General features: G+C 41.3%; 1 protein-coding gene across 2 annotated transcripts; it reads right to left on the reverse strand.

The window, feature by feature from the left end:
- Positions 1 to 8,177: 8,177 nt before the first annotated feature.
- OLFM4 (olfactomedin 4) lies at positions 8,178 to 32,765 on the reverse strand. Of its 2 annotated transcripts, XM_015851696.2 has the most exons (6): positions 32,660 to 32,765; positions 30,505 to 30,582; positions 25,793 to 25,945; positions 19,524 to 19,736; positions 18,437 to 18,590; positions 8,178 to 10,409 (listed from the first exon to the last, which is right to left on the reverse strand). In XM_015851696.2, the coding sequence occupies exons 1-6, from the start codon at positions 32,738 to 32,740 to the stop codon at positions 9,616 to 9,618; spliced, it is 1,473 nt and encodes a 490-aa protein (XP_015707182.1). In that variant the 5' UTR covers positions 32,741 to 32,765; the 3' UTR covers positions 8,178 to 9,615. The 2 variants fall into 2 exon arrangements, with proteins under 2 accessions (XP_015707182.1, XP_015707181.1); XM_015851695.2 differs by lacking the exon at positions 30,505 to 30,582 and having other exon boundaries at positions 32,660 to 32,764.
- Between the last annotated feature and the right edge of the window lie 39,324 nt (positions 32,766 to 72,089).

Raw genomic sequence — 72,089 nt, forward strand, 5'->3', positions numbered from 1 at the left:
CTGGACAGCCGTATCTCTTAGCCAGTGACACTGAGAGATGATGATTTTCAGTAACTCCCAGGCTCTGACTGCTGCAGGGCTGTCTGCATCCTGAGGTCTGTGTGATTCTCATAGTCCACATAAATATGGCAGCAGGGATATGTCACCTTGCACCTGGACCTCTGCTCCTGCCTGAAACGTGCGGTACTAGTTCTGATTGCTCTTATATCTCTTTAACACTAGAGCTGCCACAGCCACAGTTATCTTATATGACTTGATGGTATCCTGGCAACAACCTTTGTTAAAGGACAGCAACACTGAATTTTCCTAAACAGCCTTTCCATCCCGTACAACCTCACATGCATGCACAGAATGTACCTGCTAACTCTCTGGAATTATTGTATCTGTTTCATGAAGAGAAATGCTGAAGTAAATTGTTTGGTCATTTGTGTAGTGAAATCTGTTGTCAACTGTAGTATGCAGTAGCCTGCAAATCATGCTGATATTATTATGCACAGAGTACAGGTATTGAAATAATAGAGCATTCAGCTCTGCCTCCGAGAGATACCCCACTGCACAAAGTAGTGTCACATAATTGTTTAGAATGGAGGGGTACATTTTCAGAGTGCTTTGCTCAGCAGTTTATTCTCCTGACTCTGATTAAAGTTAATGGGAGTCGTGCAGCTGAAACCCCATGGATTGCACATGGTTTGATGACACAATACAACCACAAACAAAGGCAAGATTGTGAAGAGTCAGGTACAAAGTGGCAATTTTTGCTTCATTTAACCATCATCTCTTTTCCAGCTCTCAGCACATTAACCACTTTTCTGCTGATCATGCCTGCAATGTCTAAAATCAAGCAGTGCTCTTTGGAGCAACCTGTTTCCACAGTGAGTGCAGTTACTAGTGACTATAGTAATGCTTATTTTGTGTTTTAATTCCTCAAATAGGAGGTTTTACAATGTGCACTAATGCAGGAAGGGTTTCATCCTGTTGTAGACTACTCACAGCAAGAAGCATGAAGTATCAAGTTGGATATTATGAAAAATTTCTTCTCAGAAAGAATTGTAATGTACTGTAACCAGTTGACCAGAGAGGTCCATTCCTAGAGGTGAACCATATAGGTGTGGCACTGAGGGACATGGTTACTGAGCACAATGGTGATGGGCTGACACTTGGACTACATGATCCTATTGCTCCAACCTGAATGATTCTACAATTCTAAGCAAAATTGGCTTGGAGGGGAATGTTCCAGAGATGCTACCACTAAACTCTGCTTGATGCATTGTTTGTTTAATGGCATTTTTCAGCATATGAAATAAACTTGTGTGATTTGGGAGTATACCACACTTCTTCCCAAAAGTACTTCACAAACTTATTTTACAAGCTGTAAACACACACTAGTTATTTAAAGGAAAAAAAGTGTTAAAAGCTTACTTAATAAAGTATTTAAGTGCCAGAGAACTTTGGTTGAGCATTATTTCTCTTGAAGACTGAGTCCTGAAACCCTGCAGTCTGCCCACGTCCTAGTTATTTGTTCAGTCCCAAGTCTTTTGAAAGTCAAACCATTCAAGAGCTTCTTTCTGATTTGTAACATCCCTATATTTACAGTTTTCAGGTTCTTTGGTGTTATTATCACTTTTCAGACTATCTTGGACACACAGTTTAGGACATCCTGTCCAATACCCCACCATAGGCTGGCAGTGGAAAAAATACTACCTCATACTTTCCAGATTCGTTTCACATATCACATGGTTTCCCAGGCTATGAAAAGGTATGTCCATAACCTGCTTCTGAGTCAGAAATTCCAGTGCTGGAAACTGAAGGTAAGAGCTAAAAGACCTATAGTACTAAATATCAAAGGATATGGAACCAAGATGGACTTCTGACCAGCTACACAGTGCTTTCTTCCTCTCTTGCTCTGCTCTGAACCTCTCTATGAGTATTTCTTCACTACATAGGTATGAAAGAGATGAGGAAGTTCTCACCAATGCATCAGTTTGTGCCATTTGAGTTCGGCTCTATTTCCTTTCCAATCTAGTTAAAGCTGGGTTGTTTTCGGAGGGTGGCAAAAATGCATTTCTGTAATCTGCTTATGAATACACATTTCCATCCCCAGGAGGTGAATATGTGCACTTAAAAAGCCATTGATTTACAAATCTAACTATACTAAAATGCTCGTAGGAAAGCTGCTTTGCAACAGAAAGAAATTCTCTGCTCATACTTCTCCGTGTGGAAAAAGGAAGAGGTAATAATGGATAAAACTAAAAAGCAACAGAAGATCCCTTTTTTTATCACCATATTCTTTTGCTGTGAACATTGTCCCACATTCTGGACACTGAGCTAGAAGATCAGAACAAACAAAAAAATAATTGCCATCCTTCCAGAGCTTGATTCTGTGCCTGCAGAGGCACCTCTGAATCTCCCTGGGCCTCTTCTCTTACTGGAATTACAAAGGAAAAAGCAGAAATTAGTATGAGCTAAGGGAAAGAGAAAATACTTCCTATCTCCCACAGAGAACAGACACACAGTTAAAGCCCCGAGGCCCTTGATAAGAAGACATGAAAGAATCACTTCCAAAACATAATCCGGTTCCCAAAGATTTGCACTAAGAAATCCCTGCAGGAGCTGACGGTGCCAGAAGCACTACCAATTCCCATTCCACTTCCTATTCTGTGTGACAGGGCACAGTGTGAAGCTACACAGAATGCACCCCAAAGTTTCTAAGGGAGTCATGTTGCTTGAAGGGAAAAGACCCCAGTAGATTTGTCAAGGAAGGGGGAAATGTAAAAGGAAACTTTGTAGATAAAAAGATCTTTCACAACTTCCAGCTAACTTTCTCTTCTTCCCCATTTATAAAGGCACGGGATCTATCATGAATATGAGGAAAGCTATTATATTTTCCGCTTCTTTACAGTGAGGCTTCAATGCTAAATTACTGTTAGTGAAAGACTCCATGGTCCACAGATAAAAGGCACTATATATGAAGAGCTAATCATTATCATTTCCACTTAAAAGAGTCAAAAAAATCTCTCCCCCCTTAAAAACTAACCTAAAAGGGAAGCGCAGGAAATGTTAAAACAAGGTGCATTTGATCTCTCCAAACTTTCCTGAGTTCCAAAGTGTCAGCGTCTTTAACGTCACTGTTTCTTGGGGGTATTTTTCATCACAATAAAACGATTCAGCAGAGAATGTTTCCATTCAAAACATTTCAAATTGCTTTCCTGTCAAATGTATAAAATGTCCTGCATTATGCATTAGAAGGATTTGTACCTCAGCTTTGCTAACATAAACAGTATTTCCAGCACAGGCAACTAATAGAATAGGTTAATGCTTTGGGGTCTGTTCATAATACAGATGGTAATGATTTGTGCTGCTTGTGTATGTGCTTCCCACATAAACATGAAGATCTGAGTTCTATTATGTCAATCTTTCTAATGCTGATCTTCCCTCACACAGGCAATTACGCCACCTCTGTCTTTCCAGAGTTTTCTTTGGCCCTTCCTGGTTACATATCAGGAGATAAATTTTTGAGTCATACGGATGCATGTAGAATCAGCCAGGAACCCTGCAGGTTATCAAGGCTATGGCCCACTGGGTAGAGCCACAAAATGTATTCTCATCTCTGTTTGCAGAGCAGCCAGCACAGAGGAAAGTCTCAGGAAGTAAACAGTCACATTAACACAACCTGCTGTCCAAGTTATCATTTTAGCAGCATGCTAAAAGTGCTATCCAGTTTTTTACCTTCAAAAAGCTGTCTATTCTGCCAAATGAAAGCATTTGGACTTCTTTGGTCCAAGATGAACTGGCATCTTCACATCTTCTCTACTTAGGATCAGTACTGAAGTGCCATCATGAGGAGCTGTGCCACAAGGCACAGACACAGCCTTGATTTCTCATGCAATGCAGGAAGACCTGAGCTTCTAAAAGGAAGATGCAGAACAACTGTTGTGCTGAGACAGCCAGAAAGAAATGCCAAAGGCTGAAAACTCCTCGTCACTTGTGGCCACAGCCAAATCCTGTACAAATCCACATAGCCCTCTGCTCTGACAGCAGTACCAGTAAGGAATAACATAGGAGCTGGGTGCAAGGCTTGGCTGCAAATTCTCCACCTCTCCCCCCAAAACTGTATAACTATACAGGCTGGACTGTAATATCTCTGGGGCCTAAGAGAGAATGGTCACCTACTTCTCTCATTTTTGTTTCTCCATTTCTTGATGCCTTAGAGCTCAAAGATCTTTTAGGTTTTTTTTTTCACCTAAGCTATTCTATTATTCTGTTATTCTGTGATCTAGAAATGAGAAAACACTGTCTATATGTGAAAAGCATTTTCTTATAAGTAAATGGTTCTTAAGCAGGGAAGAGTTAAGTGTGTCTTTGAATCCATTGCAAACAGACCAAAAAAGCATTTCCAAGGTCCAGGTTAATAGAGTCATGTATAAAGATTGTCACTGCATCTTTGTCCTGCTCCAATACACAGGATGCTGAGGCAGCTGAGACTATGGTCTGGGCAGCAGCCATGCTTATCTTTAAAATCTGCTTGATTCGCAGCAGATAAGATTTATGAAAGATTTTCTAGTTTTGGGGGTGGTTAAGTGCTCAAATAGGCCACCTAGGGAGACTGTCACATCTCCAGCATCTGAGGTCTTAAAGAACAGATTACACAAACAGCTGTCAGGGGCAGCTCAGACGAATGTGATGGTGCCTTCAAACAGAAGGGTGGACAAAGATATCTCCTGGGATCTCAGTCTAGGATTCTTCCACTCTTCTGCACAGCTCCAGCCAAATGTTCTGTACTTGGATTCTTGTTAAAGAGACACGTCCTGCCATCAGTGGATCCAATAGCCACGTAGTAGCATTGTCCATCTCTTTCCTTCCCTAGCATAGTATATCTACTGAAGTCGGAGATGTCTGTGGGATATGGCTGGGTTCTGCTGTTCCCTAGGAATCACATGCAGCAGGCTGAAGATAAAGAAGTCTGAGAACTGCTGTGCTGCTGACCACTTTCCAACCTCAATGCTGAGGAAGAGATTTAAAGCCAGCTTTGCCCTCACCCGTGGCTCAATGCCAAGTACAGTCCAACTGGCCTGTAGAATGTAGGCCAGTGGCAGGAGCCATTCCCTGAAGACTCACAAGAACAGTTGTCCATACAGCTTTGCTTCCCTGTATGTGGTTAACAGCTTGCAAACTGGCAGCAACCCAGCAAACAGAGGGGAAGGCAGGATTCCTGCTAGACACACACATTTGGCCTCACACGTGCTCACTTTTACCAAATGTAATGTTGTGATTCTTTAGTTCTCATCTCCTCAATCCCTGCTTGACTACAAACCAGCACGTTGCCCTACAAGAAGCAGAAGTTCTGGTCCTTCAGCATCACAAGTTGTTTGGGAGTACTAAAAAGATCATGGCTGCAGGCTCAGAGCACTTGTGCTATTGGTCTTCAGCTCTCAGGAAGCAACTATCCTGCAGATTCAAAAATGTAAAGACAGAAAGAGAATAGTCTAATATTTACCGGAGAAAAAGTGATCCTAACCCACAATATACAAATTTAGGGAAGCTTTGTAGCCATATTATCTTCAGATAGCTACTGAAACACTGTTTCCAGCAGAATGTTTACACAGTTGTCAGCAAGCATATTGTTTGCCTACTTTCCAAAGCCAATTTATATGCAGCACACGTAGCAGCATGCGTGAAAATTCAGACAAAAACACAGATGCATGCAACAATCCCTGGCCAGATATTGCTGCTGTTTATTGCTTGTTGCTCAGAACTGCCTAGGCGAGAGAAGGAAGGTAGCAGCCCATTGTGTTTGGCATTGTACCACCTCATGTTAAAGTATAGGTATTTTCCTCGAGGAACATACAGTCTCTACTTAAGACAAGATATGAATATAGCAGAAAGTGAGGGAGTGACATACGGGAATGAATAATCAAAGAGTTTGTATGTGCCAACTTTACACTCCCATGTGCCAGCTAATTGAATACATGATGCAAATAAATACTAGTCTCCTACTGAAGGCTACAAGTTAGCTATAATTAGCTGGCAGTTTATCAGGAGCTTCACAGAAGTCAACCTTGGTGAAAGATTTGAGGGAGCTCAGGCAAGGTGCTAGGTAGATCTGTTTGGAAAGGGCATTATAGAGGAAAGAGACAATGTGGGAGAAAGGGAAGAGTGTGTGGCTAGAGAGCAGATGAATGAAACACCTCCCAGACAAAGCAGGAGTAACACTATCTACAAAAAAAGTGGCAATGGGCATAAACAGTGGAGCCTGCCCAGGGTTATGCATAAAGGCCAGTTCAAGATCGTGCTTCAATTTTAGCAGTATTAAACCACATTCACCCAGGGCCCGAAAGTATAAGTCAAAGGGAAGCACTGAAAAGACGTATTACTCCCTCTTCTTGAAGTGCTCTGAATGGTTTTCAGAAGGCAGTGCTCTCCCTCTGTGTGTTTGCTTGTTGCACAGACTGCAGCTTTGTCCCTTGACTTAGGGGCTGAGTCAGGTGGCATGAAAACCTGTAATCAACAGAGTTACACTGGAGTCCCTGTGCTATAGTTCACCATGCCACCATACAGACAGATGTCCTCTCTTCCAGGCTCTCTGGCAGGTAATATTTACGTTCAATATTGTTTATATTCCCCAAAACCTCCACAGGGAGATGCCAAATCAATAGGCCAAGAGCTGGAATACAGTCATTCCGTGCCTTTATTTTTCTCTTTCTAAAATGACAGTGGTATTTCTACAATTCTGTAAAGCCTTTTAAAATGTCGATAGAAGGTCTGCTGCCTGCCAGGGACATGAGGCTACTAATGGGCTCTGCTGTCCATGGGCTGCCCATGCCCATGCCCTGCCCAGCTCCCATGTCAGCACCACAGCCATCTATACCCTGCTCCAGTGAAGCTGTAGCAGGGTCAGGCTCCAGCTCCCACAGTCTTGCCAAGCCTGGCCATAACCCTGTCCAAGCAGGCCCACACACATGCCCTTGCCCCAAGCAGTTACAGGGAGGTGCCTTACTGCTGGCTGGGGCTGTGGGATGGATTCTGCCCAGTAGGCTCTGCCCTAATGTCCCTATGAGGAGTCCCTATAGTGCCCAGCCCCAGGAAGGCCCTGCCACAACCTGGCACCAACTGCTTGAGAAGACCTGGGACAGGACAAAATCGAAGGACAGTCCCAACCTTGCTCATCCCGAACCAGCCCCTCCATGCAATACACTTAAAAGTTTTCTAAATGCAGAGATGTTTCTCTTTTCCCCCTAGTCCTGAGCTACCAGCATCTCGTCTGATCACGTCTTGTCTCATCTTCTCTGCAGTGATGTTGTGTTGTACACAGGAGACAGCTGTCACCGTCCTGCCACCTCTGGGCCACATCACCCAAGCTCCAGCTGGAGCCCAGTGCCAGGTCACACTGGGTCTTGGTCACACCACGACAGAGGATGACAGGCATCTATCACATCCCCACTTTGTTATCACCATGGAAGCATCTGGTCCAGCTCCAAAGAGGAAAAGACCAGACCACAAAAGCCAGCCCACGAAAGACTGCATGAATGGCAGTTCATTACCAGAATCAGTCACATTCATGCTAACTCACTCCATATAAGCAGTGAGCTGAGGAACCTCGAGGTTTGTGCCTCCAGTGTTTCCCAATCCTGTGTTAAATGCTGTTCAACTTCCATGACACACGGAGATATAGAGGAATTTTTTTTATTTTCAATTTTTGTGTGTGTGTGTGTGTGTGTGTTTTCTCATTTCTTTACAGCCAAACCCCTTATTGGAGCTTCTATGGATTATTCACACAGCAGCCTTTCCAGTGCTGACTGTTCAGATTACTGCATCAACGCCTCCATGGCTTTCAAATTCATTTCACAGGTTTGCAAGAAACAGATGCTGGTACCTGATAAGTGGCAGCACCTGGCTTGAAAGCTTGTCATCAGTTCATCAGCTTCCAACATCTCCAGTAGCATCTCAGCTTGCTGGAGAAATGCTACCCTAACCATCTAACATATTTCAGTGTGGGGAAATAAAACTCCTCTCATGAACTTGTTGACATACTGATTCACACCTTGGTGTTGTTGCTGGAGCTGTGTAAGCACACTAAGCCCAAGTGTGTGCAGTGATACCCATTTGGTGAGCCTGGCTTCCTGTTGAATCCCCAAAGTTGTCTACTTGCCACAAGGAGTTTCACATGACTACAACACAGCTGAGATTCTTTGAAATATTTTTAATTAAAACAAAACTAATTATTTGCATATGTATTGCTTTTGATTATCAGAAGACACAAACATGTTTGCAAAGGTAGCGGAAGTAAATGAATTACATGAACTGCTTTCTTCATCGTAGACTTCTGAGTTTCAGTATTTCAGCTTGTTTTCATGACATGATGAAGGTAAGACATTGATACAGTACACACATTCAGAAACCATTACACACCAGCCATTTAAAAAACTAACACATATCCAACTAGTTTGACCAGACTTCTGTTTTCCACAAGACCAGCTTGCCTTGCTGTAAGACAGAATTACACAGGGAATGAATTGGACCCTACAGTAACAAGGCTCTCAGAAATCCAATTGCAGAATGGCAAAACTGCTGAATAGAGGCACATTAAATAACACTCCTGTCATTCCATGGCAATGCATGATATATATATAATTGGGCTGTGGCCAATAAAGTCAACGGGAGGATTTGAAACAGCTTACAAGGGCATAAAGGAAAGGAAAAGTGTGTTTCTTGCACTGCCAGGAAAATGGAGCCACAGTGACCACGAAACATGGCTAGACTGCAGTAAGCCCATCCCTAAGGCCAGGCTTCTGTACAAGGAGTTGCTAAGGGCAACAGATGGAAAACAGAGGACAGCAAAAGCAGTGCTGCAATTTTGGCCCCACAGTCACTCCAGGAAGCCTGCTTGGTGCTATGGCAGCTTGGGAGGAGGCTGAGGTGCTGGGAGGCAGCCACAGGCATGGCAGCGGCCTCAGTGCATCAGCTCTGGCAAGGACAGTGAGCTCTGCATTATCTCAGTCCCAGTGCCTAGTCTTCCTTACCCACAGTATGACTTTGAACAGCAAAGTGCATTTCTACTCCCAATCCTGAAGCCCTGAGCCCAGCTTCTTCTGCATCTACCTGAGAAATGGGCAGCTGTCTTCAGATCAAGTCCTGTTTCCTACACTACTTTAAAGCTTGTATTAATTTGTTGATGCTTCAATACACTCTGACAAAGTTCAATGGAAATTCTTTCTTGGTTCCTGAGTGCCATGTCTGTGTTACGTAAGTGCCTATCAGTGGTTAATTAGCTTCTCAGTCAGCAAATAGCCTATGCCCACCTATTTCCGCAAGCAAAATGTACTAAATCTACACTCTAAATCTGCCCTCAGAAGCAAGACAATTGTAAAGCACCAAGCACCAAAAAACACCAGTCAAAACCTGAAGAACCCAGTACTTCCAAGCGCGATGCCATTAGTACAAACGATCAGGGTAGTCAATCCTTTAAACGAGAGTAATGGAAGCAATATATGTAACACCCAGAAACACAGTACCTCAGACTAGACAAACCCTGTAGTGTTGATAGCATTGTCTAAAGGCATATCACATCTCTTATTTCTGCTGCTGCCACTTCTACAGAATGCTTGTGTCAGTGAGATACTAAGGCTGGAAGGTTACATCGTATCTTAGTAGGTAACCATCATTGTAAACATACAGTCTCTGATCTGTGGGGTTATAAGCAAGACTCTGGATTGTGTCTAACTTTTTATCCATGATGACACTTACACGACCTTCTTCGCCAGTACTTGTGTCATACATGTAGAAGATTTCCTCTTTCCTAGTGCTCAGTGTCCTTGTGGCGTACAGAATGCCACATAACATGAAAGCATTGGAAACAGATGGCTTGTACTGTCTTGTCTGCCAAGTATTTAGCACATCAAGTGTGGTCTCATTGAGTTTGCTAATCACAATGTTGCCCATGCTATTTTCTGTTGAATAGATTACCCACAACCCACTTTCATCCACAGCAAAATCTATGTCTTGATATGATACACCTGCATATGAGAAACGGTTATTAACAGCAGCAGAGGGAAGGGCCTTACGCACAACCACATTGTTTGTATTTATATCATACTTGGCTATATCTGATGAAGTATAAACATGATAGTAGAAAAAATTATTGTAAAGAGCAGCACCACTTCCTTCCCCATACCTTAGTCTTCTTTCATACTGTGTTTTAAACAGCAGTAAATCATCAAAGGAACCATAAGTTCTAAAATATTCAAAATATCTCCCAGAGGTTTCCAGTGGTGCAACCCAATAGATTTCTTTCTCAGGGTTGGAGGGAGAATAATCTCTACCCCAGGAGCCATATTTGTAGGAAAATCCTCTCCAGTTCAGCTTTACAACATAGGGCTGGCTAACATTCAGCAGTCCACGGTGAATGCAGCTACCTGCAATGGAAGAGAAAAAACAGGTTTTCCAAATGCCATCATTAAGAGAGAGGTTTCACATAGCATAGTCTCTACAGCGTGCTTACTGAGGATTAGCTCTGTGGCAAAGCACAGACAAAAATACATAATTTCACATGTAAAAGAGTTCCGTTAGGACCAAAGAGTGTTTCAAGCTGACTTAGAAAGTTGATTAAAAAAAATAATAATAATTCATTTTTTAAAAATGGAGTATACATAATTACAGTGAATATTGTGACAAGGAAAAATAAATACATAAAAGACAGGGGACATTCATCCTCAACCAGGATTGATTTGCAGAAATTAAGTGCTTACTGCATCATTCCAGACAAGGGACAGATTTGATATGTGGTGCACTTGGAAATCCCCTGGTAAATACAATTTCAGAAGCATTTTAGGCTATTTTCTACCTCAGTAAATGGAGACTGCGAGATGGGAAAGAGAAGCATCTGATTTCTGTGTATTTTATTGAGGAGGGGTAGGAAGGTGAAGTAGCAATAGTAATTCCAAGGCACCATTTCAGATTAGCATTCTACTGTCAGAATCACAGTTATGAAACAGTGCATCACAGTCACATGGTGCCTTCCACCTCAGGCCTTCAAACAAATCTGTATACAGTATCAATTACAGCCTACAAAATAGAGATAAGTATCAATCCTAGTTTTCAGATGAAGCAACTCTAAAAAGACTCTAACTTCAAGATAAGATTCTATGTACCGGAACATTTTTATTTTCCATACGTCAGCTATGAAGCCATCCCCAGGAACATGGAAATATATTTTTCTTCATTTTGCCATCCAAAATATTCTACTTCCTTTGCACCTAAAGAACACACATGCTTTTGGGATGAATAGAACTTGTTCCACGTTTACTAGGAACAAACCACAAATTGGAATATTCAATGATGATGAACAGCATTTGGAAAGAAAATGTCCAAATGCATCTACAGTGAATACTTTATTCTTAATGAACATCGTTGACATTCTGTTTTCCTGATAAACACTCAGCATCATCAACCACTGGTGGAAAAAAAATCTTGATTTAGAAATGTTTATAGAATCATAGAATCACCAAGGTTGGAAAAGACCTAAAAGATCATCCAGTCCAACCGTTCACCTATTGCCAATAGCTCCCACTAAATCATGCCCCTCAACACAACATCCAGTCGTTCCTTGAACACCCTCAGGGTCGGTGACTCCACCACCTCCCTGGGCAGTCCATTCCAGTGGCTGACCACCCTTTCTGAGAAGTAATACTTCCTAACATCCAGCTTGAATCTCCCCCGCCATAGCTTGAAACCATTCCCTCTCTGGTCCTATGCAACTTTGCTAAGCCCAAAGCTGCTACTGGCAAAGCCTGAAGACTTTTTTCAAGTGTAAATATTAGCATTCTATACAGCTGCCACAAAAGGGTCCCACGCTTTTCTTTATAAAGGTATTCCACCTGTGGGAGTGGAAGTAGAAATTTCAAGTGACTGAAACTAGCTCTCTGGCTTATTGTTACTCAGAGAAGTTCAAGAAAGGCTTAGATGTTGTACCACTGTGAGATAATGCCCCATGCCACATTGGCATCTCCCTTGGGGTCAGCACTGAACCCTGAAGTAAGTCTGCATGACTGAGTGCCCAGTTTATGGCAGAAGGGGTGACACATGTTGAGAACAAAGTCATGTCATATCCCAGCCCATTTTAAGTCCTGAGATTCTCTCAGCTGAAACATGTGATGGTCTTGGTTGAACACTCCTTCCCTCCTTCCAGGAGGAGAAGGAGTTGAGAGAGGAGGGTTTGTTCAGCCTGGAGAAGGCTGCAGGGTGACCTCGTTGCAGCCTTCCAGTACCTAAGGGGAGCCTATAAACAGGAGGGGAGTCAACTGTTTGAAAGGGTAGATAATAGCAGGACAAGAAGAAATGGTTTTAAATTGAGTAGGGAAGATTTAGGTTGGGTGCCAGTGGGAAGTTTGTTACTGTGAGAGTGGTGAGGTGCTGGCACAGGCTGCCCAGAGAGGCTGTGGATGCCCCATCCCTGGAGGTGTTCAAGGCCAGGTTGGATGGGACCCTGGGGAGCATGGTCTGGTATTAAATGTGAAGGTTGGTGGGCCTGCCCGTAGCAGGGGGGTTGGAGCTTCATGATCCTTGAGGACCCTCCCAACCCAAGCCTTTCTATGATTCTATGATTCCATGCCACAAAGAATCACGGCATACCAACATTCCTGGCTCTGAGAAGATGAGTATTTAAACATGCATTTAAGTGCTTTACAAAGGATAAGCCCCTGGAGCAGAAAGCTCTTTTCCAAATATAGAACACCAGGAAAGCACTGCTGTGTGGCCAGCCAGGCTGCATCTCTGGAAATGGCACATAGCACAGTGCCTCAGCACTTGGCACAAACACTCATGTTTGAAGGTGCTTACACCTCAGCTCATACAACGGGAGAAAGCTAAGCAGAGAGTGCAAAATGGCTTGCAGCCTGCCAACTCCACGTATCAATTTGAACTGTGTTTTTCTTATATGTCTATTATGTATTGTTACCTCCGGCATGAGAGCTTCTTTAAGCTGGTGACATATTGAATATATTACCACAATTAAATCACAATAAACGTATCTCAGAATTAAATGGTTATTAAATGCTCCAAATCTCTTGATTTGTTTAAAAAAGCAGAGCACCAAAGCTTGCAGGTAGTGGAGCACTTCTAAGCTCATCTATATGCGACCTCAAATAATTTTTCATGTCATTAAGCAGAACACAATTCCAGATTTATTTTAATAATTCATACATTGTTTCATAAATAAAAAACAAACGTGTGTTCAGCAGAGAGACCTTTTTTTTACAAAAGAAATAATAAATTATTATTTCTTCCCTTAAAGAGATCTCTCTGCTGAACACTTGTTTGGTTTTTATTTATGAAACAATGAATTATTAAAATAAAGTTAGAAGCATGTTCTGTTTTAATGACATCAAAAATTGTCTGCGGTTTCTGTACAGAATGTGCTTGATTTTGATTTCCTTGAAAACTATCCCAGATTTTTTTTTGTTTTTAACCAGAAAACTCAGTGGTAGTCAGGGGGTGATTTGTCTTCTGCACGGGTTCAGAGGAGCTCACTGCTGTTTATTCAGTCCAGCCCTGCCTTCCTGTCTGGATCTTGTGGGGAAAAAATGCACAAAGGGAACAAAGTGTCATGTAATTTTGTAAATATTAGAAGGCACTTGAAATAAATTCATATGCATTATGCAAACTTTCACATCTTTAACTCCTTTTTGGACTGTTTCAGGCTATTGATAAATTAAGTCCTGGTATTTTCGCCTTCCCTTGTTTCATGCCTGTGTAGCAAATAGAGGACAGAAGGGCTAATACAGGTACATACACACAGGCATCTTCTGCTTGCTGCATAAAGAACCAAAACCTCAGCTCAACTGCTTACTAATCCTTCTGATTCATTAGAAAAGAAGCCGTCATTCAGAAGTCACAACTGAAAAGAACCCGACTTCCCTGGCTGATGGGCTGCAGAACTGAGCATGCACAAAACATGGTTTTGGGTCTCATTTCTCCAAGCAAGTAGCTGCATGCAATTGCAGAAGGGAAGGGACCATACATGTGGAACCCACATTTATAGGAAGTCCCATGAAGGACACAGAGCTCATCAGCAAGCTGGTGCTCCACTCTCAAATGTGCTCCCATGCACCAGATGTGCATCCTCCTCTCCCAGAAGATGACCCACTGCATCCAGATGTGTGAGCTGTTACCCGATGTTACTATGGCTTGAGACACAGGAGGCAGAGCTTCACAGGAAAATTCTTAATTTTGCTATCTCAGTAACATGAAATCCCACAGGCACCTCAGCCTTCACCAGTACCACTGGGAATGAACTCAAACTAAGGGAACTGCAATCAGAGCAGGCACAAGTTTACATCTAAAAGGGGATGGATTGAGGTTATGTAGGATGTAAAATTTAAAGTAAAAGTGAATTTGTTCTAAAACTCCAATATGAATGCCTGAGTTTCAGGATTAGTCTGCATCAAGTCTTCCTCCTGCTGAGAACTATTCACCAGTAACTTGAAATTCTTAATTTCTTAATATACAAAAGCTGAGGGAAAAGCTTTACTCTTTTTCTTCCCTTTCTTTTTTTTTCCTTTTTTTTTTTTTTCCTTTGAGTTTTGTTTGACTCATTTCTCCCTGTTGTCTCTCTCAGATCATTTCAGTGAGATGTGACAAAAAAAAATCTGCTGCAGAATCCTCAAAGAACCATCATGGGGTCCTTTGCTTTCTATATTTGTCCTGACACAGCCAGATTAAATCAGCACAGAGGAAAAACAAATGGATAAATATTTTTTCCCACCAGACTGGTGAAGAGAGAGAAGTTGGGCCCTGCTTCAGACAAGAAAGATAGTTATAATGATGAGGATGAGTAAGTATGTATTTACTGATCCAATTTCAGATACCCACACCTCCAGTTGGAAGACCAGGCAAATGAAGACCAGAGATTTCCCTCAGATACATTGTTTGAGAAAGAGAGGCTGCTCACTCTGGAAATAAGGCAGCAAAAGCCTTAGGGGACAGAGTCAGAGGGGCTGTGTAGTACAGCATTGAGAAGCAAGAAGCTTTAATTAAACTTGCCTTTAGACTCATAGTCTAAGACAGCTTGGGGATTATCCAAACTCTCTCTGGTTCATATTGCCTACCCAAAATATGCAGGAGAAAGGAAGAAGGAGGAAAGAAAATGCAGTCTGAAAACAGGACAAAGAGTCAGTTTAATACAAACATTATAAATATAATATGAACTAAAAGCAGGGCAAGGCCAAGTGGTTTGGCAGGAATTCAAGGCATTCAGGCTTGCAGAGTAAACGTATGGAAATTTTGTTCAAATGCTCAAATGGGTGCTGGAGAGCTTTAAAGCACTAGGTGTGAGCATCCATGCAAAGCCTTCAAAGTGACCATCCAGAAAATGCAGCTCTCTCACATACTTACTCCATCTCCCCAAGCAATAATGTTGTTCTACCACCACTTGTTTCCAGATACAGTCTGCAGTACATATAATTGCTCTGCAAAGTCTCTGCCCAGAAAATATTTGCTGCCCATTAGGAACACTGTGTCACGATATTCCAGTCCTGCATGGATTAGCAGTGGTCTGATTCTACACAACACTCAGGTTATCTGTACAGCTGGCACCTCCAGTGGTTAGAAAACTTGCCAGCCCTCCACAGTTTGTCTGCTAGTCCATTCTGCCAGCCTTGGAATCATAGAATGGCTTAAGTTGGTAAATATCACTGAGCTCCAACCACCTTGCTGTGAGCAGAGTTGCCCACCAGATCAGGCTGTCCAGGGCTCCATCTAACTTGGCCTTGAATGCCTTCAGGGATCTGCTCAGAGACCACCCTCAACCCAGAGGTGACCATGACAATACTCCCACACACATCTTCCAAGCATTCTGAATTTTCTTTTGCTGAAGGTACGATAAGAACTCACAAATGACACCAAAGGACATACTTAGATGATGCCAGTGGTGATCATTCACAATAAGTCACCACAGCCACTGAAGTTCTCATGATAGGACAAGAGATAACAGCCTTGAATTACACCAAGGGATGTTCAGTTTGGATAGTAGGAAAAGCTTCTTCTCAGAAAGAATGTTGAGGACTGGAAGAGGATGACAAGAAAGGTGGTGGAGTCACCATCCTTTGTGGTCTTCAAGAAACGTGGAGGTATGGAACCAAGTGGGAATGGTGGTGATGGGCTGACAGTTGGACTAGACAGCCTCAGTGGTCTTTTCCAGCCTTAATGATTCTATGATTCATACCACCTGCAGTTTGGGCCATCTAGATAATTTTGTTCTCTGTGGCTCCCACACAGTGCAGTAGCATGCAAAGGTACCTGCGACAGCTGGCACACCAGTCAGAAATAAGAAAATGCTAAAGTAATACCAATTTGGTCTCAGATGAACTCTATACATCTCATCACCATGCCTTGAAAAGCAATACTAGTTAATTCTACTATAGTCATAGAACTGAAGAATCACTAAAGACCTCCAAGATCATCCAGTCTAACCATCAGTCTATCACTGCCATGCCATGTTCCTAAGTGAGATCACTCTATACAGTTACATTTAATCCACCCCAGAGCTATTGACTTGTTCTGCACATAACCTGCCTACTCGTGCACAGAGCTGCACTGTGAAGCACAGACCTCTCTCTTCCACTCTGTGAAAGCCCCACAGATGCTCACGTCAGCCACCCAGGCATAAAAGCAGCTCCTGCCTCTATCATTCATGGAAGGACACAGCATTCTTGTTCCAGTGCTCACTACTTTCCCACCGAAACAAAGGTTTGCTGTAGGCTTGAAGATAAAGAAGCAGTTTCTTTCCACACACCGTCACTCACAATAAATCAATGAGACGTCCTTCAAATACTTTTAAAACATTGCTTGCTTTTTTTTTTCTTTTTTTTTTTTTTTTTTTTTTTTTTTTTTTTCTTCCTATTGTAGCATTTTAAGCCTTTGCTGAGCAGCAGAGGGGCCTTGAAATTTTGCTGTGCAGATTTTTAGTTCAGCTTTTTCTCCTGCCTGATCCCCAGACAAGGTGCTGCCCATGTATCCTGCCAGAGAAGCACAGCAGCTGCCTGTAACACCATAAAGCCCTGAGGAGATCACAGCAGGAATGTTGCTAACCCATGGAAAGCTTATATTTCTACTAGTCCCAGACTCTCACCTTTTCAACAAGACACATGAACTTGCTGACCCAAATGCGATGAGAGGTAAAAGCTGGTGGGTGCAAATCAGTGCACACCTCATCTTTGTATGATGTCCTTTTGCATTTAATCTCCCTGATTTCTAGCCAGCTTATGTGAAAGAGCAGGATTCTTCCCCCAGATACTGTGTGTAATACAGTGCTTACTCTTTTACAATACTCAGTCAAAAGGAACCCCTTGCATATAAAATAGTCAGGGGATCAATGCAGTCTGGTAAATCCTACCATCTGTTAGCAAGTAGAAAGCTTGACCCAGCACACCTCAGCTTGTGCTTCCCAAGCAGTTTGCTCCATTGACTTAGAGTTCCTCAGACTGCAGTTCACTTGCACTGTTATTTTTCAAACTGAGCACAGGCCAAGACAAAAACTACTCCAGTTGTAAGATAATTACCACATGCCCTATGACAGCTGATGCTTTCTAAGGTGAGAGGGAATGGCCTCAAGTTACACCAGGAGAGGTTCAGGTTAGATACTGGAAAAAAAACTCATTCTCAGAAAGAGTGATAATGCATTGGCTGCCCAGTGAGGTGGCTGAGTCAATATACCTGGAGGTGGCACTGAGGGACATGATTAGTGGGCATAGATTGATGGTTGAACTGAGTGATTTTAGTGGTCTTTTCCAACCACAATGTTTCTATGATTCTATTATGAACTATGCTTTTGTTACCACAGATATAAGCTCAGAACACAACATTTCCTACTTTTAAAAAGAGTAAAGTCCTACTTCCAATGAAGTCAATAAGAAAACTCCCACTTGTTTCCCTGAAACCAGAATTCCCCCCTCAAGCTTCTTGACCTTTTTATTTAGAAGAGCCTTTTGCCTGTGAAGCAAAAGTAATCACGCAAAGCTACCTTTCCGAGTTTGCATACAAACAGCTTTAGCACATCAGTTGTTGCTCATAAATTCTCAAGCAGCTTTCAAGCAAAATTACCATGACATAAGTCACTTTCAGAGGAACCATTAAAAATCAAAGCTGGTCTGAAAAAAAAACACAGTTTCCCTTAATAATAATAATAAACTTGGAAAAATATAGAAGATATGGGAAGAGAGTTGCTTTCCACACATTAGGTGAGAGGAAGTTTACAGCTTTTTAAAGATGAAACCAACTTACGTGTCTGCAAGAATTTGTTTCCTGCTCTTTCTTTCCTTTTGAGACTGTTGATGAAAGATTAGTAGTTGCCTGCTCGATTTGTCAGGACTGGGTAGTATCATAACAATTGTTCCTAATACCCGTGTATTGTTTTGCTCCTCACCTGATAAACAAGACAAATGCTTACCTGGTGGGAAATAAGGGGGTGCTGTGGTTTTGTTTTTGCTCTCTTCGCACTCTCTCAATTGGTTCTGAAGAGACACAATTTGTCGACGTATTGCAAGGATATTGTTTTTGTCCATTGATTCGAGTTGATTTACCAATATAGTTAGATTTGTGATCTAAAGGGAAAAAACAAAGAAAAAGAAGAAAATTTTATACACCTGTCAAATTTATTTTATAGATATTTGCAGGCAGGTTTCATCGCATCACAGAAGATGCTGCAAAACAGTTCTTAAGGAATACACTCTATTCTGCTAGCTTTACATTTCCAACAGTGCAATGTGATCTGCCTTGTCTGCTTTGACACTCACCTCCACGCCATAATGCAAAATGGTGTTATTCTATGCATAGTGTACAAATATCCAGTAGCTCCTAGATGAGCACACACTACTGTATGTGAGAAAGTACTTACTACTGCCTTGAAAAGTACCTTGAAATTTTATTTGCAAAGATAAGTAATGTTCTCAATCACCTACTTGATGATCTAGAGGACAGCGGAGAAACTAACGATATTTCATTTTCATAAGAAGCAATTATTCTCTCTAGGTGAGTGATTAATTACAATTTTGAAGACATGATTTATAGTCTGCTGGGAAGGTGATAGTCTTTCCCATTTCTTGATTTCATATTGATTGGGTCACTGCCCCAGCAACCAGAAACTAATTTTTTAATTATCTTAGTTAAAGCACAGAGGCTTTCAAGCATGGGTGTCAATAAATTCATATTTATTATAATAATTTAATAAGTTCATGTGCTTAATGCTGTGCAAAAAAAAAAAAAAAAACTAAATCTCTTCCAGGAAGAGAGCTGGCAAAAATAAAGAGGACCCCATTTGTTTGGATGGGGTTTTTGCTTTTCTGTACTCTGCATCAAGGAAAAAGGCATTAATAAATTTAAGGTCAAGCATTCCATTAATTTGTTCTGATGAAATACTGAAGTAATACCACTGGCTGCAATGGAGATAGGCTACGTTTCTCCAACCTAAACACTAAAGAGAGAATAGACATTCTGTATATTGATGCCCTTTTGGCTAATTGAGATTCTAGCAGTACCTCCAAATATATTTGATCGATGATGACATTGCTCCCAACAACGCTGGATTTCAGCTGAGTGACCAGTCTTTCTAGGTCATTGATTTCCACTTTCAGTAACTGGAAGTCCAGTTCTGTGTAAGATATGCTGCTCTGTTCCATATGCTCCACTCTGAGGGTTATATTAAGAATTTGCTGTTGATATAGTTCAATCCTTTTTGAATACTCTTTAACCTTAAAGAAAGAGAGGGGAGAAAGGAAGAAAAAAGAAAAAAAAATGTACATATTCAGATCCAGGTTAACAAATACAGCAAATAAAACAAGCCTGTTTGGCATACTTATCGTATTTCTGAGTAGCCCATATATAACATACACATAGTTGATGTACTTACTCTTCACATAAACCACGTAAACAAAATTCTCATCACATACATAAAAAATGTAAAACTTAACCCTCATTTATTGTTGGCAGTTCCATATAGTCCCCTCAGGAATGCCTGGGGATAACCGAAGGCAGAATTCTACCTGGAATCTTCCATATTTTTTTAAATTCTTTGCCAATATTGTCTCTGTGAGCTAATTTTATCCCCACTACACCAACAACCTACAGTGGCAATTCTTTTATTAGGAAAGCTGAAATGCATTATCTCACGAAAGCAACCCAAAGAGGCTGAGAATTGCAATATAGGATTTCCACATTTTTCAGATTTACTTCTTATTAATTTAAAATCCAAATAGGATTTTAATCTGTGTTACATTTGAATTGTGTCAGAAGTTTCTAGAATTGGTTTTTGTTTCATCTTTGGGGGGAGGTGGAATATTTAAACGCCGTGTTAAAAATCAAATTGCATTTGAATGAAAGTGGAAATTTTATTGCAGTCTTTAGCTAAATTAATTTACATAGCTGCTTCTTCAGCCCTTGAACCATTAAACAGTTGTCCGGATGAATATGTTTTCACATATGTATCTGCTGAGGTAAAGGTCACAGCACACGCATTCCAATGCAGAATTAATACTGTAAGAATATTATATAGACTTGCAATGTTCCTTTGAAAATTTAAGTTCCTTTAACATAAACACTTTGAGAGATTTTCTTATGCTTCATATAAATCACTTTTTTTTTTAACTTTAAGCCAGTATAATCATATCCCAAGAGTTAAGTAGGAGTAAATATTATTAGTTCATTGTACCAGTAACTCCATATTTATACCTCAACTGGTATTTGTAGCATAAGCTCCTTTTCAATTTCTGTAACTATTACTTCTTCAATTGAAATACTTTTAGTTCCCATCCTGTCAATCATTCTTGCATTATCTTAATGTTTTTCCCCACCGCCTCTGGAATAGCCTTCAAAATCTAGTCAGGATGTGAAGACCACAGATTCGCTGTTTCTCTCAGCCTCTGAGACTGGAAGGCCAGCAAATACACATCAAATGAGTGAGTCCATGTAATTTTTTGCTGAATCTCTTGTGGTCTGAAGAATATGTATGGGAGTTCATGAAGAACAGAAAGGATCTTTTAAAATCACAAGATATCCCCATAATTGCTTCAGGAGAACCTTAAATGTCAAGGATCCCTTTTTAAAAGTATAATTTTCGGTATCAACATAACTACACTATAAATCTGAAATAAACAAGCATGCCACCACAAGCTGCAGCAGAAGCACTGTAACTCATGACACTGGATGCTCTGGATCTCCCAGGCTAGGCCTGGGGAAATAATAACTTAGCTATTTGTTACAGTTAAGGATCAACAATGACAGCATATAAAGACTTAGCTCCTCATATCTGGCGAAAAAGAAAGGCAGCTATCTAGTTCCTATTGGTCTATTAGGACAATTAGTCTCTTATTCTAACTGGTCTATTTTTAGTTTAATAATTAGTCTATTATTACACTAATAGTCCATCTAATAGTCCAAAGGATTATCAGCTCATCCCATACTTTGTTACTATTAACATTACCAACATTATTACTATTATTAGCATTTTTCTGCTTGTTCTGTGCAGACCAAGTCTGCAAACAGCTGAAATAGATTCTTGGAATTAATTACGGCTACTTATTAGTGAGAAATCTGTGAGTCTGGAGCTTTCTCCAGGGTCCTGGGTTTCTGAACAAAGCACTGAAGGCTGGACCAAGGCATGCATCATCATTTCAGATTGCAGAGTGCTGCAGGACACAGACTGGAAGTTCTCCTTCCACATCAGACTGTCGTCATCCAGATAACTATCCAGGTCTTTCAAGGACACCAACACTATACTGCACAGCTGAGATCTGCCCATGTAAGCTGAGCCTAGGTTTGGTACTCTGCATTACTCTGTACAGCCACACCAGCATCTCAATGGATTTAAGCTCATTGGAGCCCTGGCTAACCATTAGACAAATGCAGTTTTCTCAGCACTGGTGTTTTAACAGATCTATACTGTTTCTGCAGACAAAAGCAGAACATACACAGAGCACTGCTGTGCAGAGTGGACATTCCAGCTTGACCAGATCTGGCTCAGGGGTTTCTGTAACTGAGAAATATCAGTTGAAAAGGAAAAGAAAAATAAATAAATAAATAAATAAATAAGGGAACATGGTGTTTCTCTGTTGCTTGGCAGACAGATTGAAGCAGCTTGCAATTCCTGCTCTCCTATAGTATCTGTGTGCTGGCGACTGGCTGTTGTCTCTTGATGGACTGGCACAGAAATCCTGTGCATGGCCCACGTTTAGGGACACAGACCAACAACTGGTACTGGCTGCTGTCACATTTGTCATAAAAGCCATAAGTAGGGCATAATGAGTGCACAGAGCTTGAAATAGTCCTTCATAGGAAGAGAATGGAGAAATGTGATGTATATGTAGGGGGGAAAAAAAGGAAAGAAAGGAAAAAAACCAACAAAACTAGTCTCATTTGTTCCTCCACCCTCATGGAATGAAAAGGGCAGGAAAAATCTTCAATGCTCATATACTGTGTCATTTACCTGCAATTGGTATTTATCAAAACAGGTTTTGCAGCATGCAAACAGACACTTCTCCAGCATACATTTGAAGACTACAGAAGGGGAACTGAAGTACAAGATGAAGATGCAAAAGAAGAAAAGAAAATAAACATGGGTCAAACCAGCAGTCCTATAAAGCCACTTGGCCTGGGGCTTCAGGCATCTGTGACCTCCACAAACCCATAAGGAGCACAGCTGGCAAGCAGACTGCANCTAGTCTCATTTGTTCCTCCACCCTCATGGAATGAAAAGGGCAGGAAAAATCTTCAATGCTCATATACTGTGTCATTTACCTGCAATTGGTATTTATCAAAACAGGTTTTGCAGCATGCAAACAGACACTTCTCCAGCATACATTTGAAGACTACAGAAGGGGAACTGAAGTACAAGATGAAGATGCAAAAGAAGAAAAGAAAATAAAGAAGTGACAAACCAGCAGTCCTATAAAGCCACTTGGCCTGGGGCTTCAGGCATCTGTGACCTCCACAAACCCATAAGGAGCACAGCTGGCAAGCAGACTGCAAGCTGACCCTAACTAAAATTCCACTCCAGGTTAATCTATTTTGAAAACAGTTCTTTCTAGTGGAGGGTAGGAGTGCTTTTTTCTCCTGTTTTTGTTAAGTGAGGATGCCGTGACCATTGTGAGTTAAGTTCTGAAAGATATTCCCTTTCCTTGGGATAAAGTGCTGATCCATCCCTGTTACTGAGGTGTCCTCTCCCTTTTCTTATTGAGAGGAGCAGCCAATTCCCGCTTTGATTTGAAAGGTTAATTTTCTTCTGTAATCATAATTATGCTGGCAAAGGTTGATGTGACAGAGGAAAAATTAGTCTGGTATTTTCAGCCTAGAGTTTGCACTCATTTGGCACATGAGAGCATCTCTTTATCTGCAAGTTTCCCTGCCTGCTGATTCTATAAAAGGACCCCCTTGCTTTTTTGAATTAGTGTACAATCAGGCAAAAGGTTAACGATTCAATCAGCCTGTTTATCTGGGACTTGTAGCACATGGAAAGCATCCTTAAGAGGGCTCAATCCTGAAGCTCTTACCCAGGAAAAGCTCCCACGAGTTTCAAAGGGTGTTTTAGAAGACTGAATAAAGCATGTGTTCTCGGTGTCCAAAAAGCAAGTACTCAGTAGAAATCCCCACTACTGTGGTGAGACTAGGTTGAGCTATATGGACAGACTGGGGTCTGAACTGCCAACAGAACTGCAGATGGCAGAATGATTCCCTAGAATTTTGTTCAAGATATTTTTTAACAACTATTAACAATGAGAACGAGACTTTCACTTCACTGTTCCATTATTTTCTTCTTTCTGTGAGTATTATGTTTATGATATGATATGATTTAGCAAAGGGTTGTTAGAGTTAGGGTACTATGGTTAGGCTGCGGTTGGACTTGATGATCTTCAAAGTCTTTTCCAACCTGGGTAATTCTATGACTCTATTATTATTACAACCAAGGTAGTATATGGGAATTCACAAGAAAGAAGGTTAAATATCTGTGTACAGAGTCTCATGCATCACAAGTTCTTAGATTAAGTTCAGGTATCAACAGGGCAGTGCCTGAGAGACTTCTCCTTTCAGCAGAAAAACAACATCATAACTGAGATGATTTGCACATGTACGGTTACACCAAAATACAATGTTTGTTTTTATTTCTGACCCGAAGTGTCTCTTTGCCTGTATCACACTGCAGTGTATGTCACACTTCATCTAAACAGATGCATTGTAACACTGCTTGGCTGATTGGTCTCGACAGGATGAAATCCACTGAAGGTCAAGAACTGTCACTGTCTGCAGCTAGAACTGAAAGCCAAGGTCAGCATCTACACTACAGTACACTGCTGGGCACCTATAGACAATACAGTTATACCAGTTTATACCAGCCGGCAGCCTGGACATTAAAGTTCACAGTAAGGGTTCAGCTTGCCCTCACTTTAAAGGTGAGTTTCAGATACAAACTTAGACATCTAATTTCAGGTATCTATAGTAACCTGTGTCTTCCTATGAGCAAGATGCCTGAACTCTCTGTAGAGTCAATGGACATCTGAGGTTGTCCACACAGAAAAATCAAGCAGTACTTGAGATGCACTGCAGATCTGTGAAGCTGGCAGATACACAAACACCTTGAAGAATCACTCCAAGTTTCTGTTTGGGAACTGTGGCCTTGCTTTTTTCCCAGTGCAATTAGTTTAAAATGCTGGCCGTGACCATGATGGGAACAGCACGAAGATCTGAAATCTCAGTGACTGTCATGGATCATTAACTAAGCAACACCTCCTTCCTGCAGGAGGACAAGTAACTCCTGTGCTTGTGAATAGTGGGGCTTCTGTCAGCTTGCCCTCCACATCCCCACTGACAACTGAATGTGATTCATCATCAGCTTCAGTTCTTTCAAATCGACTGATTACAACTGATCTTTCCATAGGATCCTCTGCCTGTTGTTGTGATGTTTTATGCTTAATTTCTTATCTGTTCTTGATTATACCAGAGGAGGTTTATGAATATTTATGGTTAGATTTTATAATTTAATGCTGTGCCTTTTCTGCTGATTAATTCAAGGACACTTCATTCCTTAAGATGCCCGGTTCCTGAAGAAAATGCTTCCTGCTGGACACCTCAGTCTGAGTCCTTAATATTTACCCACCATTAAAAGTCAAAGGCAGATTTCTGCCCTCACAGGCAGCTTCCCCTGCTGCACTGTAGCATGTGTAGGTCTGTCTGAGTTCCTCAGAAATGGATCTGAATTTGTACAACAAGCAGCCAAAGTAGCAGAAGAAATGTTTGCCTTTAAAAATAATACATAATTCAGCAGTCTCCCTGCCAAAGCCTCAGATGTTGACATAGAACTTTGTTTGCTGGAATGATTCTTAATCCATGAAAACAAAGAAAAGTAAGGGGACAAATATTCACCTATTTCCTCACTCTGAGATGTGTTGACCTCACTCCTCTTTCCATTCATTTCCCTCTTGCAATATGGCTGGCTTGGTACTAATGATAACACATGAAAGAGCAGGAGGGTTGGCTTCCTCCAGCAATCACAAACCAATAAAAATGAGCCAGAAGAGGAAAAATACAACCCTCCTTCCTAAAATGCCATGTGCCTCTATAGCTGCAAGGGCCTAGAAAACAAACTAAAGATACTCAAATGTATGGCATGCTGCAGTGTCAGACATTTGAGATTTAATCACCTCCTTCCTGCTGTTTGAAAGACAGGTCACTGGAAAGTGCTGACTGCTGTACTCCTTCACAGGAAACCGTTTTTCAGCCAATATACAATTGTTCTATTTGTGAGAAAAGAACACCTTACTTGAGAAAGCTCTGCTTCAAATTTCTGCAAGAGTGTCGTGGCTATCACTTGTAATTCCTCGGCCTTCTGAACAGGAAAGGTGGTATCCGGCAAGTACACAGAACACTGACAACTTCCATGGTCATCCAGAGAGCCAGTCACGTTGGCAAAGAGCTGCAAAAACAAGGCAATAATGAAAGAAAAATGTTAATATTCTTTACTAGAATAAATAGATAATGCCTGACCATAATCTGACAATCAAAGGATCAACAACTTAGCCATCCCTGGCAGTGTTCAAGAAGCATCTGGATAGGGAGCTAGGAGATATGGTTTAGTGGTTTTCTGTAGGTATGGTAAAGGGAGGACGGTTGGACTAGATGATCTTGTAGGTCCTTTCCAACCCTGTGATTCTATGATTCCTTTCCAACACAAGACATACCATGATTCTACGATTCTATGAATATTGTGGACAGTTATCCTATGATAATGAAAATTTAACTAGGAGCTGAGCAACCACACAATAGCAAGAACATAATAACTTAGTATCTTATGTCCTACATTTACTGCCCTGTTAATCCAAATTGAATTAATCAGATCATCTAGTTATTTGTTATTTCCATTCATAGAGCTGAAAGCAGAAAAATAGAAAATAGTGACTGGGAAAGTTTTGAAAAGAAACATGCATTGTTTGAAATTTCTCAGCCAGACCCAGCAAACAGGCATGAATTTAATTATCTGCTATTGAAAAGTGAAGAACTAAATATTCAGGCTCGACCTAACATAGGGATACCTCCTTTCCTACAGTGTTGAACATCACACCTACAAGCCACAGCCCACTCATCCTCAGCCATGGATAGCTTGCAAGACTGTGACCAGTGCCATTGGTATGAATTGCGTTGTCCTGGCTGTCTGCATGCTCAGAGCATCTCCACCAGAGACATGGATATGGTATTTGGAAAGGTCAGGGCTGGCAATTCAAGGTCTTGCCATAATTTACAGCCAAATCCCATAATTTCCTATAATCACCAGGTTTAATTCAGAGCATGTTTTGGGCAGTGAAATATTTGGCTTCTGTTTGTACACAAAGCATTTGCCAGTTCATAAACCTATGACAAATTTATTAATAGATTTATTTATTGTTACTTTAAAATATTCTGGCACATACTTCAGTGCCGCTGCATATTTTAAAGCTAGAAACTTGCTCTTTAAATACACTTCTTTCTATAATCTCTCCTCTTGCCTTGCATAAATCCCAGCGTTATTCATCTATTTTCTTATTCTCTCTCCTTAAAAATAAAAGGAAGCAAACAACAAAACTATTAACCAAAAGGCAAAATTTCAGCACTTCTTCTCTCACTTTTTCACAGTGGTTTCAATTAACTTCCTCGCCACCCAAACAGCCCAGAGCATGCAGTGATGGCCAGCAGCAAAGCCCAAGAATAGAGCAGCAGCGAGAAGGACTGATCCAAGTTCACACTTCTGGCACCTCTTTCTGCAGCCAATACAAACAGCATGTGCCTCATTTTGAAAGAAATCATGAAAAGACCTTTTATCTGTGTTATTCAAGCACCATGGTCCTTAAAACTTCACTCCAGGCCAGACTACTAAGGACATTTAACATGAAAAGAAGCAAAGAAGTATCTTATAGCATGCAAGAGTGACCCAGCATGTCATTTCTATTGATTTTTCTGCCAGATAGGTTACAAAAGCACTTCTGAATAACACACTGAAAATATACTGCAAACTAATTCTGAGTACCTTTAAAGATACATCTAACAGAATGTAAACTATGATTCTGTGATTCTATTATGAAAAAATAAGTCCCTAAGTCCTTAGGTCTTAAGAATGGGTCACTTGGGAGCTTTTGCATCTCTGATTCCTCTATATGGGCATGATAAGGATGGTTATTGCTCAGCAATAACAGGAAAATAACAGGTAGGAGAAAAAGAACAAAGGAAGAAATAAATATGGCTTACTGAATATCTGTAGGACTGTCGTGTACACTGGCATACTAACAATTTGGTGGAAGGTCTTGTATTCCATCCCTTCCATATATAACAGACATTATATATGTGTGTACATATTTAATATATATGCATGCATATGCTAGGAGAGAGTATACTACATACAGAGCAGCGTAGTATGCACTATGCATATGTATGTGTTTCTATATATATAAATGTGTGAAATATATGTTTTACATTTCACTAAACTACAGTCCTAACTATACAGAGCCATCCATCTTTTTTTTCTAGTGGTACAATGCTTATGGTAAATAAACTCTTCATAAAGTTTACTCCATTGATCACCCAAAATGATCTTGCAGAACAACCTCCAACTTGGGCATTCAAATTCCCTATGAAAAACAATCATTCTATTTTAATATTTGTGTTGAAAGAGAGCCTAGAGTTGAAGACAGAGCTTCACTGCACTCAGTGCTATTTATATGCATGCCAAGAGACAGTTTCCCCAATGGAGAAGACAGCCTGGGCAGGGAAAACTGTTTCTTCTCTTCCACTGACATTGCTAACTTCAGGATCGTGATATTGATGAGAAAAAGAAGTGTTTTTTAGTTAAGCTCCTCTTGGGTCAGCAAGTGTTTCAATCAAGATATAACATCAAGTGATGACCGCATAGCAAAAACATCTTTCCTTATCCTATGGAAAAAATGCACAGGACAGGCTGTTACTTTTGATGGAGTTGTATGTTTTTAAGTTTAATAATTTACACTGAATCTTTAAATGAGAGCAAACTGTCCTAGCCTACAGCAAGGACTTGACAGCAGCATTTCACTGTAAAATTAAGCTGTTACATATACATATTTGAAGCTATGAGAAATACTCCTTTCCCACATCCCTTCAATTTAAGAAAGATACCAAGAGCCAACAGGTACCTGATCTGCTGAAAACCAGAAAATGTATTCAGTTGCCTAAACTGTAAATTAGAGTTACATCCTCAAAACAGCCTAGCCATTTCAGTGCTTAATTTCCAGCTACATTGCATTCCAGTGGCATTCACGATTCTAAATTAGCTTCTCACTCTTTCTAAGACAGAATCCAATCCACAGAAACCATATGGCAAGGACAGGAACTATCTCAGCTGTACAAGGAGATGGATCGATTTGGGGTCCCACTCCTAACTCCATTTAACTTTTTAAGCTCTCAACTGGAGGTGGAGATTTAACACGCTCTTACAAGAGGTTCTTCCATACATCCCACGCTGGGCTAGCCTGGGTGATGAAAACCTCCTGTCAAGCTGCCTACTGTCTTTGACTTGAGCTGGAGCTGTGCTTTGGGTAAACCTTGTTCTTGATGCCTAGGTTTCAGGACCACTCAGAGCAGTCATAGCCTGTAGAATCATCTCCAAAACAAACATTTTACTAACAGAGACTAAATTCTGAAATCCACAGACCTTGGATTTGAGCACTGTAATGGAATTTTCTCAAAAATCAGGTTCAAGTCCCTCTACCAGTAAATAGTTGAGTAAAATCTGAACGAAGTAGAACAGGGAGAATCAAGATTTTCCCTCTCATCAACCTCTAGAGGACTCTTTTTAGAGGCGACAGAATATTATTTCAAGGCTCTACTCTCATTTGCATGAGGAGGACAGAACTGAACAGAAGCCTTCCCCTTCCTCCAGGGAGGTCGTCACCACCAAACTGTTTGAAAATCTGTCATCAGATCCCTGTGGCCCAAACTGTTTCATGTCTGGGATGCAGCTCAGTAGTCATAAGGGCTGTATCAAATCATTGCATGTGACCAAAGCACAGAATTGACATGGCAACAACACTGGCAATTTTGGGAATTCATCTCATCATGGATTCTAGATCATAGAATTGTAGGGGTTGGAAGGAGCCTCCAGAGATCACTGAGTCCAATCCCCTTGCGAAAGCAGGCTCCCTGCATTGGGTTGCACAGGTAGGCATTTAAGGTGTCTTAAATATCTCCAGAGAAGGAGAATCACAGACTCTCTGGGCAGCCTGTTCCAGTGTTTCTTCACCCTCACCATGCAGAAGTTGTTTTGCATATTGTTATGCTCCAGTTTATGGCTATTTCCCCTTTGTCCTGTCCCCACAGACCACTGAAAAGATGTTGGCCATGTCCCTTTGTCTCTCACACTTAAGGTATTTATAAACATGAACAAGATCACCTCTGAGTTTTCTTTTCTCCAGGCTGAACAGATGCAGTTTGCACAGCCTTACCTCACAGGGGGAGATGCTCCAGGGCTTTTATAATCGTTGTGTCTCTCTGCTGGACTCTTTCCAGAGATCCTTGTCTTTTTTACATGGGGAGCCCAGAACTGGAAACAGCGCTCAAGATGAGGCTTGACCAGGGCGGAGTAGAGGGGAATGATCACCTCCCTTTACCTGCTGGCCACGCTGCTTTTAATGCACCCCAGGATGCCATTGGCCTTTTTAGCCACCAGGGCACACTGCCGGCTTGTGGCCAATCTGCCATCCACCAGAACCCGCACTTCCTTCTCCACAGAGCTTCCCTCCAGCAGGTCATCCTCTAACTTCAACTGACACATGCAGTTATTCCTTCCCAAGTACACGACTCTACATTTGCTTTTGTTAAACCGCATCTGATTTCTTACTGCAACATCTGGGTGGACTGACTTACCTGCATCAGGGTTAAACCTCCAAGTGACTATGTTGCATTTAAAAAAATGCATGGCAACTTCATAGCTATACTGTTTTCTGGACTTTATCGAACAGTTAGCAATGGTCATACCTTTGGGGAGGTGCTCTGGCTGGTAGTCTTCTCATTAAGCTGAGTAGTCAGATATTGAAGTGTGCTGACAGGAGAAGTCTAAAATGGAAAGGAATGCCTCTTTCAGTGCAAATTCCTGCATTTGGCACCTTCCCTTTTCCACCAGATAGCTGCCATCTTACAGCTATAGAGCACTTTGATTTTACTATGGGAGCCATCCCCACAACCTATAAAATTAATTGGCTTCTCTTGACAACCAGTGTTTCCCCAAGCACAGTGTCACTTTGCAGACACCTCGTTCCAAAGATAGGCTATGTGTGGCCAGAGGAAGGCAGGGGATGCTCAGCCTGATCAAGAGGTGTGAGCTGGGGCTCTGACAGACTGATCTGGCAGATCAATGTGGCAGTCGAAAATGACAGCACTGTGTCCCCCTGCCCTAAATTCACAGACTGCTGTTCTTCCAGAATTGGCATCTGCTCCCGGCTGCCCAGCTTGCGCGTCAGTCTCTCAGAGCATGACTTGTTGACCCTTCAATCTCAGCCATCAGGCTGCAAGCTGTGACAACTGGGACACGTGTTCACTGCAAAGGGGACAGCACCATGCCATGGGGAGGGAGCATGAGGTGAGCTGCCATGCTTATCAGCTGGGAAGCCGATCCACCTGGGAGTCTTTTATGTAATAAGACAACATACATCCCTTTTAATGTTCAGATGTGAACATATGTGCCTCCCTGTCACAGAAAGGAGAGCAGCTGTCGCCCTGGCATTGTGCATCCCTGGAGGTCTGCCACAACTACACGGAGTGTGCTGAGGATGGCGTACCACAGTGATACAACATACTGATACCCACAAGAGAGCCTCACCAAAACCTGTGACAAGGTGTGAACTGCAACAGCACATCCTCAGTGTCAAATGGTGTGACAGACGAAGCACCAAATGGGCTTTCCCACAGGAGGACACCTATTGCTCAGTCTTACTGCATTTCCCAAATCCCAGCCCCCATTCCTGAGCCAGGGGATGATGGGGAACTCCAAGTGGGCAGCAAAGGGGACAACATGGACAAACTTTGTGGGACAGTTTGTCAAAGCAATCCATTTGAACAACCATATGTGTGGTCAGGCGTGGTGTGAGAGGAGGTAGCATTAATTAAATTACACAAACACAGAACCAGTTTTAAGCTAAGCAGAATGAGGAGAAATATCTCCTATTTAAATTTCTTCTCTTCTGTTTATCAACATATATCTAAATCTCCTTCTTGACTTTTGCAGCTTCCTGTTCATTACCAAGGTAAATGTGCATTCCAGGAGGTGCTGCATCCACTGCCTGTGTCCACAGCTCTCCTAAACGTCAAAAAATGTAACTAGGTATTCCAGTTTGGTGACTAAACCAGACATATCAGAGTCACCGAGAGACAAAGTGGAAGTCTTCCTAATGTTAACTATAGAAATACTAAAAGGCAGCCTCTTGGGTCAAGCTAAGACAAAGGGTTTTCTTTCAGTTGGGAATGCCTGAAAGCTATTTCAAAAACTTTTTCTAATAACAATTTAAGCTTAGTTTTAAGTTAATTAAAATATATAGAGAGAAAAAATCAAAACAAATCTCTCACTAATGCCATTTTTTACATATTTTCAAAGTTTTTTCCCCTCCTCCCTGTTACTTTTTTTCCCCATTTGATATCTTTGATTTTAACTTCTCTCATGCACAACCAGATATAGATTTAGGAGGAAGAAGGGGAACACTCCACGCAAAACACCCAGCATAGCTTTCATGTGCCTGGACAGCAATTATGACAGCAATCAAGCAGCTGGGAAAGCCCCCGCCTCCCAACTCCTTCCACATCAAAGATGTGTATTCTTTCCTGTTATAAGCCCTTTCTAATTAATTAGAAGCTACACAGAGCATTTAATATCCACTGAGATCCTCACTGGGAGTTGCACTCATCTAACCAAAGGCAGAATTTGGCTCTGATTTTAAACCCATGCCTCATTTTCACATTTATTACCCAGTCCCTGTACATTAGTCAAGGGGAGGATGGAGAAATACTTGAAACTTTCTCCATGCAAAGATCTCAACATTGGTCTAATAACTTCCCAACAACCTGAAAAGATTTTGCACCAATCTAAATGACATGAGAAGAACCAAAGGCACAAAGCTTGGATGATGAGATCCCTTCTTACCACTTCTGTCGCTGCCATCGTGGTTGCCTGTGCGATCGCGCCCTGCACAAGGAGCAGCAGAGCCACCTGTGTGTGCTTCATTTCTGCCAGCAGATGTGACAGCCAGGGGAATGGGAGCTCTTTTTATCATCGGGGCTGGGGATTTCCCCAGCCAAATCTTAAGGAACTTGCCTGATATTTTATGGGGGTTTTTGAGAAATGATGTCACAAAATCTTACGAAGGTGTTGCATTACTAACACACAAAGACAAGTTACTCACTGTCAGAAATTAATTGTCATCCAATTTCCTGAAAAGAAAGCCTTCTCACATAGTGTGTTATCTAATCTTAATCATGGTTGTGTAGGATAACAGGTGCTTATTTGCTACAGTGGGTTGTAAGAACTTCCTCTTAATATTAACTCAACCACAAAAATTCTCATAGATCCATCATCCTAATATATGCAGACAATACAGGTCTGGGTGGTCTTTATTCCTCTTCACAGTAACAGAGAAGAGCAGATCAGATGAGACTTGTGCAACAGGAATACCCTCCATATACTTGAAAGCCCACCGGACCTTTTACAGTAAGTTAAACGTGGGGTCTTGGTTCTCACACCTCACAGGTGGGAAAAAATTTCCTCCTATTGATGTCTTGTACATTGTCAGCATGTACCCATTAGTACTTACTCATACATCAATACTGTGCACCTGCTTAAGCAATTGCTTTCTTTTATGGAGTTTCATGCCAGCTGGCCACAATAACTCACTGCTCTGTCTTTGAAGCTCTGATCCAGAGGGATTAAAAAAGGCTGCAGATAGTGCATAGCATGGTCTTTCACGCTCCAGCTGCAACTAGTTATGATATGACTGGTAGTGTTTCCTTTGCTATCCCAAGGCATTCAAACCTCCATGTGAGATCCACACTTCCACCAAGCAACCAGCTACCACCTCTGTGGAGTCAACTGCGAGTCCTCAACCAGCAAATGGGGATTAAAATTACTCTGTGGGTGACTTAAAATTTTTTCTTGGGAGGAATGTTTCAGCTGGGACAAAGAAGATGTCTGTGCAATTGCAAAAGAAGTCAAGAAGCCTCTAGACAAAAATGTGTTATCTTTTGTCCCTTCCTGTCTCAGCACCTGTACTATCAAAGCAGCATTTACTTTTTCCTTCTCCTGGGTCAGTGGCAAATGGCTGCAGTAGAGTATAAGTGGAGAAAGTGCTTAGGAGACCCTTATTTTCTGCCAGCATTGCAATGCAACGGTAAAAGCAGGAACAGAAGTACTACCTCATAAAAAACATGCCTCAAACATCTTTCTTGTTACCTATAGCATTATCAGCTTCGATTTATCAATGGAAAAGGTGAGGCTTGTGGTAGATCCACACTAGAAAAGTCTTCAGAGCAATATGTGGGAATACAAGAAAAGCTGTTCAGAGCAGCAGCTGTGGAGCAAGATAAACAGCAGCAATAAAGTTAACTAAGGGTGATGTTTTTAACCTCAACTTTGCATAAGGATAAACCCCCAAATAGATTCATGAAGCTAGCAATAGCATCTTTCTTGAGTAGCTTATTTTGTAGGGTAGGGACATAACCTGTTCTTGCAAAACACTTTTATATATATATGTATGTATTAATTTATTTTTAATAGCAGAAATAGCATTTCCACTGCAGGATTTCATGGTATAGCTAGTAACTTAATGTAAGGTAGACAAGACCTGGGAGGCATGCTATAATGTCTAAGCTCCAAGAACCAGAGCTATGGTGGTAAAGGAAGAAACAGAATCCTGGTCTCTTTCTCCCGGGTTATAAGCAGTCCACTTTCCTGGGGTGAATTACAGTCCTCTGATGGGAATGCAGAGGCCTATGCTGTAATCGATGTCTTTGAAAGGGCTCAGACCCTAAGCCTCCATCCACGAGGAGCAAAAGGACTCACATCAGAGTGATTATAGGCTACTAACCATCTCCTGACCATACAAGAAAAACACCTTGCCCCCATCCAGAGCAAACCAGAACATACATAATTCAGACAATGGGTAAGTGGTCAGCTGATATTGCATGATCACCACTTCTTTCTCAGCCTGTCTCTTGGTGTGATTAACTAACCTTCTCCAAACAAAACTTAGGGATATCCTGGAAGCAGATCACTCTCAAAAGGTGACACTGATGGGGTTTAATTCCTTACTAATCCCGGTGGGTCTTAACCAGCTCTCCAATGCTGCCCCATTAGGTCTTCCTTTGACAAACACCTCCCTTCCTTCTTCAGAATATACTCCTGTGGTGAGCTGCAACCCAAGTCTCAGTATGTTTTCCCATTCTAGAGCCAAAGGGCCCAGAAAAAAATTAGGATTGTGGAATCAGAGATTGTTTTAGGTCGGAATGGACCTTAAAGATCCCAGGGGATCTCATCCAATAGTTTCTCAGATAATTTGAATCGTGCTTTCCTTAAGTTCAGGGTCCTGACTCCACTCTTTGCCAGCCCTGTACTCCTCAAGATCACAAACTTGAACATGGGATGGTTGCTATAGCCCACGCTGCCTCCAATTTTAACCTCTTTAATTATTTTCTGCATATTGGTGAGCATCAGGTTCACCAGTGCTTCACTTCTGATGGGTCTTTCCAATACGTGGACCGGCAGGTTAGCCTCAACAAACTCCAGGAGTCTCCTGGATTGCTTGCAGATTGCTGTGTTGCTTTCCCAGCAGATAACTGAGTGATTGAAAACCCACGTAAGGATGGGTGCCTTCAAACACAACACCTCTTGCAGCTGAAGCATGAAGGCACCATCAACAGGATCCTCTTGATCTTGTGGTCTGTGGTAGACCCCGACCACCAGATGTCCATTCCATAATTTTAACCCACAGGCTCTTAGTCTATTCACGACTGTTTATCAGAGAGAGTTTTTTACTGTCTGTCCACATCTTAACACAGAGGACAATTTCCCCACCCATCCTACTTGCCTATCCCTTCTAAAAAGCTTGTAGCCCTCAATCATAGTATTCCAGCCATGCAATTCATCCCACCATGTTTCCATGATAGGAATAAGACGGCAGTTTTCCAATTGCACGACAGCTTCTAGTTCCTTCTATTTATTTCCCATGCTGAGTGCAATGCTGCAGAGGCAATTCAGCTGAGCTATCAGTGGCATTACCTTCTTGGAGAATCCCACCCCCACATTCCTCTGGGACAAATCTGAGGTTTCTCCCCAGTGCTTCCTAAAGTGACAATGTTCTGTCACTCAGACAGAAGAACCAAGTACATCTCCTTGTCCATCCAAGTCTAGTCTAAAGCCCTGGTGATGAGTACAGTCAGCTTGCTGCCCAGGATATTCTTGCCTCTCCTGGTCTGTTGCACCCCGTCCACATGCCCAGTCTACCAAAGGAGCGTTCTTGATCATAGAACTCAAAGTCCTGAGCATGACACCATCCACGAAGCCATTCACTCAGCTGCTCCATTCTCCTCCTTCTGCCCAGAACATAGTCTGCAACTGGGAGGACTGAGAACACTACCTGTGCCCCTGATTGTTTCAGCAAATTCCCAAGTGACATAAGTTTTTTTTCTGATATTTAGAAATTTCCAAGTTACAGCCTCCTGTGAATCCGCTTGAAAGAGCAGGATCAGAGGTTGTTCCTCTGGCTCTGTCATTCCAGGTAGTCTCTTCCTGATGTCCCAAATGTAGGCCCCTCGCTGGCAACAAACCTCTCTATAGAGATTTGGCTCTCTGTAAGAGACCCAGAAGAACAGGTGCTTCATCATGTGGATGTGAAGGAATTAAGCAAGCTGCTATAAAGGAACCAGCTCTGAGTGGGGTGCAAACAGAACACCCTGCACCATCTTTCCGAGAACCAGCTACATGCCCAAGCATAGATGCTTTTAGCAGGATAGATGTAGCCTCAAGGAACAATCCAAAACAGCGAAATAGGGAAAACAGCCTGAAGCTACAGACACGCATGTACAGATACAGACACTAAATGAGCAGCATAATCCATTCCCAACCCATGCAGCAATCCCAAGACAGCCTGGAAGGAAGCTTAACCATGACATACAAGAGTCCACTGGCCTTGCTGCTGCATCAGGAGCCCTGTTGGCTACAAAGAGGACATCCTGGAAGCACAGACACTTGAAGGCTGCAGTGTGTAGCAGACAAACACAGATTTAAAGGTAGCCTTGGGCAGAGAGCATAGACACAGCTTGTGAGTTTGGAGTCTGGATCTGTAATCAGGAGAAAAACCTGTTTTCTGAAAGTAACAATGACCCTCTGTTTCTGCAGAGACTGGTACAGCAAATCAACAGCAAATTACACCTAACGGCTTCTCAACAGTTTTTCTTTCATCTATGATAGCTACTTACGATCAAGGAAGTAAATATTAGCTAAGTAATGATAGTTAATCATTTGCTTTAGTAGTTTGCCCTGTATTTCTGTTTGTACATGGTCTCACAGAGAAAACAGGGACCATTTTCTTCCTAGTCAAGGCAGAGTTACTACTAAATATAAATATCTCATTTAGCTCTGCATAGCATCCTTCATCTGAAAATAAATCCGTCTTTCTGTCTGCATTTTGGAGGAGAGAAACTTTACTCACAAGACTTAAAGAAAGGTTGCGCTTATTTAGGAATTTCCACTTAGAAAAACAGATGAATGTGGAGATTTTCTCTTTGTCGAGTTGCACCATTACTTCCTTGTTGTGCAACAGACCAAATGGTCAATCCGAGTTGAAGTCCTTTGTGCACAAAACTTCTCTCTGACTTCAGAGGGAGTCATATATTAAAAAAAAAACAAACCAGTATCTTTTTTTTTACTCTCTCAGAGGCCTATTTATCAGAGATCTTCTCAAACCCAGACTAACTTAGGCATTATGCTTATTACAGCAGGGATTACTGTGATTATCATTCAGGAGAGAGAAAGATGATTCACACCAGCTGCTGTCCAAAGCTATTGGCTTGATCTGAAATCACAGGAGTCAAACACTACGTAGACATGCTTGGTGGTGTGAATATAACCCACCTACACATAAAAAAGAGACTATTTACTTGCCACAGGGGCATGATTTGAGATTAGATGCATTAATAAGAATAAGAGACATTCGGCTACTACAGGAAGAGGGATCACATTATACACGTGGAACTAAAGGCACAAAGATACACTTCCTCTATGTTAGCTTAGCAGGCCAATGACAGGGTGAAAAATTGAATGTAGGCTCTATCTGTCAAATAGTCATCCACTAACGCATTCATTCAAACTTATGTGACAACATCAAATTGTTTCTGAACTGTTCAGGATATGCCCAGCACAGTCTTATGATACGCTTCCTTACGAAAGAAATAAAAAACAAAAACCAAAAGTTGCAGAACTGGCTGTAGTGTCTAAATCTACTAACCTGACAGAATGGCTCAGAGTACTGCACTGCACCTTACACTTTGCAAGTCTAATGTAAAAACATTTCCACTCTTTGCCCACAGACACGATAAGACACCGAGTCTCATGGAATCAGCATTCCAGTGACTGTCGTCCAGTACCTCATATGCTATGGATTTAGCAAAGCTTGCCTAAAGCTTGTAAAATCCATTCTCCCCCCAATGTATGCATTTCTGAAGTAAAGCCAAAAAGACAGAAAAAAATATTAATTCAAATTCATCCTGTGACACAAGAACGTAACAGTTAATATTCCTTCCTTCTTTCTTTTCTTTTTTAGGTGATTGCAAAATTGTTCTTCCTGAAGCTAACCAGTTTGGGCTTCTATGGTTATTATCATACAGTGAAACAAGGAGGTCAGGGTGAGCAACATTCTTTTGTAAGACACCAAGGCTTCTTTGCTGGTCTTTTTACATATTACTTGCTCCTTTTCCCCTCGAAGTGATTCACACAGTTATGTAATGTATTTTGGTGTCAGCTATCAAAAAGATCATCTTTATGGAAGCCCTCATGCAAATACCTTCATTTAATCCCTTTATCAGTAGCATGTCAGGTTAGTGTTTTAAAAGCTATCTCTCTGTGCTACATCCAATGAGAGGAAGTGTATGAGAAATGTTATCACTTTAAAAAGTGATTTAAAATACAGCATTAGTGAGGATGAACCTCAGTTTTCCAAGACTGTAGCAAAGAAGCCTCTCTCTGTAGCAGACTGAGACACAGAGTACTATTTGCAGAGAGGGCTAAATATGCCATAGAGCTTTACAAATGCTGCTGACACAGGCTGAGCAGATTGAACTGCCAAAACTGATGGGGAAAAAAAAAACACATAGATTACCTGTAATGTAACCTTCACTAGAAAAGGCATGAGGAAGAAGACAGCAGGCAAGATATATGCCATACAGAAAGATGAGGAATGATTAGCACCAGATTTTGTGTCTTGACAGAAGAGCTTTAAAACAAAGCAACCTAGAGACTCTTAGATAAATTAATTAATGTCTAGCTGTAATCTGCCTGTAAGTTCAAAGCCAAAAGGAATTAGGGAAATGCAGTCCTGGTCTCTAAGAATGAGAAGACAACCGGCAAAATAGAGGATGACAAAAAGGAGAGAACAAAAAAGGAGAGACAAAAAAAATAGCATGTTTTGTTAGAGACCATCAAAATGCATGAAAAGCAAAATCTAGAGGAGACAAACACATGTATATGAAACAAGTTCAGCAGTAACAAAATATGCTGTCATGAGCAGTAAGAATGAAGTCCTGCTGGAGGACATTTAAGGAAAATTGGTCACTGTTTCATTAAGACAAAGAATAAAACAAAGTGTAAGGTAAATTCATATGGCATGATAAAGAATGGCAAAAGAAAACATCTGGGATGAGGAGGGTCAGAGGATGAGTAAAGTAGGAAAAAGGTTTATCTTTACGCTTAGATTAAGATACATTTGCATTCAGGGCTAGCCACATGTATAAGGCAAGAGAAATCAGTATACATATGCTTTCAAAGAAGAAATAATAATTGTTTAACAACAACCTGGGGCAATGACAAAGCAGGGGGCTTGTTATGGCTAACAACAGATAACCGCTTCATCAAAAGACATTCTGGAAAGAGAGCCAGCGTGAAGTAGAAATGAATGATTCATTTCGCTATTACATTGAACATAAGTCAGTTTTCAGAAGGAAAACTCAATGAACAGCTTTAGAAGACTCCAACCATCCCATCTGAACTGCTATTTTTTTTTAGCACTTAAATACACTGCAGTTGAAACTCTGAATCTTGTGTTTAATCCCTGGCTCTTTTCCTTGAAATCCACATCCAGTGATGAGAAGAATCACTGTACCTTCAGAAAGATTTGACATTCATATTTATATCCTCGCTCTGGTCATGGTTTCAGCCACTGACTTCAATCTCAACACTTACGGACAGCTACATAATAAAGACTTAATACAGAAAGGTTCTTGAAACATCTGTTCTACATACCACCATATTGCAGATCCCAAAACATTCCATCCCCTTGAACCTTTATTAAAAAAACAAAAGCCAATTCTCTAATGCCTGCATATGCCTCTGGCTGGTGAATATAAACACAGACATTTGGCCAAAGGGAAGGTTCCCAGCTGGTTTTATGACTCTGCACGTTCCAGGCAAACCACTACCACTGTCAGCTTGAAGAGCAGCTCTAGACTCATGCATCAATGACCCCAGCTGCTCCATGAATGAGAAATGGGGCTGGCCCAGGCAGGGTGTGGTTGGTGAGTATTTCATGACCACAGGACTCAACATGCACATTCCCTGATGTGCAGAGTTCATTGCAAAGGAAAAATGTTCCTCCCCCCCTAAAGTATAAGCCACATCTGAATGATGTAGTTAGAAAATCAGAGAATTACAGAATAGCCTGGGTTGAAAGGGATCTTAAGGATCACCTTGTTCTAACCTTCATGCCATGGGCACTAGGCTGGGCTCCCAAAGCCCCACTCAGGGATGGATGGGGAATCTATAGCTTTGAACAACCCATTCCAGTGCATCACCAGAATTCTAGTGAAGAATTTCTTCCTAAATTATAAGCTAAATCTCTCCTCTCTTAGTATAAAACTATTACCCCTAGACCTATTATTATCAGACCATATGAAAAGTCAGTCTTTATCTTGTTTATCAGCTCCCCTGTAGTACTGGAAGGGTAAAATGAGGTTTCCACTGAACCTTCTCCAGTCTGAGCAAGCCCATCTCCCACAACATTTCTTCATAGGATAGGTGCTCCAACTCTCTGATCATCCTTGTAGCCTTCTTACAGGCAAACAGCTCTAAAAGTTCCACATTTTTCTTGTGCTGGTAAGCTCAAACCTGGCTGAAGCACTCCAAATGGGTTCTCATGAGGGCGAAGCAGAGGGTGATAATCACCTTCCTCACCCTGCTATCTTGTTTCTCTTGATGCAGCCTAGCATAGAGTTGGCCCTCTGGACTTACACTGTTGGCTTTCATTGAGTACTTCATCAACAAGGACTCCCAAGTCCTTCTCTTCTGCTCTCAATCCATTCTGCACTAAACCTATAGTCATCCTTGGGATTGACCTGAACAAGGTGGAGGACCTTGCACTTGGCCTTGCTGAACTTTGCAACGTTCATGTGCACCCAGCTCTCAAGCCTGTCCTCATCCCTCTGGATAGCTTCTCCTCCTTCTACCATATCAGTTGTACCACTCACACTAGCATTTCCTCCATTTATTATTCCTACTCATTTTGAACCTCAGTACAGGGTTGTCTTGGCTGTCCTGAAGTGATAAATGTTTTTTCAGAACTTTCCTTCTCACAGATACAAAAACAATCTCTTCTCATTTACATAAGCAACATAAAGTGCAATATGTCTAAGTCCACTAAAAATATTTATGTCCACTTGCTTTTAAAAGACAAAATTCTCTGAGCTTGGCATAGAAGCAGTAAGTCCTCCTTTACATCTTCATCTTCAGCCAGTCAGCACAATGAAGACAACATGGAAAATAAATGGATCTGAAATAAATTGAGGAAACTTACTTATAGGTTATTGGTTAGATATAGGTGCTACTTCATTTAGCCATTAGCTTCATGAATATTTTCACATTAATATTAGATTACTCTGAGGAGGCCCATAACATGTATTTCAAAGACCTCACTGACTCCCAGCAAGGGGGAATATTCTCCTTTCCTGTAGCATTTGCACAGATTTAAACTTATCCTACATCTACTTCACTGCTTGGAGCACTGTATCACCAGAGCATTAAAATATCCAGAATCAAGGTGTGTCCATTGAATCTTCAAACAGCATGATACTGTGCAGCGCAGATTCGATACATTCATACATGAGATAGACTACACAGGGACTTGAGTATGATCCAACAGAATAGATGAGCAGATATTTGCATGAGTAATTCCTTCTTCTCAGCTATTTTAATCACATAGGAGTGAAAGAGCCCACACCCAGATAACTGTAGAATCATAGAATTACTAAGGTTGGAAAAGACCATTAAGATCATCTAGCCCAACTGCTGACCCATCCCCACCATGTCCATTAAACCATGTCTTTCTGCACCACAACTACATGGTTCTTGAACATCCCCCTGACAGCCTGTTCCAGAACAACACCACTCTTTCTGGGTAGAAATTCTTCTAATATCTAATATCTAATCTGAACCTCCCCTGGTGCAATTCAGAGCCATTAACCTTCATCCTATCATTGTTACATGGGAGAAGATGCTTATCCTCTCCTCACCACTGCCTCCCTTTAGGTGGCTGTAGAGAGAGAGAAAGTTTCCCCTGAGCCTCATCTTGTTCAGACTGAACAATCCCAGTTCCCTCAGCCACTCCCTATAAGACTTGTGCTCCAGAGCCTTCACATCTTCAGTGCTCTTCTCTGCATTCACTCCAGGACCACAGCGCCTTTATTCACAGAACTGTAGGGGTTGGAAGGGACCTCTAGAGATCATCGAGTCCAACCGCCCTGCCAAAGCAGGCTCCCTACACCATGTCACACAGGTAGGCTCCCTTTATTGTATTGACGGGTCCAAAAATGAACACAGTGCTTGAGGTTTGTCCTCACCAGGGCTGAATGAGGCTATACCTTGAGTACTATGTTCATAATACTTAACTCTAGAAAATAAAGTCCTCATTTGGTTTTGTAAACTTTATGTATACTTTATTTTCCTGTACCTGTAAACACAGATATGCATGTTTTGGGTTTTGCAATGGGTGCGGTAATTCATTCAGGTATACAGTTTGCATAATGGCAACTGCAAGCAATTCCACAGCAGCCTTTCTGTCCTAGAAATAAAGAGATGGACCACAGGAGAACGAGCATTCTGGACGGTGTGGAGGAGGAACAAATCATAGGGTAGGTTCTGCATCACCTGCAGTTACTATTATGCAACTCAATCTGCTTCTCAAAATGAATTAACGTATCTGCTTTCAAATTTTGAGACATCCAAAGCAAGAGAAGAACACAGAAGAACATATGAAGAACATAGCCTGGCCCAAGTAGCCCACTCTATCCATACCCTGGGGAACTGTGAGCAAGAAAAGGTTGCATACAATGCTGCCCGCAGTATAGCATGCATGCTGATTGTTTTCCTTACTGTTAAGACTACTCTGGCCTTTCTACAAGATCCAGAGTTTATTAGTCCAATCCATCCTCTGTTGCAGGGAGCTTAATCCAGTCATGCAGAGAGCATAGGTAACGACCCCTGTATTAAAGCATTTACAAGGGCAAATGCCTCATTTTCAGCCTTTGGTAATAAAGCTAAATTTCATGTGTCTGAGCTCAGTGTTTGCCTTAATGTCTTTTTAAGACTCAGGAGGACCAGAACAATTTTTCCATTGCTATTGCTTTGAGAATGAGGTTAAAGGAGAACAGACAGTTCTCCTGAATGCTGTTTTTCTGTCAGAGCTGTGAAAAGCCTCTTTGGCTTTCAGAAGGAGCCCAGCATTCAGACAAAACTAGTGCAGAGATTGAAAAATATTTCTTGCTGAGCTCAAGGAAAAAAAAAATATGATCCAATTTTTCCAAGTTATGAACTCAAATTTTACATAACATTATCACATACATAATACAAAGTCATTCATTGAAATGTCAGGGAAGATTTCAACGCACAGACCCAACAGTGAGTTGCTGAGCTGTGTTACCTGTCAGGTGTCTTCTAACAAGTCTATGGGCCTGGTTAATCTCTCTGCACCATCACAAGATGATGCAGCATCCACCTGCACTCCTGCAGCAGTTCAGTGCCTCCAGACTGGTCTAAGGAACACAATATGTGCCCCAACCCCAGTTCACCTCTCAGTTTAATGTGTGAGTGAAGCCAGGTTTGTTCTAAGATGGTGCCCCATGAATTCAAGTGGTAAGATCTGAATGAGCACATGCTTCTGTCTGCTATCTGCCACCCCAGTAGGATTTTCTAACAGAATCCCTGCAATAAACAACAGAGAAGGATTGAGAAGTGATGACATCTTGAATCACTATAGGTTGAATTGCACAGGAATGTGAGTTGGAGGACTCACAGAGGCTTGCAAATGTAATTCAGAACATATGGCATGTTCCTGAGGGCTTGTTTACACAACAATGTGTATTTAGTCTGAGACAATGTCAACTTAAAGGAAAATAAGACTCAATCATTTTTTTGCATGGGCCTTCATTTCAAAATATGACTAACTCTGAGGTTGATTAGCCCACTCCAATTCAAACTAGGCAAGTTCACAAAAGAAACCCTATCTACGGAATTAGAGCACCTACCTAGAGAATGAATAGGTAATAGCACAACTGAAGTTGACAGGATCTCTGGGTCCCTCTGCTCCAGCCCCTGATGGGTCACAACAGGAACACCCAGATCAGGGTGCCCAGAGCCACATCCAGGTGGTTCTGGGAGATCCCCAAGGAGGAGACCCCACAGCCTCTGGGCAGCCTGTGCCAGTGCTCCATCACTGCACAGCATGGAAGGGCTCCTGGTGTTCAGAGGGAACCTCCTGTGCTCCAGTGTGTGCCCATGGCCCCTGGTTCTGGCACTGGGCACCACTGACAGAGCCTGGCTGCAGTCTCTGACATCCTTCCTTCAGGTATTTATGGGTATCGATAACATCTCCCTGATCCTCCACTTCTCCAGCTGAGCAGCCCTGGCTCTCTCAACCTCTCCTCATAAGAGGGGTGATCCAGTTCCCAAATAATCTTTGTAGTCCTGCACTGGATTTTATCCAGTAGTTCTACATCTCTCTTGTACTGAGGGATCCAGAACTGGTTACAGTAATATATCTCTTTGTGGTCAAGTTTGGAGCAAATTCTCAAAACACATATCAAAAACAGGTACGAATGTACCACCAGAGGAAATTGTGGTCAAAAGGAAAGATGAGCAGTGATAAAATCCATGTTTTTGTGTTGTTTTTTTAAAGAACCATAATGTTCATCTATTTAGCCATCAACAGTTGTAAACTCATTTCTTCATATGCCTTTCCGAACAGGCAAATCCATAACTGCAGAAGATGTGTTTTTTCACAGATCTTGGCTGTGGAACTTGTTTTTATTTTACAGTTTAGATTTCAGCTTTTCCCTGAAGGGTAATGATTGTCATTCCATGAGCTTGACAAGGACCCATCTGCACTTCCACATACTAAAACCTCAATCCTCTTCCTGTAAGACATACTCCCAATCACTGCTTTAGCAGAACAGCAGCTGATTTCCAATGGCCTGTGGAAGCTTGCCATTGGATTTGGAGTTTGCTGCCAGGCTGGTTTCTGCCAGTTTGTGACAGTATTTGCACTGCTTTATCATCATGATCTTACTAGGAGTCTGAAGCAATGGTAAAATGGTGTTTACACAGCAATAAACCTTGTTCCCACACAAATACATTATTCGACATCAGTATAGTTCATTTTTGCCTACAATAAGATGATTCTCCACCATTATGAATGATTCTGTTCATTCCTCTATAATTACCATAAAGTAATCCGCTACATTTTCTGTTTCAACTGAAGTTTTAAATAACAGCATTAACATCCTATTCCAACAGAACTTCATTTACAAATCTGATCTATTCAGCTGTTTACTTGAAAAATGCATTTTCACCTTTTCTTTTTTTTAAACTCCATATGAAGGTAGAAAGTCTCTACCTCCTTTAAAATGCTATTAAAGTTTCTCGACTCATCAGTTTTGATTTTAATGGAGTTAACACTGCTCCATGCATTGCTTAAAAATAGTGGTGAAACACTCATCTCCATACACCCCTTGCTCAGTATCTGCACACCTGTTCTCATTATCAGTGGTATTTCAAAGATATGTCAACAGTTTCATCAGTGCAAATCTAAGGAGGGGATTATTCTTACCATCCACAGATAATGAGAGAACCCAAAATCTCTGACAGATGAGTCCTGGCAGCTCATGGCACAACATGCACAGAGGTTTCTGCCTCCATCTGACCACTGCATTACCCTGCTGGAAGTACCACTTGTTAACATTGCACGACGTATGATACTCCCCAGGCCTTTTGCTCACTTCTTAGCATCTCTGCTGACATAACTGGAGGAGGCAGCCTTTTTGCATCCAAGATTTTTCCTCTTTGGCTGCCTGGATAGGTAGAACATGGGGCAGGATCAGCAGCAGAGAGTGACAGAGTTGTTATGCCTCCTCCATGGGTGCCACTGGTTTCACCTTAACTCAGACACAATATCCAAGCCAGGGCAAAGTCACCACACCAAGGCCAACATTACAAGCCCCTGGTAGAACACAATGCAGATGTCAGACTGTAGGACGGGAAAAGCACAGAAGAGAGATACTTCTCATTTTCTTTCTACATTCACACCAAATGCAGTATAGGTCTTGCACAAAAACACTGCTTTCTGTTGGATTTTCTTGCACCTGTTATAATCTAATTAGGAGAAAATTGGACTTATCTTGCTCACATTATAAACACAGGCAACATAAATGTATAAATCCTTCTCTTGCATTCCTTTTTCTTCCATTTGAAATGCCAGAAGTCTGGCCTGTGAACCCAGTGTGTAATTCTCTTTTGCATAGCATGATGAATAATGGATCAAGGTTATATCTACCACAGATGAAAATCATGCTGTTCTGAAATCCATTCACTGCCTCACGGACCCCAAATCCTCTAGGTGCTATATATTTCAGCTGTCATAAATCCATGTAATGTTCCTCTGTATGACACTATTCATTTAGATCACCAATTTAGTTAAAATGACAGATGTGAAAAAAACCATGTAACCAAACAACTCCCCCGTGATTGCACAGCTGCTGATGCTGAAGGGACTGTATGCTTTATTCTGCAACAGTCAGGCATTTACCACCTGCTGCCAGTGTAATATCAGGTGGAGCTATGCAGAACTCCTTCAGCTTACTTGTATTCAAGCTGTTCATTCTCTTCCAGTTTCTTGCAGGCAAATGAAGCACAGTAGGTGGGATCCTGCCACACCGTCCCCGTAGTTTGCAGGAGTCTCTCCATTGTCAGATCAGGGCCCTGAGACCTGCTCTTGACAGATGAGGAAACCTCGCAGTACATGATTTCATCTTTCTTTGCACAAAACCCTGGCGCACATCGGGAAGAAATCAATATAAAAACGGAAAGGAAAAAAAAGAAAGAAAGGAAGGAAGAAAGAAAAACCCGCGCGAAACTATGAAACTATGAAACTATGAAAAAGGGCAACAACCTGGACAAATGGTATCTATTTCCCCTATTTTTAAAGCCAAAGTCCTGCCATCCACAATCTATTTCCCCTACCTTTAAAGCCAAGGTCCTGCCATTCACACTACAGATCAATAGTCCTTATACTGTAAGTAGTCTAGGGCCTCCTCAAAGTGCTTTAGGGAACTTCTGAAACCCAGCTAGGTGAGGTACAGCAAATCAGGCTATTAGGCTCCTACTGAGCAGTGCCCTTAAGCAAAAGCTTATGACCCACTAATGAAAATAGCCAAGCTCTTTGATGAATTGGGTCTTTAAACAACAAGGAAGCCATATTTCAAAGTGGCACCATGTATCTCTAAAACGAGCATATGGCTCTTAATGTCCTCTGAAAAGCTTTTATTTTACAATATACATCAATTTATTCTGCACTATCCAGTTTTCCTCCATTTTTAACATAATGAAAATTACCAGGAAAAACCAAGTTTGCTTTTCTGATTGAACAAACAAAATGCCTCCAGATTATATCTCTTTTTGCTATATAATAAAGAACAATCACAAGATGTGCTTTCTTCACATAGAATTCATCATTATCTTGAATGGGAGAAATACACACTTTTCGGTTCAAATCATTATAAATCAGCTTTCATGGCAAAATTTGTGCATAAAATTAGCCAGCCTGATCATCTAAAAAATGAAATGAATCAATGCAACATTGTTTTTATGTGGCATATTGTCATCATTCATTATCAATTTAATTTTGCATGTGTTCTGTGGTTCGATAGGCAAGTTGTGCAAAGGAAAAAAAATTCTTAAAGACTTTGGCACCTACAGCTAAGCTGTTAAATTCATATTAATGCATCAAAACAAGTAATCAGCAACTCTGAAAATCAGGTCATTCATTTTTGTGTCTAAAGATAGATCTAGATGACTAAGTTTAGGCATTCGGAGTTGAAAAATGTTCATCCAAACATGTCATCAGGGAGAGCTGAATAGTCTTCCAGAAGAAACACTCGAGACAAAATTTCTAAACGATAACAATTTGGATGATAAATAGTATTATAATTTATTATTCATATCATTCTATTGGTGTGCCTGGCATTCTAAAGGGAAGAGAAGAAATGCAATAAATATGCAGTTCTAAATATACATTAAAGCCTAGAATGGAGGCTATAGAGATTTAGAACACAGTTTACTGGCGTTCAGCTGATTGTAGTATTTTTCTGAAGAAAGGTTTTGTGCAGAGATTTTTCTGCTAAAAAATTAATATGGCACTTCTGAAACACAATCAAGAAAAATTCTTCAACTTAGGCCTAGACCCATAAATTTATTTAGATGTATAATTTCTACATCAACATCCGACTTCTCACAGGCATCAAAAACAAGGGGGAGTAGGGGGGACATCAGCTGTGAACTCTATGGAGAGAAAGGTAATTCCAAAAAGCAACTTACATCACTCTAAGGGCAATGTCTTAGAAGGATTTATATTATATTTATATTTATATTTAGGCTAATTAGAGTGGAAAATAGACAATTAGCTTCAACTACACATCCAACTATTTTAATGGCGAAATAAATCCCTTTGCTTGTGCCTACATCAAAGTTGTGTTCCCATATTTCATTCAGACTGAAGAACTGAAAGGTAGATGTTGACATCTAGGTATATTTAGCACTCAACAAGCTCATGAATTTATAAGAAAATACATGGCACCTCTAACTATCTTTTGCAAAGGGAACAGTCACACTCCCGCTGAAGTGACAAGCAAGTGTATTTGAACCAAGGAGAATATCACAGATAAGATAGTCCGGTTTTTTTAAGAATCATTAAGCAATCCATATATTCCTGGTAAATCCCACTCTTGGCAGGCTGTGTAGTAAGCAGTGACCATCTGAATTTTGTTTTCTGCCAGTTTCTGTATCTGGCCTCCCAGCCAGACTGTATAACTTATTGCCCTTTCTAAGAGCGTTAATGAAGAGCTACTGATCAAATTTAGTTGCAAAAGAAAATGCATTATGGCTGGGACATTCACACAAATAACTTACTAATAACTGCCCATTTTGCTAAGAGGAAGGCTGATGTTGTTTAACAGGGTCATGTTTCCATAAAACACACATTTCTATCCTTGTAGAGGAATGTGTCAACCTACATTACAGAGAAACCATTCTTTTTGTGTCTAGGGAGAGCACAAATGCAGTGTAAAATTTTCACATGAAGACAGCAATGAGACCAGAATCTAGAAAGCATTTTAGATGTGCAATCCTGCATTACCTCTAAGGAAGAAATGATTACAGATGAAAGTTCAGCTGTGTGTCTACTTGCCAACATGAAAATAGCAGTGAAGCATCTCTGAGTCCATCTTCAAAAGTAACACTACATTTTGGTGGAGTTTTTCAAGATCAGATGGCAAATCTTTTCAGTCTAACCCATACAGATGTCAAAACTGAGGCTCAGGCTCTGGTGGCTATAAATGATGTAGCCACCAAATTCTTTTATAAAGAGCAGAAGTATTAGATAGTCCAGAGAGGGTGAGGCTCAACAATATAAAATAGAAAGGATGGATTACTTCTCTCTTTCTTTCTCTCCATCAGTCTAGAAACAAGTTGTTTAACTAGCTTAATCCAGGCACCTAACTGGTAGACAGCTACATTTAGGTACAATCAGTGCAGGGAATAGCCTACAGAAGGGAATAGCCTGGAAGAACCAGGGTCAAAAAGATGTTCTGAAAGGGTAAATGAAGTTAGCTTTGTGGAGGTAGTTCAGCTCCTTGCTTCCTCCTCTGTAACGTTCTCTGCCTGCTCCTGTTTCAGTAACTCTTAGTCCACCAAAATAGGGCAGGTTCTTCATATTACCAGCCAGGAATAGTTGTGATTTTCACCCGAATATGAGGGCCAGACAGAGTGAAAATGACATCTTTAAGTTTAAGAAAAGAATTTTGCTGAAACAGAAGTAATTCTTACAATCTGCTTACTGAAACAAGAAGAGCAATAAAAAAAAACATGCAAACTTCAGCAATAGTGAAGCAAACCAATATAAATGAGAAGCAGACATTTAACTGGCTTCACCACCACAAAGCAGCGTGTAGAGGCCTGCTACCCTCACAGCATGGCTAAACAAGCCCTGCATCAGCTGACTACCAAATCTGAAAAGCACAGGCTGTCAGTGCTTTCCTGACATCTCTAAACTCTTACAGAACTCCTACCATGCCAGTGGTGCCTCCGTCTTTGTACACTGCATTTCCCACCAGCGGGTCATGCAGCAGTATAGTTGCAGGGGTGCAGTGGATACAATACCAGCTCCCGATCACCCCTGTCATCAACAAAATTGACTACCTTGCCACTGCTCCAGAGCAGCCCCTGATGAAGGACTCCTACTGGGAAATGTCATTTTGATAGAAGGCATCAGTGACCTGATTTTTAGCTCTGACACCTCTGGCATAGGTCCCACTCTTCTTTCTATTGTCTCAGCACATCTTTAACAAGAAATATTAAATTCTCACATTGTCAGAGTCCTCTCCATTCCAGCCCTCCTTGTAGCCGGGTGAAATAGCAATAATGAGACCGAATAAATCTGCAATGCAGTGAATATTGCTTTCCCGAGGGCTGCTCAAGAGAAAGCACAAAAACTGTTTTGCATCCTGTAGCCTCCATCACCCTCATGACTTGGGTTCAGCTAATCTAAGCCTAGAACAAACATCATGTATCAAATTTGGCAGACCACCCCCTCTCCCGAAACAAATCAATAGAGCAAACAACAACTTCACAAACAGAAAACATTGTTTAAATGCTGTAATGATATGTCTCCAGTAAGTCTATTATAGAAGAGAGTAGAGAAGTCATATTGAATTATAAGTTTTACACAATTTTTACTTTTTTTTTATATTATGGACTGGACAATTTTTGACAACTTACCAAGGCTAATAGTCTTCCTTAACCTGCTCAGTGCTGACAGGGAAACAGAATAAAGAGGATGTTTACATTTTATGGGTACATCTGTGGTTGCTGCAGCTCATGAGCCAAATTCATATCATTTAATTGAGTGCCATCTTCCACCAGTCAGATACAATTCCCACAGTTCCCATGTTAAACAGCTTGAAATTGGACTTATTTGAATCAGGGTTTCAAATTTAGCCCTTCTTGTCTTTCCAGACATCTGAAAAGAAAACTGTAATTTATAGCCATGTGTTATTCTGCTACTAAAGCAGCTAGATGAAAAGGAAGAAGTCTTCATATTCATAGGGCCTTCACACAGTTACAGTGTGTAACCTTGGTGACTTCCAACATCAAATGAGAAAAGACAATGCTTGGACTTTTAGCTTTTTGCTTTAGGCACTTTTGATATACAATGAAATCAGTTCTGAGCATCTGGTCTTTTTAACCCCTTACATTCATAAATCACTTGATTTTTCAGCAAAGATCTGTTGATACTAGAAATATAATTTCAGACGTATTAAGAGAGGAAAACAGCTTGTGATTTGAGAAGTTGGCTACGGTGGGGTTAGATGCTCTTCTGTTCCTTTCTGTTGTTTACAATTTTACTGAACTGCTAAAAATAAAAACTGAAATTAACTCTGACCATTACATGACATCTCTTAGAGGAAACATGCAGTACAGTGCATGACAGAATTAGCAATTTGCAAGTAGCTCAAGGTGTTCTTTGTCCTTCCTTCGGGCTTTGATCTTGTGGTTTGACTTTGGTTTGCCTGATTCTGTTTGAGCCACTACTATTTTTCTAACTCAGTCAGGTTCTGGCACTCATGGCAGCAGGTCCCTGCTATCACTGAAGTTAAAAACAGATACCTAAGATCATCATTGTGGTCCTTTTCAACACAGGCCATTCTATGATTGCCTGAGAAGATGTTGTAACTCTTTACATTTTTATAATAATATCCTGTACAGAGATTAACCCACCTCTCAGAATCTCAGTGTAACAGAATCTCAATGTAAAACTTACTTCCAAACTTCCACCCATACCGCTGATACTAGGTATAGTGCATCTGTCTGCGTCTCTTTGCCAGTGAGTGGCAAAGTCCTTATTTCTGTCCCAGCTCCTTCAAAAAAAGAGGTTTCCAAAAACAAAGTCTGTGGGTCTTAGTGTCTAAAATTCCTTTTTTGCATATGTTCAGTTCCCCAATAGTCCGAAAGTATTTCTGTGACTATGGTCACCTTGAACATCTACCCAACGTCAACATCCACCCAACGTCAACATGCACCCAAGCTGGTAACTATAAAATATCCACCACACTTACAGGTACTAAGGCTTTGTTTAATTAATTCAGTTTGACTACCAGGCGCACAACTTGAAGCACATGAATTCAGTACATTATTCAGAAAGCTGAGAAAGAGGTGGGAACGAAAGAACTAATTTCACCTAATTTGAGACAACTCACTGGGGCACTAAATAAGGTATTTTGTCATCTTAAATGTTTTTATACTATGAAAAAAAAAAAAAAAAAAAGCAAAGGAGATATCTCCAGAGAGCAATTCATGTTAAATCACCCTTAACTGGCGTTGTCACACACCCCCAGCCCAGTGCTTCAGTGGAGGATTCATAAATAATACCAGAAGGGAGTCATCCTTTCTAACTGCTTCTTGATTACCATTCACACCAGAATTAGCATATCAAGGTAGGAAGAAACACATGAATATTTATTACCTCCATTCCTACATGGATGCTTAAATGAAAAATTTGCAAGAACGTGAAGAACAGACCTACAGGTATTATTTATACACTTAAGTAAAATCTCCAAGATAAAATTCTGATGGCAAAGTTCTGACTTTGAAGAAGCAAGAAAGCCACATCTCTGAGCATGTTATTTATGGGAGATATCTCTGAAATAATAACAACAATTGCCCTAATTGGCTGTACTGACAATGAGTGCAATCCACGGAGCCCTTGAAAACAGGCAGATAGGAAACGGGGGGGGGGAGAGCACAGCTGAAGCTGGCTGAGGAGCAGCAGCACACAAGCCAGCCAACAAGCACCGCTAGGAGAAAATTTAGCACACACTAACTCCCAGGACTTCCTTCTTTTAAGCCTGAAAATTTTCCAAGTGGCAAAATAGCCATGCTCTGCCCCATCACCACGCCCTCCTTCCCCACAGTCAGTGAGCTAAGGGGCTGCAAGGCAGGAACTGCTGGTGGGTATCCTGCCATCCTCAGGGATCATGCACAGCTTTCCCACAGAAAGGCATAGGGTGTCAACCTGTCTCAGTCGTTCTGCATCTCAGCTAGCCATGTGTAACCACACACACCGCTTCAGCATCACGCAGCCCTTCCCAGGATCTCAGAAATATGACATTCCATTTATTCTCTTGAATGAAGAGTGGTACAAATATACCCTTGAAAGGTCCACCTTTCTTCACTGATTAAAGAAAAGAATCAAAGTGGGAGGATAGTATAATCAGCAGAACTAGGGAGGGGATCTCCCCTCTGTACTCATCTCTGGTGAGGCTGCACCTCGAGTGCTGTGTTCAGTTTTGGGCCCCTCACTACAAGAAAGACATTGAGGTCCTGGAGCATGTCCAGAGAAAAGAAAAAAAGCTGTGAAGGTTCTGGAGCACAAATCATATGGAAAGTGGCTGAAGGAACTGGAATTGTACTATCTGGAGAAGAGAATGGTCAGGGGAGACCTTATCTCTCCCTACAACAACCTGAAAGGAGGTTGTGATGACATGGAGTCGTCCTCTTCTTCCAGGTAACAGCAGTAAGATGAGAGGGAATAGCCGTAAGTTGCTTCAAAGGAGGTTCAGGTTGGATATATTAGGAAGAATTTCTTTTCAGAAAGAGCATTGGTGCACTGGCATAGGCTACCCACGGAGCTGGTGGAGTCGCCATCCTTGAAGCTGTTCAAGAACTGTGTAGATATGGCACCAAGGGAAGTGGTAGTGGGCATGGTGGGGCTGGGTTGACAGTTGGACTATGTGTATAATTATGCTTTATTACATCATTTATGTTTGTCCCACTATGGAGCATCCCCAGGTGATGCCTGCTTTTGGGCCACTAACCTATGAATGTGATAAAATACCACTATGTATTCATCACATCAAATCATGCATCACCAGTTTGGGCTCCAGCAGAGTCAGGTACAGGGAGTAAGAGTAAAGGGAGTTTTCTGAGAAGGAAAAAGGTAGGGTAGGGAGGAGAGAGAGCATGGATAGGAAAAACAGAACAAGGAGGGGGAGACGTGGAAGAACATCACTGAAAGCAACTTTCACTGCAGCTTAAGATTAATGATTGCTCATCCACAAGCACTCCACAGTCTGAGGTAAGTGGAAAAAGCTAGAGATGCTGCTCAGTAGCAAGTGTAGACCCTTGCAGACATAAAAAGCGGTACACTGATGTTCCCACTCAGACGTATAAAACCAATGTGATGTATGTAGCTTTTAAGTGTTGGTGCGGTATAAAAGTTTTATTGCTGCTTTGGCTTCAAGAAAGCTACAAACCTCGGTTTAGGAATTGCAAGCCCCTGTAAAAATGGTTATGAAAGGCATTTTTCCTAATCATGTTAGCAAACCCTTCTCTCCATTTTCCCTCTCATTAAAAAGCTTAAATATTTTACAGCTATAGCGTGCGGGCTTATGTCCAGATTACCCTTCATTAAATGACTTTTACAGTAGCTGGATACAAGCCTTGTCTATTATTACACACCAGCTAATTATGTCTCCTTTGTTTTCATTTCATCATTTTAAACAAAGCTTTTAGGGACCCAGCCACTCAGTGAGAGGTGTTGCCAAGCTGAACACATTTTCAGCAAATCCCAGCTGGGCTGCATTCATTTCATCTGATGATCTTTGCAACATGAAGTAGGTCTTCACAAAAATAAAAAGGGAATGGGGGGGAGCAGTGAAGAGAAGAAAAATAACAACAGTGTCCAACCTGTAGTGCTTTTCCTGTGGTTTAAAGCAAAGATGACTTCTCACTGGGATAAAATCCAGCAGGATGTCAGTGAAGAGTGAAATACTATGTACAGTCATTCTAGACATCATATCTAAGCTATGTGAATGACTAGTTCTATCAAGCATTTTCTGATTTCTGACAGCATTGCTGTTTTCAAATTATCCCAGTAATGTTTCCACAATGTATTATTATACTCACGGCAAGAAGAAGGGTAGGAGGTCTGAAAATTACTTCCCTCCTGGCAATGAATTGTCATTTAGGTCCCATGTTGAGCCAGCTCTTTGCATTGCCTGAGAAGCCAAGGGAGCCAACAAAAAGATCTGATTTCCCCAGAGCTGGGGGCCGAGGGAAATGATTGGGCATCTGAAGTCTCCCCAGGGTGCAAAGAACAATACCAAAAAGCTTTGCTAAAAAGACCTATCTCTCAGTATCTGTTCAAATAGAATCTACATTTAAATATTATGTTAATTACTCACTCTCATGTAGGATACATCAAATAATCAAAATAATCATATCAGAAAAAATAGCAAGCATTGAAATGAGATTTTTCATGTGCACGGTGGTATTTTATTCTCTGAGAATGGTTTTTAGGATGGCTGACCCTCACATCACAGAGCCAAAAGCCCATCTGTGACATGATAGAGAAGCTAAATGAGAGAGGGAGCAGTTTATAGGGATTTCAGTTATCCCCTTTTCTCAATGGCATTTTGTAGTTCTTTAACCTTATTGACTGTTCTTCTACTCTTGTACGCTTTCCTTGACCATGTAGCTTTCTAGCCTTCCTTGAGCATATGGAACATACATATCTCACTGAGAGAAGTCCTGCATGTTCCTTCTATCCATGCTCCTCGAGCTTGCAAGTCCCACCCTTTCCTTGAAGCCTTAGAAGATTTAGAGGGTATGAAACCCCAAAAGACAGTAAATTTGAAAAGCTTCTATTGTTAGCAGTCTAAGAGTTTACTGAGTTCTTAAGGGACTATGTTAAAAGTTTTGAGAAAACAATGTCACCGCTAAGGAAGTCAGTAGAAATCTCACTAAAAACATGACCATGTCTCTGCTGAATATCATATGATGGTTCATCTTCTATTAATATCTGTCAAATAAAAGTTTTTCTGTGGCATCTTCTGCCATCACATACTCTTGCTACATATTGAAGGAGAAACAGTTCTGTGATTCTTAATCTCTTTCCCATGTAAACAAGGGAAGAAATAGATTGACAAAGGCTGCAGACAGAGGCTTTTGTTCAGTTTTTATATCTCAGAAAGAAACACAGGCAGAAATCTTCCTTCTTTCCTGCCTCAGCTCCAGGCTGCTCTCCAGCTGAATAGGATTGAGACTAACCCCTCTTCCCTCAGCTTCAGCTGGCTAAATGACTCACCAGTTTTTTCATCCTAAATACGGAGCCCCCAACACAAGAAGGTCATGAAACTGCTGGAACAGGTCCAGTGGAAGGCCAAGATGACCTGAGGTCTGGAGCATCTTTCCTGTGAGGACAGGCTGAGAGAGCTGGGGCTGTTCAGCTTCAAGAAGAGAAGGCTCCAAGGGGACCTTATAGCAGCCTTCCAGTACCTGAAGGGGGCCTACAGGAAAGCTGAGGAGGAACTTTTTATAAAGGCAAGTAGTGACACGATGAGGGGAAGTGGTTTTAAATTGGAAGAGGGCAGATTTAGATTACAGTTTAGGAAGAAATTCTTTACTGTGAGGGTGGTGAGACACTGGAACAGGTTGCCCACAGAGGCTGTGGATGCCCCCTTCCTGGAAGCAATTAAGGCCAGGTTGGATGGGGCTGTGAGCAACCTGGTGTAGAGGGAGGTGTCCCTGCCTATAGCAGAGGGTTGGAACTGCATGATCTTAAAGGTCCCTTCCAACCCAAACCATTCTATGATTCTATGATCACCTGAGCAATATGACCAATGCACTCTTTCCTTCTCCATTCACTTCACCAGCTCTTTTTCTAACACCCAACTTGATGGTCTGTTTCAGATAGATCCATGAAGCAAGAAGGCATATTTATCCCCCTGCTGGTACAGGGCAGGAAGCCACTTCCATCTTATTAGTCCACAAGGCACCATCATTTGCCTCACACAACAGCAGTGAAGAGTCATATCGTCCCTCCCCATTTGTCAGATGCATGAAATATAATAGCAAAATGAAATACAGTCTCTCAGAAATGTATCTCTGCAAGCTCCCCAACCAGGTTACATTTCCAAACAGTGCATCTTTTTCAGAGATATCTGTACATGGAAGAGAGTAATAAGCAAAATGAATTCTCTTTCACACATGCAGATGTTGCTTTGATTTCTCTTCTAAATGAAACATTCCTCGCTTCTTCCAGGCTGAAGGGAAAGGGCCAGTCACACGGTGGGAGGCCCAAAAGCCAGTGAGAGTCCTCCTCCCATAGCACGGCTTTGGCAGCAGTACAGCAGGGGTCGCAGCAGCTGCTGTTTCCTCTGGTGTTTGCTACTATACATGCGAGAGAAATACCAGAAAGGAAAACCTGTCAAGCAAACCATTTCCTATTATTTGGAAATTAGCTACCTTTATGCTGTTTCTAAAACAAATTGTTTCCATTATCAGAACATTGCAATGCTATATGCATCCACAAGAAATCACCACACAGATATGTTTATGGCTTTAACAACAGTGACTCTTTCTGTTTTCCATGAACAGTTTGACTCCCTTTTTCCTAAGATTCTATTCAGGAGAAATATTACAAAAACTCAGGTGCAAAAAACAGTGCAATTATTTTCTTGTGCCTTTTGGTACCTGGGGAACAATTTGTTTCTCTTAATTTCAAAAGAGAGAAACAATTAATTAAGCTAATGAGAATTAAAAACAACGACAACAACAAAAAGTACTTCAAAGGATTTCTGATCTATGGGAAAAAAAACTTCTTTTGGTTCTGATGCGAAAATAAAGTGTTTCTTTGCATAAATAATCTCATTGAAGCTGTCTGTATCTTTAAAATGTATTCCCAAGTTTATGGCTCTGGCAAATATGGACTTCAAACTGCAGTTATTTTGGTAGTCTAATTCTGATATGTGCATTTGCTCGTAAAATCCTTTGTTAAGGGAGGACATTTTCACCAAGCTTAAAGCTGAGACTCAAGTCCAAGATGCAGTCCAGTAGCAAACTGGGCAAACATTTGCATGCCTGGCAGAAGCACACAGACATAGGCTTTTTGATTGTAGCTTTACTAATAAGAAGAAAAAAAGTGAATTTGCTGGTCCAAATGTCTCCCTTTGCAGAGAAAAGCCTGCAGGGAAAAGAAAACACATAAAAAATGCACTGAAGCAAAGTAATGCTCCTTGAAGCTGACTGTGCCCCTAAACTATGCTCCTGAGATTATATCCCAAGGCAGCAGGGGGCATGGTTAAGAGCAATTCTCTCCGGCTCTGAAAGAATGAAGGCAAGTGTCAGTACTGCCATAAAATCAGTTCATGGATGATTGCTTCCAGGATGACTCGAAACAACACTGACATGAGTTTGGACATTGTGCTGGCGAGGAACCACCCCTAATGGCTTTCCTTCTGATCCCTGGCTGCAGGGTCAGTCGAGCCACCATACGAGGTCATGCATCCGATGCGTCAGCATGCAGCCAGCTTGTAGCGGTGACACTTGTTGCACTGTGAGGAGAAGGCTGCCAAACAGGCAAGTGGAGCTTAGGATACCGCACAGATCTGGCAGGCTTCCTTGTACCCTGTTAATCCACTGTTTTTGTTCTTTCCACAGCCCTCCTGTGTGTTTTTCTGGTTTCAAGGTCTGAAATGCAGCTTGATCATCCATCAGATCCTGTTAACATTGAACAACTTAACACATATCATCATAACATAACAGGACTGGAAATTATTTGTTCTTTTCAGTATGTGCCAGCCTGGCCTAGAGAGCATAGACCTACTCTATGTGTATTATATACACTGAACTAACAGTATCTCTCTCCTTACTGCTTTGCTTGCACACAAAATTTGCACTGATACGAAAGTGGTTTCCAAATTAGTTCAGCACAGCTTCTCTGTACAGGGATACTTTCAGCAGCTTATTTCACGTTAGACCATCCAGCACGGGATTCAGTCATGTGAAGCATTCAAGATACCGCTGCTCACCAGCTGCCATCTGTCAGCTGAACCATGACAACACACTTTAAACGCCCTACCCCTAGTGTCCAATAAAATGTTTAAAAGACCACTCTCTTGCTTTTCTGACCAGCTCTTAAAGATCACACAGCACCCCAGGGTATGCCAAGAATAGCTGGGGCTTCTCAAGTCTGCTCTCCAAACTAACATAGCAGCTCCCCTTACTTTCTGCCACTACACTTAGCACCTTCAGTCCTTTTCCTCATCACTGTGCTATGCAGCAAGGGCTGGACATCAAGACTTTGATGGATACCAGTGGCTATTAATAGTGAATGAATGTTCTAATTGCAAGCAGGCACACTGCAAATGGGGTTAATTTCCTTACAGTCCCTGAAGGACATCAGGAGGTGAAAGAAGGGACATATGCCCTGAAATCCCAAAATGACTCAACAATTTCCTTTCTGCATTGTATTCTCCCACTCCTCATGAAAGAGGTGATGAAAACTAGATGACCACTGGTGCAACCCATTGGTGTGGGTTGAAGCAGATCTCACATTTCAGGCACATCATGACAGTGGCTCTGCCCTGAAAAGAGGCCCAGCGTGGCCCCAGACATTCACCCATTGCTCAGCAACCTCCAAACCATCAGCATCTTATCAGTGTGGTCTGGGCTGAAACCAGGGCATGGGGAGGGAATAGTGCAGTGCTGGCTCAAGCCGTGGCAAATAATTTTATGCATGTTGCTACATTAGTTAAGCAGATCCAGTGGACAGCAGAAAATATGCAGCCATGCTTTGAGGAGTTTGAGAGGAGTAAAATTGTATCAGAAATCTCTGGCAAACATCATGAAATCTCACTAAGAATTGCAGCTACTTCCACTGAACCATAATGGTGCATTAGTTAGGTAAAACCAAGGTCAAATATCCCACTAGTGCTGTGGTTTTATTGCTCTCTTTTTTTCTCTTTTTTTTTTCTTTTAAGAAAAAGTATTAAAAATTAAAATAACTTTTGTTATGTATATGCATTAAGTTTATCGTGTATTTTATGAAGGCTACTCCAGGAGTAATGCCTCCTGTTTTATTATGTTGACCCACTACATTGGAGACAGATGTTGGAAATACGGCAGTAGAGGTTGAACCTTAATTCCAATATTCCATTGTGTTTTGTTGCTGTGTGACAGATGGCAGCAGAGAGGCAGTCTGACAAAATGGCATCTGATGTGAAAGAGCATACAAAGAAAGAGTTTGCCACTGAATTCCACCATGGGGAAAAAATGGCACCCACTGACATTCACTGATGCTTGCTGAACATGAGAGCCCAGTGAGGTGGTGGATGGTGCATTTCAGCAGTGGCAACGATGACAGTGGGTCACCTCTGCCAGTGCAGATTTTGATGAGCGTGACATGCTAATTCTTGTTCATCACCAATGAAAATATGTACCTTAATGGTAGTGATTGTGTTGAAAAATAGCTTTGTAGCTGAGAATTTGCTCGATCAAGTACTGTTACAGTGGTCTTTGTATTGCTTGTAGTTTCCATGGAAATAAATAGGAGGCATTACTTTTGGTGCAACCTACATATATGCAGCCCAAGACAATTTCTTTTCACTCAGTGTGGCCGAAGCAAACCAAAAGGTTGGACACCCATGTATTATACTAAAGAACAATCTATTCTTGGGATTTTAACATGGTACCAGTTAAAATTGACAGAGATGTTTGTTCTGCGCTAATGTCATGGTTTTGTAATTTTTGCTATTGGTATTTCACATCATAACATCACATGGAACACAAAGAACTACATGTCCCAGAGGACCTCACTGTCAGAGAGGAAAATACATCACAGAACTGATGCTCGCTCTCTCTCTCACTACCTGGCAGAGTGTGTGGGTGTGCTTCCAAGCTGTGGCGCCTTCAGTTTCAAAGTAGGCTTGGAAGCCTTTGCAAACCTCTCTCTCTTTCTTATTTTACTTATTTTACATTCATTAGCCTCAATTTCAATTAGATTGTATTATATTTTGTTATTTTGCATTCCAATATCATAGTTAGTAAAATAAGTTTTCCTCCTTAGATTGTTGCTGCTGCTCTGTTTGTTTTCTTGAGCCCAGCTCCCATCTCCCTACCCTTTCCCCTTTACCCTTCCCATTTTTGGGGTCAGGGAGCCCATGGGCCTACTGCCCCCCTGTCACAGACATAGACTGATCTAGACAACTCCATGACAACTAAACAGCAGCGATCCAGCAAGCACTGAAGCATCCACTTGATTTTTACTCATGTGAGTCATCCTATGAAGTTGTAAGGTCGTAAATCAACAAGCTTTCCTCTAATTTCTGCAGTAGAATTTTTATACGTAATTTTCAAGCAGACACACCAACATGCTGAGAAAAGAATTCATCCAAGTTAATGCTGAATGTCTAAAACCAAGGTGTCTAGTCTGAGCTAATTGCTCCAGGCTAGACTAGTCAGTGAGAAAAGTTAAGCACTTTAGGTTGGGTGAGTCATCTCTCATGCAGTTGGTATCTAAGACATGCCCTTTGGCAGTCCCATCTTATTTCTGCTGACTGTAACAGGAGCCAAAGGTGACTAGCTCAGAAACAGACATCATTTAAACCGCAGGCTTCCAGAGGCAGGTGAGATGAATTCTATCCCATATATCTAAACAATTGAACCTGAGTTCTTTGAAAATTGCCCCTGTAACATCAAGAAATCTGTCTGCTTTGACTTGTTCCAAAAGGACAATCTAGTCATAATTCTAAGTAACTTTTCTAAGGAATTAGACCAGGGTGCTCAGCATTTCTGAAGTGGAAGAACTTTCCAGAACATCTACATCTACTGTATGTCTCACCTCACTCCTATCCAAAAGGCTTCTCCCAAATATCCCATAGGTACTACATTGGCAAGCAGGATGGTGTACTACCAGCCCTTCTTGTGACAGTTAGGTGCCTCAGGCACATCCAAGACTGTACACACAGGTTCCAATCTGTGCTAAGTGCTCTAGCCCCTCTGGTCCCACCTCTGACACAGCATTGAGGCATAGCACTAGTGATGAATTAGAAATCACCGCAGACATTCCCCACAACGACAGAGAAAAATAAGGATCTTTCTTCAGGAATGCTGGAGATACTGCAATCAGCATTCACCTTGCCGAATCTACATCTGAACATCTACATCTGACCTACTAAAACCATCAGTCACATCTGGGTGTCTTTCCCTTTCACAGACACATAACAGCACATACACAGCTTTACCTCAACCACCTGCAGCTACCTAAGAATGAGGCACCTGATCTGAACCAATTGCTCCCTAGGCTTCCTCTCTCCGTGATCAACAAAGACATTTCTTGGTGCTAATCCAAGGCTACTTACTTTGTTTTCCTTACATGCATACGCCTGGGAAGAATGTACTGCACTTTGGAGAATTCTACTGCTTTTTATGGACTAAAAAGGAAGACAAAATGGCTACCTTATGCTATTTACCTTTGTCTTATTTTATGTTTGTGTTGTTTTGGTCGGGGGTTTTTTGGGTTTTTGGGGGTTTTTTTGTTTGTTTGTTTGTTTGTTTTTTGTCATTGTTGTTGTTGTTTAACAGCTAAAGCTAGAAGAGATGAATCCCACCTGAAAACTGCAAAGCAATTCAGCAGGATTTACTAAAAGATCAAAAAAACATATGCAATATTTATTATTCATCTCCACATTAAAAAGACAAACCAGTGTCCTCCCTTAGCTATAGACAGTGGAGACTTTAAATAGAAATCTATAATGTTACATAAATACTTAAGACCTACTAATTTTCCACTTGTTTTAATTAGCCATTTATCATAAGATGAAACATTCAAAAATTCTCTCTGTTCCCCAGTGTATGCCTGTCTTTGTCTTCATGGGCTTTCAGTAAATGAAAAGAACTGGGAACTGCTGAGATTCTGGGTTCATTTTATAAGACACAATCTACTGTATTTAAGATGATGTTTTCACTGTGTTCGAGGGTAAATTTTGATGCAAGCCCTTTTCAGGTTACAATCTAAAGATATGCAAGAGAAAGAAGACGGGACAGGACCAGACAAATCAGCTGATCTGAATATACATCAACTTCCTCACTCCATACAGACTCTGTAAATCCAAGGTAGTTTGAATTGCTCGAAGTCTAAATGCAGAAGTTAGACCCCTGCAGTACGAGCAGGATGAATCAACCCACACTGAGCTCAGCGCTGCTTCAACTGAACTGCTCACACAAATCACGCTGGCAGTTTCAAAGGCAAGGTAGGTCAAATCAGCTGTTTCAAAGGTAACTTAAGTATATCACAGCTACTTAGTAAATACCACCAAGCGATAAGAACACTGCTAGTGTTGCATTCAAATTGTTATTTCTCACAGTTACCTTTGCAGATGGAGCTCCCTAGACAGAATCCAGCTTCTGATTAATTAATTCAATTAATTCTTTAAATTCGTGGAATTAGTTCTTGCTTTAGTAAGTTTGAGGACTTCCAAAGGACATCAATCGCCTGCTTTTCTTCTATTTTTAATTAGATTATATGTGAATTTTGTATTAAAATGAAAAGGAACAGATGTAGCTATGTGTGCTAATGCTGAATCACAAAGTAATCTTATAGTAAACAGTTAGGCTTCTTACCAACATTGACTATTCAAATCAAATCACACTATGTGCATTTCTAAATTTCATTCCCTCTGTTATTTTCATTCTGACCTGAATACAAATATTGACCACTGATACTTTGATCATTTTACTTTTGGTATTTTGGCTGTTCTTAAAATCTCTCAATGCCATTAGAAAAAATAAATAAATAAATAAATAAATAAATATCACCTTTTAATACAATGAGTAATTTTCCTTATTAGTTTCACATCAGCTTTCCACATAGTGGTTCTAATAACGTGTTTACATATCAGCAATAGTTTCTATTCACTTTTGGATCCAGCCCATTTCAAAAGTATTTAGTTTGAAGCCAGATTCTCTCCCTAGCAGCTCGCTAGCAATGCTGGAGTGTGGCAAGTTTTTGTGTGAAAAACAGACAAAAACATTTCAACCTTGCTGGGGATGCTTTCTGAGGCAACAGATATTTAAAGGCCAGTGGAACTGATAACTCAATCTGCAGAAAGAAGTGTATTATTCTACTTTGCTTTCTGAAAGTAAAAGGTTTGTAAACAATACCATAAATGTACTTTGAAAGTGACTTTGGTCAAAAACCAGTTTAAAAAGAAATAAAAGAAGAAGCAAAAGGAATTGCCTACATCCTATTAGGAGGAAGCTTTTCATTCAGAGGGTGGTTACACACCGGAACAGGTTGCCCAAGGTGGCTGTGGATGCCCCGTCCCTGGAGGCATTCAAGGCCAGGCTGGATGTGGCTCTGGGCAGCCTGGTCTGGTGGTTGGTGACCCTGCATATAGCAGAGGGGTTGATACTAGATGAGCACGGTGTTCCTTTTTAACCCAAGCCATTCTATAATTCTATGAATCGAGAGCAACATCAGTTTAGATCCTTTGTAACTACTTGTTAATAGATTTCCCTATTTAGAGCTTTTAATAGCCAAAATTTCCATTTCCCATTTCAAAGCATTCATAAGCAAGCCTAAATGCACAGGTTACTCTCAGCAAAGGATATAAGCACATCTCTAACTTAAGTGAAGCAAGTTGCCCCACTATATTCAAAATGCATTCAGAAGCATTACTGAAAAACTTCAAGAGTGGCTTGTGTTTACATGCCTGACTGAATAAGGTTATCATTTCTAATTATGATCCTGATTACATTCCTGAACTGAAGTCAGCAGGAATAAGAGCAAAGCAGCATGTCTCAGGAGGATCACAGTGATACAAGAATTAAATCAATACTGTGCAGCTCCACTCAAACAAAAACACTGGAGTCAACACTAGCAGAGACTGGAAGAGTATAGTGGTAAATCAGACGCGGAGTCTGTTACGTGGTTTTGACACAACCTTCAGTTTTATCAGAAATCCAAATACAAAACTTAGCACTCCAGAACATCAGTGGGTTTCAGACACTCCCTGAAGGGCTTTACGTACCGAAATCAATGAATGGTTTGCAATGAACTGACCTAAAAGTGTAGTTTTTCAGCTGTGACAAATAAAATATTGATAATGGTCTTCATTTTGCTTAACTCTTTCCCACTTTTTCAAACCATCATGTGTAATAGACCACAGCAGAATGGAAATTACTTATAAAAATGTGAGATGGGTTGGCAGTGTTTCACAGAAAGCAACAATGATTTTTATTTCCCAGAGAGACACGCCATATACCAAGAAATGCGGCAATATATACCACAAGAGGCAGCAACAGGGATTGGTCCAGCACAGGGATTACTGGATGAGCTGTATCAATTTACAACCATAATATATATAATTAGGTTCTTCATTTAGGAATCCATTATTGCCTTCTGAGTCTATGAGCCTTGTCTAGCCATGGAATTCTCCTACCTGAATGGTCCCCAGTGACACTGTGGCTTTAGAAAAGGAGGCTCATGGAGCAATGCTGAGATTTTCAAAGGTATCTTGGGACCTACCAGGAATCCAAGTGCCACTGGCTGATCAGTAGCTTTGTCCCAACCCCTAAATAATCTAACCCTTAAGCTTTCAAAGTTTTCTCACAAACAGCTGCATCCATATGTTAAAGTGTCTTCTTCAGGCATAGACTTCACTGCTAAGCGGTTTAATCAAGTCCTGTTGATTCCTGCTGCTGAGCATGACATCACAGAACCTTTGTGGACATCTTCCTTAAAGACCAGTCCAAATCTATTTGAGAGATAAAGAGTTAAAGCCTGGTTTCTTTAGCACCGTTACTATTTGATGTAGAACTTCATCTATGAGATGAAGGAAAACTGATCTTTCTTAGTACAAAAATAATAACAATTCCATGAAAAGGCATCACACAAAACATTGGGAAGCACACTTTGGATTGTTTAGTCCACCTAAAACACAAGATGAATAGAGAAACACATCAAAACACCGGGGAAAAACACAGAGATAGGTCTCTAACCATAGTTCCATAGGAATCAGATAGCAGGACCAGGACAATGCCATAGCACAGGTTCCTAAGGGAGGTGTTTGGAAGTTAACTAGATACATATAACATACCATAACAGAATTATAGAACGGCTTAGATTGGAAGGGAGCTCAAAGATCATAAATTCTAAACCCCTTCCATGGGTAGGACTGCCACTGACCAGCATAGGTTGCCCAGGGTCCCATCCAACCTAGCTATGAATACCTCTAGGTATGGAGCACCCACAGCTTCTCTGGGCAAACTGTTCCAGCGCCTCAACATCCTCTGAATAAAAAAATTATTCCTAACATCTAACCTAAGTTTCTTGTCTTTTTATTTAAAGCCATTCCACCTTGTACCATCACTATTAGACTATATAAAAAGTCAGTCCCCCTCCTGCTTATAAGCTCCCTTTAAGTATGGAATGGCTGCAATGAGGTCTCCCCAGAACTTTCTCTTTGCCAAGCTGAACAAGCCTAACGCCCTCAACCAGGTATAATAGGAAGGGTGCTCCAGCCCTTGGATCACCTTTATGGCCCTCCTCTGGATCCACATATTCAAATTAACAAAGTAGTGTCTCTCACTGTGAATAATTGGGCTTTCTGACAATATTATTAAATGATTCACGTCTTTTGTTTTTTCATATGAATTCAGTTAAGAAAGCAATTGGGAAATTAGTATGAAATAAATAAACGTTATAAAATACATCCTGATCAATTTTGAACGCATTCTTTTTGCCTCTCCTTAACACAATATAATGAAGTTTCATCGCTGCCTCTCCACAATATAAAAGGAATCAACAGACATGAAGGAGCATATGTAAAGCGGACAATTACTGAAGAGCTGGCATGTTCTGAGCCACTATTCATTCATCTGCATGCATCTTTTTCTTTTCTCTCTCTTTTTTTCTGGAATTGGCTTTCAAAACGTTTCCATGGAAAATGGAGAGGAAGGCAGCTATCAACAGCAACAGCAGAGCCTCCCTAGCAATGTGCTTTCTGGACCCTCCTTTCTCTTTTCATTCGTCCTTATTTTAAACCTGCCTGGGCTTAAGTTGAACAGTTTGCACCAGCATATGGCAAAGGTTGAGGTCAGACAGATAAAACGTTTCATTGCACTGCAGAATGGTTAACAACACGTGAATGTAAATTCTAACACATCGTAAAACTGTTGCAGAGCTGGCTGAAAGGGGGCTTTCGTTATGGCAGGAAATCTGCTTTCCAGCTCCACCCCATCCCTTCCAGTTCACTTCAGGTATTGTGGAGAGTACAGAGGCTTCTGAGCCCTCCCCTGGCAATCTGTGCCCTGCTCCTCAGCAGATTTCTAATGACTTTCCAATGAGACAGAGGAGGTAAGATTTCCCACTGCTGTGAAGGATTCCGGACCACGGTCCCTTGCAAACAGCAGGCCTGCTGCCTTTGTCCCCTCCTCTCTCCAGTCCCATCTCCAGGTCAGCAAATCAGCCTAGCCCCCCAGCAATAATAATAATATTTTGTTATCCTACGTCCAGGCTTGTATGAAGCTTGTAGCCTCACTGGTGGCAGGCCCATCCCACTGGGCTACTATTTCCCCAGGCCTGAGCCCAGCACCTGCTGATGGGGAGACAGGACAGAGTACCCAGATAGGTACATAGCAGCCCTGCAAGGCTCCTGCAGGCTACCATCTCTCCCCAGCACCTGCTGCTGTGCCATTCAGCAGCAGGACTTGAAACATCCCTTTCCTATCACAATGAATAACCATACGTGGCAGGGAGGGGGAAAGAGGGGGGTGACAGACCCCAGTCCCCCGTGGCTGCAGCACTGGGCTTTGACACCCATGTTCTTGAGCTCAAACCCGTGGCCAGGCCCAAGCCTTGACCTCATCACAATGTATGGGAAGTAATCTTCTCCTCTCAGGCATCTGTGGGTGCACAGAAGCCCTGGGATGTATCTGGCTCCAAACTCCATCAGCCTGTCACCAGCCAGCCCTGCAAACCACTTCTAGCCTCTAGTTACAGTGACCGTGCTCGCCACATCAGTTTTCCTCAGTTAAAGCCAAAACAAGATGAAGGAGCAACACAACGTTTCTTCCGACTCTTGATGTTACTGCTTTTTGTTTTCTTGCTTGCATTTATGTTCTTCCTTCCCCCTCCTCCTCCCCTTTCCCATTCCCACATTTTGTCACCATTGTTATAATAAATACAAAGGTTCTGCGCGTAAGAAGAGACTACAAAAACATAAATGAATAAATAAATACTTAAATATCGAGTGACATGTTTGTGTCAGGCATTAGTGCCGGCTCTGGGTTGATGTTTTCGTTTATCGTTTGCTCTAAGTTCCTGCAGCTGAAGAAGATAAACCCCAGCTATTTAAGGAAAAATATGTATAAATCATAACAAAGTACCCAGTTAAAAAGGGAGCTTTTTTATTTTTTTCTAACTCCTCCAGAGATAAACTGCAGAAGCGTGGTGCTCAATTGTATGCCTGAGTGGAACTGTTAAGGTAGTGCTAGATTACGTGTATTGCAGCAATATTCTGGTAACCTCCTGCTGGGATTTTTTGGGTTTGTTTGTGACACCAACACAAACAAATACTAATGCATGTTCCCAGATGTCAGTCACCTTAACACCCCAGGCCTCTTAGAAGCCACGTCTTGTGTTCCACTTTGGTTCTGCTGTGAAGCAAAAGTGATTAATGCTCTTTTTAAATCTGGGAAGAAGTTAAAAGTGTGAGGGGCATCAAGTTCAATTATGAAATATGAAATGCTGAGAGGGTCAAGTCTACTCAAGCCCCACAGTGGAAGAAACGCTCCCAGGAGACTTTGATTCCGGGTCGGATGACTGATCGTCATGTCCTCAGAAAGAATTAAATTTTATTACTGGCTTTTTGGCAGCATTTAGAGCTTAACGTGGCTAGAATTAAAGAGCACTTAGTCTGATAATTCTTTTTCTTCCTTTTTTGTTCAAAAGCCACTCTGTTTTTTCACTGGAGGTGCCTGTTAGAGTAATGCAGGTGGCAAGTTATCTCCAGAGGGGTTGTACTGCCAGGATGCTATTCACAGTTCATATTTGCATAATCTCTTGTCTCCCCTTAAATCTTCTGTTTTATTCTCCTTCCCTTCTTCCTCCCCCAAGAAACTCTCACTGCAGTCTGACTCGGGTTGTTTTTCCCTTCCATGTGCCTCGGTAACACTGATTGTTTCTATCAAGGGGTTGCAAAGCAGTGATCAGTCACACCTTCCTTCCCTACAGAGAGGCTACGAACACTGCAAAATGTTTTTTACTTTTAACATCTGCCAAGACTTTTAACATCACTGTGCAAGGAAAGCCCCAAAGACAAATCCAGAAATGAGCATATTAATAATCGTTGGCAACTGGGATCCTGCAGCGAACCAGAGCTTTACCTTTTGGTGCTGTTTGCCCTTCCTTAAAGTTCTTCCTTGCCCTACATTACTAAAAGACTTCTCCTGGCTAAGACAAAACTAACTGGTGTCACTGAGAAGCCTGGCAGTAAATCTTAAAATGTTCATTGTGCTGGGAACCTAAGAGGAAAATCAGTAGAAGGATCAAAGCTGTGCAGATGGAATTCACGTGTCCAATGCACATGGAAAGCTTTACTTGGGAAGGAAAGTTACACTCTAAGATGATTTCTTTTTAGTTTAAATATGCATAATTGTATTTGCTTTGCCTTAGATAAGTAAGACAAATACACCCAAAAATCAGGAAAAAAAAAAAAAAGAGAGGAGACAAGGAGAGGAAAGGGCAGAATACCACCAGGGGTGTGGCCACTAACACCTAAGATTCATCATTTTCCCCTGTCTGAGGTCTAATTCAGTTGCCTAAATAGAGGCACCTTGTGCCTAAGATCCCCTTGTGCCTGCTGAGCTGGCATTCTGCAGCTCCTATGTCATGTCTGTCTCATCTCTGTAGATTTCTTACTAGCTCTAGGGGCTCTTTTATGGCACAAGGCTCTCTTCCTCAGCCAGCTGAATCAAGCCCCTGTGGCCCATGCAATTAATTAACTCAGAGTAGGATGAGAATCCAGTGCTAATATCTAAATTGAGACATCTTAGAAGTAGGTGTCTACTGACTTACTGGAGATCGAACAAATACCTGTTTCTGGCTGAGCTGAATTTACTCCATGGAAATTAATGAGATATACTATATCTCTTCCAAATTTAAGTGTCTACAGCCTAGACCTGGGACCTCAGATAGAGAAACTGCACTGAACCTTTAAATTCACTGTCTTTGGTCCTTTACTACCACAGTCATGTTTTCTTCCTCTATAACCTCTCATGTTTCATCCTTAAAGCAGTGAATCTTTATGTACTCTAATGGGAAGATGACTGCAGAACATCACTGCTGTAATCATTAGGGACACTCCCAGAACTCTAAGGCTTAATATATCCATAGTGAGTCTATACCCATGTGGTCTTTATGTCAACACCAGCTTCTACATGAAAAGTCCATTTTTTCCTTGCTGCTGTTAAACCTTCTGCTGCACAGAAAACATTCTCTGATGCAGAGAGAACAGAGAGTCTCCAATTTGTGGAGCTAAACAAGACAGAATCTTCTGCTTTTATTTCTCCCTCATATTTTCCCTTTCCCAGGCCATCCTTGCCGGAGTCTCTGTCTACTCCCAATCAGAAGTAACACGTGGTGCTGCAGATGAGGTCTCACAGGAGTCTTGTACAAAGTTGTTGACGCTTTGCTGTCTCAGCACCGGCAAAGAATAAAGCAAATATAAAATACAAGGATAGTTTAATCCAAGGAGGAAATGAATAAGAAATGACACTGCGGAAAAAAAGAGTATACAACAGCAAAGAATATAAGGAAATATGAATTGTGCATCCTTCACTATTACAAAATCAGGCACTGTGTATCAGAAAACAACTGCCAAAGATATATCTGAGGACAGCATTTTACTGATCCTTGTAAGATCTAAAACTGAAAAATAACAGCTTCTCCAATTACAATAGGTAGAATCTGAAAAGAGAGGGGGAAAAAAAAACATTATTTGTTTGGGACATGGGCTTCAAATTTACTGATAAGGATAGAAATAAGAATTTCTCTTATGAGCAGACCCCAGCACCCAATAGCACTGGTTTTAGCCACTGAGAAACAAGGGGTGTGGATGTAGCCAGGCTGCTGTCTTGCACTGGAAGCTCCTGCTTATGATTCTGCATATCTATCTTGTAAAAACTGTGGTGCTTCTGTGAGCCACCCACAATGTCCCCTGGAATGACAGATGTCACTTATTTCTCCATCTTGGTCAGAATTTGAACCTCTCTAAGATACTCCACAGCTAGGTTGTAGATTATTGTATCATCAAACTTCAGAGCTTGAATTTGAGGTTCAAGCTTGTCCTTTCTTAAATCAACCTAGACAAGGATTGAACTGCATCAACTGTACCAGGCCAAAGGAAAATGAGATGGAAAGCAAAGACAGAAAACTCATTCTAAGCAAGGGAGCTACTCCAGTGCCCACAGCTTAGTGAGATGTGCACAGCTCTGTGCCCATGCCTTTGGTAGAAATCTTTTATGCTTGAAGGAGAAAAAAGGCAGCAAGGAGGTGACTTCAAACTGCAAGCATGGAATGCAAAGCTGCAGTTCAAAAAAGCTACAAATATAGCTGGAAAAAAATAGCTTGCAAAAGGGATGGTCTCTAATTAAGGTTCTTTTTAAGGCTTTTATAGCAGCCAGTTAGAATGTACTTAAAATGGAAGGATAAATCTATCAAAACTACCACAGTCAGAGTTTTACAAGGTAATATTTGTTGGACAAAACTCTCCCCTATTGACTTCACTTTTGGGATGAACATTAACTGTGTCTTTGGCAGAGAAGCAGCATTGTCACTGCACAAAGAGATGGCACTGCCTTTTCACAAAGCTTGCAAATATTCCCTGACATCAAAGGTTTACTACTGTTTGTGGGATCCTCATTTTCTTTGAGAAAC

This window comes from Coturnix japonica, chromosome 1 (assembly GCF_001577835.2).
Source record: "Coturnix japonica isolate 7356 chromosome 1, Coturnix japonica 2.1, whole genome shotgun sequence".
Taxonomy (NCBI): Eukaryota; Metazoa; Chordata; class Aves; order Galliformes; family Phasianidae; genus Coturnix; species Coturnix japonica.

Coding starts and splice junctions, on each gene's coding strand:
- OLFM4 (XM_015851696.2), bottom strand. CDS start 32,740: ATGAAGCACACACAGGTGGCTCTGCTGCTCCTTGTGCAGGGCGCGATC. Junction 25,946..30,504: donor GCCAGAGCACCTCCCCAAAG/GTATGACCATTG, acceptor TTGTTTTTGCAG/CTCTTTGCCAACGTGACTGG. Junction 18,591..19,523: donor TCGATCAAATATATTTGGAG/GTACTGCTAGAA, acceptor TTTTCCCTTTAG/ATCACAAATCTAACTATATT.